Here is a 72089-nt window from a genome sequence, read left to right as displayed (position 1 = left end):
AATAAAATTAATAAATTCATATTATCAGTTTTTTTTTTTTATTCGTTGTTGAATTTAAAAGGGAAAATAACCAAATTAAATAGCAGTGTTCTATCTATTAAAATTCATATTTCTTTGTTCTAAATCATAATGACTGTAAAATTACTTATCATTTAAAAAAAAATTTTTAGAGAGATGGTAAAATATGTACACTGCAAATATATCATCATAAACTTATTAAAGGCTAAAAGTCATCACCAGTACTAATTTTAACAATCAAATCAGAAAATCTGCAAAGTTAACCACCCATTAATAACGTGAAAAACACTGGAGAATGAATATAAGCAAGCGGATAAAGTTTGATACTCCTTCGTCCGACCATATTATCTAAAAGAGATATCCAAAAATTAGAAATTAGAGTCAAAATTGGAGCAAAAACTGAAAATTTAAACATCAAATTAATATTCAAATGTAAACTTGACACTCATACTCCATATCACATGATTGACCAAGATACTTGATCTAGATCCTATAAATTAATTCTATGCATAATAACATTTCTGTACAATCACCTCATTATATATATTGGTAAAAAGAATTTTCTTAGTCAGTTAAAAAAGTCTCATCAAGATAAATTAAATTAATAGTTATCATATAGGTGAGTATTTAATTCCTCCCCCATATTCAAACCAATCGGAGTCTTAGTCTCTAATTCTAAGATATATACTGACTCTTTTTTCCTCAGCACTAATTCTCTGTTCCCTCCCCTATGATGTGCAGGAACATGTTCAATACCAAAATAGGATAATTTGGTACAGTCAGAGTTGTGTTTTTCTTTGAAATGTCTTGCTACCGGATAATGTTCGTCATTAGATGTATTTGCACGCATGTGTTCTAAAATCCGTTTCTTGACACCATGTTTGGTGCTGCCAATATACCATTGTAAGCAAGGACATTCCAATACATAGATTACAAAGGGGGTACTGCACGTTATAAATTGATTAATCTGTCTGACTTTTCCAGGTTTACATATGGTATATTGGTCTCAGACACCTTCTGCGAATCTCAAGGGGGGTTGCAAAGACCCACCTCATTAATATTAATGAGGTGGGTCGCAATTTGTGACACCCTTGAGATTCCCTGCACTCACAGGGATGGTGGCCTGCTGGAGACAGCAGACCTCCATGTCTGTGACTGCTTTTTCAATAAAGCTGTTTTTTTTTTGTTGTATTGCAGCCCGTTTTCCTTAAAGGAAAACAAGTTGCAATACAAAAAAAATAATGAAACCATTTGGTTTCATTTTTTCAGAGTAGGCAGTGGTCCATTGGACCACTGCCTGCTCTGAAAAAACATTTTTTGCGACATTCACAAAGGGGAAGGGGTGGGTTAATGCGAATAAGTTAGCACCCATTCCAAGTGGGTGCTAACTGCAAATTGCTTTACGACCGCTTTCACGGTCACAAAGCAATTCTGCATTGCGGTACAAGTCGCAAATAGGAAGGGAACACCCCTTCCTATTTGCAAGTCGCATTCCCATTTTGCGAGTCGGTACCAACTCGCAAAATGGGAATGTGCATCGTGATGGCCGTTTTTGCGCCATGCAAAATGGTTCGTACATCTGGCCCTTACTCTTGCTATTGAGCCGCTGGTGGCGTGGGGCTGCAAGGATCAGGGCAAAGGGGTATTTCCCTCTGTGCAGATGATGTGTTGCTGTATGGTACTAACCCGCAGTGGTCCATATATAGGATCTTACATATTTTCCGTGTCTTTGGCGATCACTCTGGTTATCGTAGTAACTGGGAGAAATCCTTTCTTTTCCCACTGGATGGGGTCCACCGGTGATACCACTGGAATGCACTACGCCAATTGCCCATGATGGATTTACATGCTTGGGCATTTATATTGCCAGGGATCTGGAGTGATTCTTGGAGGCCAACCTCCTTCCACAATTGAATAGGTTACACAGGGATTTGGGCCTCTGGCACGCCTTGCACTGTCACTAACGGGAAGGGCAGCACTCTATAAAATGATGCCACTCCTGCGATTTCTTTATGTGCTACAAAACACCCCACAGGGTTCCCAAGGAGGTGTTCCGAAAGAAAGAACAGTAGGTCAGACTGCTGCTATGGGATGGGGAGACTCTCGCATTGTGTTGAGGAAGTTGCAGTGAGGGGTTTGCAAAGGGGGCCTAGCTGTTCCAGATATTACTAGGTGTTATTGAGCAACGCAATTGATGAAGGTCAATGACTGGGTATTTGCTGATCAGGAGGACCTGGCATTCTGCTTGGACAGGGTTGCTTTTGGGAGCAAGGGTTTTGAGATAATGCTCTCCCAATGCCCTAGGGGACGCAAATTATCCCCCAAACCGAGACTTTCACACAAATTTGGAGAGAGGCATCCAGGTATTTGAGACCGGCTGACACCCTCTCTGCTATGACACCCATGTGGCATAGTGGCTTGTTGAAATAAGTTGGAGGACTAAAGGATTTTTGAAAGTGGGCTTTTGGGCCTCGACCACCTTAGTGATGTTTGGAAGGAAAGGGCATATGTGTCATTTGAGGATCTCAGACTAGAGTACAATATGGTTTAATCTGAGCACTTTCGACATCTCCAATTAGGGCTTGCTCTTCGCTGTCATTTACAGGAAGATGAACAGTTGGCAGACACAACCCTGTTAGAGGATCACCTCCTCACAGAACCACTGAAGATTAAAGCAATTTTGTTACTTTACAAGAAGATGATGAATCATTTCCCAGATCCCGCAGCGAGCAAGGGACCCATGTCTGGACATACCGTAGCCACTTAGGGTGCACATAGCAATACTACAAAATAAAATGCTGGGTCCTTTGCTCACTGTGCCACTGGATTCAAGCTAATCTGGATTATGAGGGCTGCTACTCAGAAATCGGTCTCAGGATGCTTGTTTCTGGTCCAGGGAGGATCTGGCTTGGCAGTTTGTGCTGGACTGTTCCCATGGGAAGCAGGGTCAAGACTGATTTGCATATGGCTGGGTCCAAACTGGGGTGGCATGGTGAGCAGAAAAACAATGGATTTAACCCAGATCTCTGACCGGGGTGAGTTTTTGAAAAGTTTCAGCACTCCGTCCATCATCCTTTGTGTTGCTCAGAGACATAGACAAGTTGTTTTTCATTTACAAGAAGCTGTTGAAAAAGAACTTGAATCATTACTTAAGCACATTACTGAATGTTTCACTGGTCCAACACCATGGGTTTCTAGTAGTAGAGCCTAAAAAGGACCATAAAGGGGCTATGTGCATATGCATTGACATGCTCCAGGCAAACAAAGCAAATGAACGAGAATGACATCCTGGACCGCACATTGCTGACAAGATAGCACAATTGAATGGTGCTAAGGTCTTTTCTCAACTTGATTTGAATAAAAGTTATCATCAGTTAGAACTTGATGAAAGCTGCAGATATATCACAACCCTTTCTACACATGTTGGGTTGTTTAGATACATAGATGTAGGGTCTCATTTAGAACTCAGCCGATGGGTTACTCTGTCACAACGATGGTAGATATCCCATCTGCCGAAATCTAAATCCCATAGGATAGAAAGAGATTTAGTTTTCGGCAGGAGGATATCTGTCACCATTGTGATGGGATACTCCATCCACCGAGTTGTAAAGCAGGCCCTTAGTTTGGTGTGTCATCGGCTGCAGAGCTTTTCCAAGATGTGTCCAATGCATCATACAAACTGTTATGAATACATTTAATTATAGTGATGAAATATTTGTTTTTGGAGCAACACAGAAGGAGCACAATAGAGTCAATTACACAATGATGCAGGAATGACCTTAAATGCAGACAGGTGTGAGTTCTACAAGACAAAACTGAAATTCTTTTGTCATATCTTTTCTGATGGGGATATGATGCCTGATCCTGAAAAAGTAAAAGCTTTGACAAATGCCTAACCCCCACAAGATGTTCCAATGGTATGTTCTTTTCTTGGAATAGCCAGTTACTGTTCAAAATACATAAAGGACTTTTCCACTGTCAGTGCTCCATTGCGAGAGATTGTCACTGTTACTAGTCATGATAGTGACCGTCTGGAGTTAAAAGAGAAAATCGCACAACAGTCATGTAATAATCACATTCAACCTCTCAGTAATGATGGTGAATATCAAAAATATAAAAATGTTAAAGATGAATTGTCCATAACTTAGGAAGAAGCCATATTGCAGGGACCAAGAATCCTGATTCTGAAGAGTCTACAACAAAAGGTGATCGAAGTGGCACATGAAGGACACTGTGGTGTGTTTGCTACAAAGTGAGCTCTCCGTGACTGAGTTTGGTTTCTATACTTAGATGAAAGAGCTGAAAAGAAACCCAAGACCTGTCAGATCTTCAATTCCCTGTCACTCAAAGTTACTCAACATACTCTGAACATGTCAGAACTCCCTAAACATGCCTGGGAGAGAATAGCCAGCTATGTATTTGGTCTACTTGATAATGGACATCATTTAATGTGATTGTAGATGAATATTCATGGTTTCCTCTAGCCGAACATCTTTCATCCACAACAAATGAGAGAATATTTGAAAAACTGGATGGCTTCTTTGCAACATAGGGCATACCATAATCAGTCTGGCAATAGTGCACCCTTCAACAGTTAAGAATTTAAATAATTTCTGGAACATCTGAAACATAAATCATTAGACGATCACACCATTGTGGCCACAGGCCAATGAACTTGTTGAACAGTTTATGAGTATGCTAAAGAAAGCAGTGAACCATGCAATTTGTGAGAAACTCAATTTAAAGAAAGTATTAAACTCTACTCTACAAGCTTATTGTTCAACATCTGACTCGACCACAAGTGAAAATCCTGCAACTTTGATGATCGGGAGAGTAATGGCAACCAGGTTACCTCAATGGACCACAAAAAGAGCTAGAAGTGAAAACATGATTTGAACAAGAGACTTGGTTCACAAACAGAAAGTAAAATTTATGCAGACAAAAGACAACATGCAAAAGACCTCTCCATCAGAAAAGGAGATTTGGTGATCCCTCAACAACTATGCAAAAGAATATCTGATGCTCCTTACGAGGCAGAACCTTTCCAAGTAGTGCCTACCAAAGGACAAATGGTGAATGACCACAGCCCTGTAAAGTCTACTACCAAAGACTCTTCTTACTTCAGGCCTGTATTTCGTCAGTCTTCAACTCAAGATGGGACAGAAAGACTGATCTGACAACTTAATGGCTGTTGCTGATTTCGTACCATCTTTAGTGATTTCCAACATTGAAGATGACAGTTTACAGCCTCCAGTATGCAGACCGAGTTGACTGAAAAAAGTGACAAGAAGATTTATTAAATAGATATAGTTGTACAATGTTTCTATAGGTGGATATTTGTGTATGTCCAATGATTTAAAAAAAAAAAAAACATTTAATGTGGGTGTGATGTATTGTCCTGCATGATTTAGAACATAACCTTTCTGTCTCCCCGAGGAAGCCATACCAGTGTGACGTAATCACTAGTATAGAATGTAAGGAAAGCTTGGTTTAGAATGTTAGAGTTTACAGGTAGACACAGAGGAATAAAGACATGTGATTTGCAGCTCCATCTGTGGCCTAGAGATTCAGTGGACACATGAGCTGCACGGTGACTGAGAGCAAGCCGACATCAAACACTCTCTGCCAGCAGCTGCTAGCAGCTGTCCCAACATTTTCTTAACTGCCTTCTAAAGCACTTACATCATAAAGTTTCACATACAGAACTCCCAGTACAGAGAGTTTCATAAATAAGAACTTTCATATATAAGTAGCAGGTATTAGTTATTACACATCTTCCTTTCTTCTCTAAAAAATATATTATAACATTGATTTGAGAATAACTAACTCAGAACACATACATATACAGAATTTACCTAAAGTCACCTGTACCACTTCCAAGTAAAATTAAACATTTGAACGGAAGAAAATAAAACTAGCAAATGATTAAGTGCAAATTCTGCTTGGCTTAATTATGGTCCTGGAACTTCATCGTATATTGTACATTTGATGCTGGTAATCCTTTTCATTAGATACTTTCTAATCATCCTATTTTTTAACACATTTCTTTTATTAAAATATGCACACTGATCAAATGTATCTTTAACTTGCCATATTTTACCAATGTCCACTACTGCCTTTTATAGCATTACCACAAATTTTCTCTATTCTTGCCAAATTGCTGAACCTACTCTTCCCTTTTCTCATGTGTAGCAGATTTTATACAAACCATGTCACCAATATTGATTTCTACATTTCTTACACCTTTCTTTTTGTCACATCAAATTTTCTGTTTTTCTTGAGTAATTATCACATTCTTCTTCACCAGATGCAACAATTACTATACATTAGACTCACTCCTAATCCATTTAGGCCACTCAGGGCGGAAACTGATATTACCTTTTTTTCCTATTAAAAGTTCAAAAGATGAAACGTTGGTTGTGGAATGTGGTGTGATGTGATAAAACCACAACACCTGACCACTGCTTTAACCACTCTTGGCCCACTTAATACATTCACACACCACCCTGTTCATTCTCTCTACAAGGCCATTTGTTGGTAGGTGGTACAAGGAACTTTTCAAATATTTCACACCACATGACAAAAGAAAAGTCTTGAATTCTTTACTAACAAATTGGGTGCCATTTTCAGAAACCAGAGTTTAAGGAAATCCCTCCCTTAGAATAAATGCTCTAAGATACTCTATTATAGTAATAGCATTCGGCTCTCTAACCACTTTCAGCTCAGGCCATTTTGAAAAATAGTCCATCACAACAATTATAAAGTTAGAACCTCCCGGTAGGGAATCATAAGGCCCGATGATGTCAATTCCCAGTTTGAACCAAGAACTAGATGAACACCTCACAGGCACAAGAGGTAGTGTGGATACCTTGACTGTTTTTTCAACCAACCTACAAACCACACATCTCTCCAAAATAAGTCTCATATACGCCTCTTAGTGATTGAAGATCCAAGGTGTCCTCCATGCGCATTTCTTATAATGCTACTCCTTATGGCATACGGAGGAATAACTTTGTCTGATCTCAACGCTATATTGCTTCCACTGAACTTTTATGACTAATTTTGCAATAAGGTTGTATTAATGGTGAAAGAACTTTCTTTGTAGACCAACCTTTTTTTATCAATTCTAAAATTTGCTGTAACACTTGGGCCCTCATTATGACCCTGGCAGTCTGCTGACTGCCAGGCCCACAGTGGCGGTCTCACCATCGACTGGCAGGCAGTGAAGACTGCCACATTAAGAGTGTGGCCGCCATACCCCTGATTATATCTCCAGGGCGGTTGGGGCTGCCGGGCCGGAGATTTGCATCTCTGACCCAGAGGTCCAATGTAGACTGCCGGCGGTATTAGGAGTTGGCTTTCCACCAGGGTTTCTGTGTTGATAGAACTGCCACGAAAACCCTAGCCGAAAGGCTACCAGTGACAGGAGATTTATTTCCTGTACCAGCAGACAACTCCCCCACGTCTCCTAGCAAGTCCAATACCCCTACACCTCTCCATACCAGAACCCTACCAGAATAGCACCCCTTCCCCATACCCCCTTCCAGTACAGCACGCCTCACCCCTACCAGAAGAGAGCCCCACCCAACACCCCCACCCTCTCCCAGCATACACGCACACAGACACCCACATGCACCACACATACACTCATTCACCAACTCTGACATGCACGCATTCACTCACATGCATCCATACACGCATTCACTCAGAGGCATCCATACACGCACTCACTCACATGCATCTATACACACACTCATTTCAACATTCATACACGCATTCGCGTCAACATTCATACACACATTTACTTCAACATTCATACACGCATTCACTTTAACATTCAGACATGCATTCAACCATGCATACACACACACATATACACACCCATACACATATGCATACACGCATGCATACAAAAATGCATATACATACCCATACACACTTACATTCACACACGCAGACAACACCCACTCACACATGTAGACACAACACCCCCCATCCTCCCACCCACTTTCCTGTTGAACGCCCGTCTTACCTTGTCCGGGAAGGAGGTCTTCTGCCAGGGAACAGGACTCCCACCACCGGCAGCGCCCCACCATCAGGGCACTGCCTGGCTGTGTTACAGGTCATAATACCTCTGATGGAGTCCTTTTGGTGGGGAGGGTCGATGGTGGAACTGCCCATGTGCCTCCAACCGGCAGCACGACTACTGCAGGATTTCTGCTCAAAATGTGGCAGAAATCCTGAAATACTTGTAATATGGTTGTCAGAAGACCACCAGCACTGGCGCACTTCTGGTGCACGCGGCTTTGGCGGTCTTGTGAAAAGACTGCCAAAGTCACAATTAGGGCCTTGGTCTTTTGACATATCTTTACATTCTTCTTCTGAATAAACTTTTAGATCTGGAATGTCTAAAGAAGCAACAAAGCAATTGTCAACATCCTCCTCCAAAAGATCTGTCACTTTTCCATTAGTGTCACAACAAGCATCAGTTTCACATTGATAACAAGGAAAATCAGCCCTGCAGTTCTTCACACCAGGAATATGATCAATGACAAAGGTAAATTTCGTCAATTTTGTGGATAATCTCAAAATACGAGGAGAGCGAGATGTGCTACCACTTCCGCTCAAAATATGAACTAAAGGTTTATGAGTTGTTTGCAATTTAAAATGCTTTCCCCACATATATGTGCATAATTTTCCCATGGCCCAACAACAATCCAACAGCTCTTTTTCAATTACAGAATATTGTAATTTTTCCCTTTGAAGTACTCTGGATGCAAAACTTATGGTGTTTTCGTTTCTACCATCTTTTTGTGTCAGTGTGCCACCCATCCCTACTTGGCTTGCATCAACAGTGATGCAACACAGCAAATTTGGATCAAATGGTTTAAGTGCCTCACTATAACCCAATCCATTTTTGATTTTCTGAAATATCAATTCACACTCATCAGGCCAACCAAATCTTGAACTCTTTTTTAAGAAATCACTGATGGATCTAATTTTACTGGCAAAGTCCGGAATAGATCACAAGTAGAAATTGCACAGACCAAGGAAAGACTTAAGGCCTCCTTTATCAGCAGGAGATGGTGCTCCAAGAATGGATTCTACAACGCCAGGCTTGGGTTCAATTAATTTCTCTGAAATGAAATAACCTAGATTTTCAACTTCACTGTATAAAAACTTGCACTTTTCTTTCTCCAAAATGACTCCATGATCCATGCAGAGCTTGGAGCACCCCATTGTGAGACACAACACCCACGGCAAGCACTAGCACATACACCAGGACCCCTTCAACATCCTTTAACATATTATCCATAATTCTCTGAAACACATACGCTGCTGAAGCAAGACCAAACGGCATCCTGCGATACTGAAAAGTACCTATGCAAGAAATAAATGCAGTAAAATGCCTTGACTCTGGATAAAGCTCTACCTGATGATAGGCACTAGCAAGATCAAGTTTAGAAAAGACCGCCGCCCGCCATGCGGTTACCGCCATATGGCCGCTCCGCGGTCAAAAGACCGCGGCGGCCATTCTGGCTTTCCTGCTGGGCCGGCGGGCGACCGCCAAAAGAGTGCCCGCCGGCCCAGTGGGAAAGGCCCTGCAACAAGGAAGCCGGCTCCGAATTGAGCCGGCGGAGTTGCAGGGGTGCGACGGGTGCAGTTGCACCCGTCGCGATTTTCACTGTCTGCTAAGCAGACAGTGAAAATCTTTATGGGGCCCTGTTAGGGGGCCCCACGACACCCGTTCCCGCCATCCTGTTCCTGGCGGTAAAAACCGCCAGAAACAGGATGGCGGGAAGGGGGTCGGAATCTCCATGGCGGCGCTGCTTGCAGCGCCGCCATGGAGATTCAGCCCATGCAGGGGAAATCTGGCCGGAAACCGCCGGATCCCCTTTTCTGACCGCGGCTTTACCGCCGCGGTCAGAATGGGCACTGAAGCACCGCCAGCCTGTTGGCGGTGCTTCCGTTGCCCGCGGCCCTGGCGGTTTAGGACCGCCAGGGTCAGAATGAGGGCCAGTGTCTCCTGCTCTGCTGGCAGAAGGATCAGAAATTTTAGGCAAAAGATGACCATCTATCCAAATCTCTTTATTCAATGATCTGAAATCCACACAGACATGCAACTGACCACATGTTTTGTGCACAATAACTAAAAGTGATAGGCATAGTGAGGACTCAGTGGGCTCAATTATACCCTTCTGACAAAGAGATTTGAGAACATTGTTTAGATATTTTTTGACCCTGAAAGGGAGCCCTCTGAGCTTATGTTTAAAGGGAAGGCCCACCTTTTTTTGCTACAATCTTATGTTTGAATTCACTTATACTCTCCAACTCATTACTAAACAGAGTAGGGATTTTTTTGCACCAGTCAACCACAGCCTCAACACAATCCACAATGAAAACTTATTCCTTGGTTCCAGGCTTGTGACCCATTACAAATAGTCCTTGATGACACCAGCCTAATATATTCAAGCCTTTTACATCCACATAAACTTTTCCCTTTATTTTTCTTCCTTTGAATTGCAAAACATCTTCAAAATACCCAGTAATTCTATTCTTCGCCCTTCGTAGGTGACAAATCTGTCTGGAGGTAGTAAAGATTTATCACCCGATGTGTCACTGAATAGCCATTGTAAAATTATGCTGATCTGAGCCCCAGATTCTACCAACAATTTCAATGTTTTGTCCCCTACGTGCATGTCCACTACAGGGTCTACACACAAACGTGGGTCACCATCATGTGGCTCTTCACCTACTGTGGAATGTTCAACTATAGCAGAGACATCCTCATCTCGAACTATAACTACCACATAACTCATAGCACTCAATCTGTGTCAGAATCCGATTCTAATTCAACTACACAGGCAATTGCTTTTCTTACATTCCTTTTTTTAGACACACTTTTGCAAAATAACCCATTTTTTTGCAGTAATTGCATATGACATTGGCAGCGGGACATTTGCTCCCTTTATGTCAACACCAGAGCAGTGCGACAAAAATGCAAAAACCCAGCACTCTCAAAACAAAGTAATTTATGTATTGTGCTGATATGTTGTGGTTTAACCTTTTGCATCGCAGAGTTTAATCCTGAAAACTTATTTTTAATATGCTTACAAATACTGTTCCTTTGCAATGTATTGCTGCAGGTTTTCAGAGTGTGTTAGGGTGTTGCCCCTTTCCAGGGCCTTCCAGAGACTTTCCCTGCAACATGCCTGGGCGTGGTTCTGGGCTGGACCAAGACTCTATAAAAGAGAGCTAGCCCAACTCCCAGTGCTCACTATTCAGAGGTCCCGGTGCAGAGCAGCAGCTTCTTCCTGAGCTCCTGTCCCGGCAGACTATTTGGATCTTCCAGTCTTCTGCCCTTCATCCTTCATTGGTGATCATTGTTCCAGGCGGTAAGACGCTGGTTGGACTGTCCCGACACCGTTATTGAGAATTTTCATATTCTTGATTTAATTCTTAAATGAGTAACAGATTACTTGCGCGCTACCATTTCTTGACATTTATATGGTAGGTTAGAACTAGGCAAGACGCGCGATTTGTTTCATAAATGTTTGACTTTGTTATTCATTGCGTGCTACCATTTCTTGACATTGGCATGGTGGCTTAAGAATCAGCAAGACGCGCAATTCGTTTTATGGTGTTTAAACATTGCTGTCCATTGCGCGCTACTATTTCTTGACATTTACATGATTTTTTACGAATTGGTAAGATGCGCAACTCGTTTCATGAGGATTTAACTTTGTTGTTCATTGCGCGCTACCATTTCTTGACATTTCCATGGTGGCTTAAGAATCTGCAAAAGTAGCGTGATTCGTTTCATTGTACTTTGATCTTGTTATTTATTGTGAGCTATTATTTTTTAACATTTACATTGTGTTTTACGAATCGGCAAGACGCGTGATTCGATTAATGATGATTTGACTTTGATATTCATTGCGTGCTACCATTTCTTGGTATTTTACATGGTAAGACTCGAATCGGCAAGACACACGATTCTCTCCTCGAGTTTATTTCATGTTGTTTATTGTATGCCACTATTCTAAGATATTTATTATGTAATCATCAAGTTGACAAGTTATGTGATTTGTCTCCTGAATCCATATTGTGTTATTCATGGTGCACAATACTTTTATGGTGTTTATATATATATATATATATATATGGCTACAAAAAATACTCGAAATATGATCTCAATCAGCCCAAAGGGGTGGTGCGAGAACCGGCATGAGCAAGCCGGTAATTAATTAAACAAAAGGAAAATGAATATAATACTCGCACACTCGGATTTCAGGAACAAAAAAGATCAGTTTAATCTACACACAACGCGTTTCGACTGACACAGCAGCCTTGGTCACGTGATAAACATCACCACTAAAATACCATTTAAATACCCTGTTAACATAGACATAGAAATAGGACATTTAAAATGTGCAACCAATAAAAACACACACTACTTAGCAGATATTATCATAATAATACTCTTAGTACTTAGATCAGTTCATGCCCCTATATAATACCAAATATAATTCAGATATAATTATTAAATTACAAATCATTTCCCCCAATATTATTAATAAAATTAATAAATTCATATTATCAGTTTTTTTTTTTAATTCATTGTTGAATTTAAAAGGGAAAATAACCAAATTAAATAGCAGTGTTCTATCTATTAAAATTCATATTTCTTTGTTCTAAATCATAATGACTGTAAAATTACTTATCATTTAAAAAATTTTTTTTAGAGAGATGGTAAAATATGTACACTGCAAATATATCATCATAAACTTATTAAAGGCTAAAAGTCATCACCAGTACTAATTTTAACAATCAAATCAGAAAATCTGCAAAGTTAACCCCCCATTAATAACGTGAAAAACACTGGAGAATGAATATAAGCAAGCGGATAAAGTTTGATACTCCTTCGTCCGACCATATTATCTAAAAGAGATATCCAAAAATTAGAAATTAGAGTCAAAATTGGAGCAAAAACTGAAAATTTAAACATCAAATTAATATTCAAATGTAAACTTGACACTCATACTCCATATCACATGATTGACCAAGATACTTGATCTAGATCCTATAAATTAATTCTATGCATAATAACATTTCTGTACAATCACCTCATTATATATATTGGTAAAAAGAATTTTCTTAGTCAGTAAAAAAAGTCTCATCAAGATAAATTAAATTAATAGTTATCATATAGGTGAGTATTTAATTCCTCCCCCATATTCAAACCAATCGGAGTCTTAGTCTCTAATTCTAAGATATATACTGACTCTTTTTTCCTCAGCACTAATTCTCTGTTCCCTCCCCTATGATGTGCAGGAACATGTTCAATACCAAAATAGGATAATTTGGTACAGTCAGAGTTGTGTTTTTCTTTGAAATGTCTTGCTACCGGATAATGTTCGTCATTAGATGTATTTGCACGCATGTGTTCTAAAATCCGTTTCTTAACACCATGTTTGGTGCTGCCAATATACCATTGTAAGCAAAGACATTCCAATACATAGATTACAAAGGGGGTACTGCACGTTATAAATTGATTAATCTGTCTGACTTTTCCAGGTTTACATATGGTATATTGCTTCCGCATAGTGCTATAGCGACATGCTTTACAATGGCCACATGGGAAAAAGCCTTGCAAATTGTGTTGTCTCAATTGTGGAATAGACGTAATATCATTGGACCTCAAAATGTCATGTAAACTACGTCCTCTTCTATAGGTAATCTGAGGTCTCTTTTGTATATTACTCCCAATAACAGGATCACTTTTCAAAATGTTCCAATTCTTTGAAATGATATTCTTGATCTGTCTTGTATCCTCATTATATGTCATAATGAGTCTAGTTCCATCTTTATCATCTGCCTGTTGTTTAGTTATATTGTCAAGAAGGGTCTCCGATCTTTTTATCCCCTTAGTCTTATCAATTGCTCTCTTTATTACCCATTCAGGATATCCTCCCTGTTTAAATCTCAAAGTCATCTCCCTTTGTTCGACCTCAAAAGCTTCATCAGTGCTACTTATTCTTTTAGCTCTTAGTAGTTCGCCAAAGGGGATACTCCATTTTAAACTATCTGGATGACCACTAGAAGCATGTAATAAGCTGTTACCCGCCGTGTGTTTCCCGAACAATTCAGTGGTAATATTCTGTTCCCTAATCTTTACCATAGTGTCTAAAAACTCAATGGAGGATCTACTCACATTACAGGTCAGACCAATATTGAGATCATTTCTGTTCAACTTATCTACAAACTGTATAGCCTCTTTTTTGGTTCCTTTCCAAATAATGAAAAGGTCATCGATATATCTTAGCCAAAGAATTGCCTGATTCACTTCTGGATATAGTTCTTCATCTTTGAAAACAGTCTCTTCCCACCAACCAAGAAAAAGACAGGCAAAACTTGGAGCAAAACAAGTGCCCATAGCAGTCCCGAGGGTCTGTTGGTAAAGTACCCCATTGAACAAAAAGAAGTTATTGGTTAAACAATACCTTATCATATCAATTACCATCTCAGTATGGGCCAAATACTTCAATGACCTTGTGTGTAAAAAATGTTTACATGCATTAATGCCCTTATCGTGATCTATAATGGTATAGAGGGAGTTAACGTCCATAGTCAACAACAAGAAATCATCTTCCCATATAATACCCTCCAATTTACCAAGAAAATCCTCTGTATCACGGACATATGAGGGTAAATTCACAACAAATTCTCTCAGAAAATGATCCACATATTTGGAAACATTTTCAAGTACACTGCCACAAGAAGATACAATAGGGCGTCCCGGGGGATTAGTTTCATCTTTATGGATTTTGGGAAGGATATACAAAACAGGCAATTTGGGAAAATCTCTCTTCAGAAAGCAATACTCCTCCCATACCAATAGACCTTTGTCTTTCCATTCCATTAATAACTGCCAAATTCCGGTAACACTGTTGACATATGCGTCTCTGGTAGTGACCTTATAGAACTGTGTATTGTTGAGTTGACGCATAGCCTCCTCAATATACTTATGTTTATCCATGAGTACTATATTGCCACCTTTATCAGCGGGACAAACAACTGTGTCCTTATCATCAACCAATTTTGTAATAAACAATCTCTGTGTTGATGTGAGATTCTGATTAGGTCTAGGTTTAAACCACGTTTTATGACGAAATTTAATTAGATCCTTCACCACCATATCATAGAATGTATCAATGTTATCGTGGTTCATGGTCGGACAAAATGTAGACTTAGGTTTAAAGCCGGTTGGAACCGATAAATCATAAGTAATATTCAATTCGTCAAGAATTTGATAAACATTGTTGATTACATCAGGATCTACATCATTTCTTTCTAATTCATACAATGTTATTAGAGAGTCTACATCACTGATACTCAACACATCCTGATGTTCAGAAGTCTGGGAATTAATATCCCCTCCCTCAGGAGTGTGTTGAGTATCAGTGATGTAGACTCTCTAATAACATTGTATGAATTAGAAAGAAATGATGTAGATCCTGATGTAATCAACAATGTTTATCAAATTCTTGATGAATTGAATATTACTTATGATTTATCGGTTCCAACCGGCTTTAAACCTAAGTCTACATTTTGTCCGACCATGAACCACGATAACATTGATACATTCTATGATATGGTGGTGAAGGATCTAATTAAATTTCGTCATAAAACGTGGTTTAAACCTAGACCTAATCAGAATCTCACATCAACACAGAGATTGTTTATTACAAAATTGGTTGATGATAAGGACACAGTTGTTTGTCCCGCTGATAAAGGTGGCAATATAGTACTCATGGATAAACATAAGTATATTGAGGAGGCTATGCGTCAACTCAACAATACACAGTTCTATAAGGTTACTACCAGAGACGCATATGTCAACAGTGTTACCGGAATTTGGCAGTTATTAATGGAATGGAAAGACAAAGGTCTATTGGTATGGGAGGAGTATTGCTTTCTGAAGAGAGATTTTCCCAAATTGCCTGTTTTGTATATCCTTCCCAAAATCCATAAAGATGAAACTAATCCCCCGGGACGCCCTATTGTATCTTCTTGTGGCAGTGTACTTGAAAATGTTTCCAAATATGTGGATCATTTTCTGAGAGAATTTGTTGTGAATTTACCCTCATATGTCCGTGATACAAAGGATTTTCTTGGTAAATTGGAGGGTATTATATGGGAAGATGATTTCTTGTTGTTGACTATGGACGTTAACTCCCTCTATACCATTATAGATCACGATAAGGGCATTAATGCATGTAAACATTTTTTACACACAAGGTCATTGAAGTATTTGGCCCATACTGAGATGGTAATTGATATGATAAGGTGTTGTTTAACCAATAACTTCTTTTTGTTCAATGGGGTACTTTACCAACAGACCCTCGGGACTGCTATGGGCACTTGTTTTGCTCCAAGTTTTGCCTGTCTTTTTCTTGGTTGGTGGGAAGAGACTGTTTTCAAAGATGAAGAACTATATCCAGAAGTGAATCAGGCAATTCTTTGGCTAAGATATATCGATGACCTTTTCATTATTTGGAAAGGAACCAAAAAAGAGGCTATACAGTTTGTAGATAAGTTGAACAGCAATGATCTCAATATTGGTCTGACCTGTAATGTGAGTAGCTCCTCCATTGAGTTTTTAGACACTATGGTAAAGGTTAGGGAACAGAATATTACCACTGAATTGTTCGGGAAACACACGGCGGGTAACAGCTTATTACATGCTTCTAGTGGTCATCCAGATAGTTTAAAATGGAGTATCCCCTTTGGCGAACTACTAAGAGCTAAAAGAATAAGTAGCACTGATGAAGCTTTTGAGGTCGAACAAAGGGAGATGACTTTGAGATTTAAACAGCGAGGATATCCTGAATGGGTAATAAAGAGAGCAATTGATAAGACTAAGGGGATAAAAAGATCGGAGACCCTTTTTGACAATATAACTAAACAACAGGCAGATGATAAAGATGGAACTAGACTCATTATGACATATAATGAGGATACAAGACAGATCAAGAATATCATTTCAAAGAATTGGAACATTTTGAAAAGTGATCCTGTTATTGGGAGTAATATACAAAAGAGACCTCAGATTACCTATAGAAGAGGACGTAGTTTACATGACATTTTGAGGTCCAATGATATTACGTCTATTCCACAATTGAGACAACACAATTTGCAAGGCTTTTTCCCATGTGGCCATTGTAAAGCATGTCGCTATAGCACTATGCGGAAGCAATATACCATATGTAAACCTGGAAAAGTCAGACAGATTAATCAATTTATAACGTGCAGTACCCCCTTTGTAATCTATGTATTGGAATGTCCTTGCTTACAATGGTATATTGGCAGCACCAAACATGGTGTTAAGAAACGGACTTTAGAACACATGCGTGCAAATACATCTAATGACGAACATTATCCGGTAGCAAGACATTTCAAAGAAAAACACAACTCTGACTGTACCAAATTATCCTATTTTGGTATTGAACATGTTCCTGCACATCATAGGGGAGGGAACAGAGAATTAGTGCTGAGGAAAAAAGAGTCAGTATATATCTTAGAATTAGAGACTAAGACTCCGATTGGTTTGAATATGGGGGAGGAATTAAATACTCACCTATATGATAACTATTAATTTAATTTATCTTGATGAGACTTTTTTTACTGACTAAGAAAATTCTTTTTACCAATATATATAATGAGGTGATTGTACAGAAATGTTATTATGCATAGAATTAATTTATAGGATCTAGATCAAGTATCTTGGTCAATCATGTGATATGGAGTATGAGTGTCAAGTTTACATTTGAATATTAATTTGATGTTTAAATTTTCAGTTATTGCTCCAATTTTGACTCTAATTTCTAATTTTTGGATATCTCTTTTAGATAATATGGTTGGACGAAGGAGTATCAAACTTTATCCGCTTGCTTATATTCATTCTCCAGTGTTTTTCACGTTATTAATGGGTGGTTAACTTTGCAGATTTTCTGATTTGATTGTTAAAATTAGTACTGGTGATGACTTTTAGCCTTTAATAAGTTTATGATGATATATTTGCAGTGTACATATTTTACCATCTCTCAAAAATTTTTTTTTTAAATGATAAGTAATTCTACAGTCATTATGATTTAGAACAAAGAAATATGAATTTTAATAGATAGAACACTGCTATTTAATTTGGTTATTTTCCCTTTTAAATTCAACAATGAATTTTTAAAAAAAACTGATAATATGAATTTATTAATTTTATTAATAATATTGGGGGAAATGATTTGTAATTTAATAATTATATCTGAATTATATTTGGTATTATATAGGGGCATGAACTGATCTAAGTACTAAGAGTATTATTATGATAACATCTGCTAAGTAGTGTGTGTTTTTATTGGTTGCACATTTTAAATGTCCTATTTCTATGTCTATGTTAACAGGGTATTTAAATGGTATTTTAGTGGTGATGTTTATCACGTGACCAAGGCTGCTGTGTCAGTCGAAACGCGTTGTGTGTAGATTAAACTGATATTTTTTGTTCCTGAAATCCGAGTGTGCGAGTATTATATTCATTTTCCTTTTGTTTATATATATATATATATATTTGCAATATGAGCAATTTGTGTTGAAACATTTTAAGAGTACACAGAAGGCCAGAGTTTCTAGATGCAATATTGTATGGTCCTAGTATACATTCTCAAAACAAGATTTATATGACTGGTTTAAAATGTAGTCAGAATGTTTTTCCGATTCTCATGTAAAGGAAAGTACTTGAATAAGAAAGTTTTCATTTAATTCATCTTGATTCCCCTACAGGTATCCGGCCATCTTAAAACTTAGTAATTTTAAACTTAACTCTTAGATTGTTCATGTTTTTAAGGTGACTAGGCTTAGAATCATAGTCTAGTATTGATTTCAGGAGATATAATTTTCATATTGTGTGTTCTAACCTTTTTCTTACTACAGGTCTCCTTCCCAGCTGTTCCCTTCCTAATCCCCTCTTTCCCTCTTGAACTCTCTCAGTCTCTGTGATTGATCTATCAGAGTCTTGGAGCTGTTCAGTGGTGGACGTGTTGGGAACGTGCACAGTCCCCGAGGATCTGGTGACTCTGACACTTTAACAGGAGGAGCATTTCCATATCTGAAACATTACTTATCCTTTGTGGTGGACCCAACCACTTTGGATGCTTCCAATTTCTTTATATATGTAATAGGTTGATAAACTCTTCCAATAATTTACAATACTAACGGCATCAATGGGCTTATCATCAACCTCCTTTACCGATATTTGTGAAATGTTGATATTTTTTGCAATTTTGATTGTAGCATCAAGTGAAGGATTACCTAAGGCTGTCAAATTCTGCCTAAATTGTTTGTTTTCACAAAGACATGCAAACTGATCTCTTATACTTTGATCCATGAAATTGTTGAATTGACACTCAACAATTAACCATCCAGAGGTGATATGTATGCATCAACATCTTCCTCTGCACTTTGTTTCCTCTTAAAACAATTATGCCTTAAAACCATTAGACTGGGCTGTTTATCAAAACGTAACTTACGTTTTCTTACTGCTTTTGCGTATTCATTCATGTCTTCACCCTTATTTTGTGTTATTTCTGGCAAATGCTTAAAAATAGACCTTCCTTCAAAACCTAATGAATGAAATAAACTTTTGTTTCTGTTCAACCCTGAATCTTGCTGCCCCAATGGGTCTTAAGTATGTTTCTAAGACATCAAGCCCCATCAAACTGGTGCTTCACCTGGTGATTCCAAGAATGAGGGAGGTGTTACAGATTGCATCATTGCATATACAAATCATTGCTACCTTGAATGAGTTACTTCACTGAAATATATGTTTTTGTGAAAGCCCAATCTTACTGGTGGTTCACCTGGTGATTCCAAGAATGAGGGTAGAGGTTTTACAGATTGCATCATTGCATCTAGAAAAACCCTGCTACCTTGAATGAGTTACTTTACTGAATATATGTGTGTATGTGAAAAACAAATTGTATGCAACCTTTTTTCTGTGATCAATATTGACACACCAACACACACACACACAACAACAAAAAGATTAATGTCAATCTTATATGAAATTATTAATGCAAAAAATATAAACAATGTTTTGATAAAGAATGCTGAACTGTGCATATTAGTAAAAAACACTGGCTACACCAGTTAATTTAAAAATAGTTTAAAATTAATTGTAAGCTGTGTGAATGAAGGTGCACCTATTAAGTCTGCTTAATCTGTTACCAAATTGATATACTGAGAGAATATTAAGTTGTACGGACCAATTTAAATACTGACCGCAACATAATTGTACCTTGCTGTGCAGATCAGCGCATGCCCGGTGTCTGCAAAACTGCCAGTACAATAGATTTTTAGCAAACAAAACCATACATCTATGCAGATGAGAGCGAAATACTGACCACAGAGCACTGAGATTATAAATATATTAGATGACTGACTAAATGTGCACTTGTTTCCTCTACCAAAATGGCTGCAGGCACATCTGAGGCTTACTGTGCTGATTTGCAAAATCTTTTTCTGCAACTACACTCGTAAAGACTTTGAAAATCTTAAAGCTGTGCGGATCAATGTAAAAGTAGCTTCCACATTGAATTAAGCATTGAAATGAGACCACATTTAGCTGTGCGGATCAGAGTGAGACTAGACCGCACAATAATAATGTGCCAAGTATCTTGTCGTGAGTTGATGTGGTTTGCCACCTTCTTGGAACACACAGATTGTTTTCCCTTCAAAATGACTGCCAATAGATCTGCGTCGCGCTTCATGTGTGATCTTCAAGAGATGCACATAATTTTATGTCAAGACAAGAAACTCCTATTATGCTTTTTAGTCTTTCTTTATCAATATAGCAGCAGCCAAGAACTACAAATTCAAATATGCTCAGCAACAGGCTGGCCAATAAGATAAAAGAACGCAACAATAGTAAGCATCAATAAGGTAATCGCACTGACTATATAGTACACATTTGACTGCAAGAAGTCCTCATTTTTGCTGCTTTCTGTCAATATAAGTACTCTTATTTCCTCCATTATTTGTGCTGGTTGCTCCTCGTCTTCGCTTTGACAGAAGGGGCGGAGCCTTTGACTGCGCCTCATTTGACTTCACCGGCACTTCAATTTAGCAGTACATGCCTCAAGGGAGTGTTTCTTTTTATTTTGTCCCCACCTCTCTGCTTTCTGGCTTCCAAATGTTTCATTTTAAATGCTTAAAAATGGAAATTGATAGCGCTCCTTTAATGCCTGAAATAAATGATGAGGGGGAAGCTTATAAACAAGAATTAGATGACTTTATTCAGAAATCTGTGGACAAGCCCTTCAGGATTCAATGGAAAAAATGTCTAAGAACATTGAAAATACTGTAATAAATATGATGTCTAAGACATTGTTGGCCCATTCTGTGGGGAAAATCAGGAAACTTAAATTAATATCTTTACCTACAAAAAAGAAAATTATGTCTAATGACGGCGCATAATGAAATAGTGAGGTTTCCTCACCCCAGATTGAGGACTTTGTCCCTCATTACAACTCTGGCGGTCTTAAGACCGCCAGGGCTGCGATGGCGGTTGGACCACCACATTACAACCGTGATGGTTGCGCCACAGTCAGACCGACAGCACCGCCACTTCTCCTCCACTGGAGGGGCTGGTGGTGCCGGCAGTTCTAATCCATCCTGGGGATTACAAGTCCCTTCTCCGCCAGCTTTTTCATGGCAGTTGTACTGCCATGTAAAGGATGGAGGAGATGGGGTGAGGTGGGCTCCAGGGGACCCCCTGCACTGTACATGCACTTGCCATGGGCAGTGCAGGGGCCCCCATTGCCAGCTCCGTTGCGCTTTTCACTGTCTTCTTTGCAGACAGTGAAAAGCGCAACTGCTGGGGCACCCTACGCACCGCAACATTGCGTCCGGCTCTATTATGAGCCGGCGTCAATGTTGTGGACTGTTTCCCGCTGGGCCAGCCAGAGGAATTTCTGTTTTGGCCCGCTGACTCAGTGGAAACTCTTAATAGGGGCCGTGCGAAGGGGACCACACTGACGATTACCTGACCATGGTACTTCGCCGGGCGGCCTTTTCCGTCGGCCAAAGTCGTAATTAGGGGCTTCATTCTTCCCAGGCCTCCGTCTAAGGAGGGGAATACTTCCAATAACCCTAAAAGGTCTGGCATTTCTTATTATAAATGCAAATCAAAAACCAAACATATTAATGAATTGTCAAAAAGGATAATTATTTAAAAAATCTTGGACACAGATGATAAATATGGATGATTTGGACAAATTTGATATGACTGGTGACAATGACACTGTCTCTTCCTCTCCTCTTTCTAATAAAAGCAAATTAATCACCAACCCTGACCCTTTTCTTTCCAACACCATTATGGATTCTGAGGGATCCCAATGTTTGACCATTCTCTCATCCACCACCCTAAATCTACTGACTTGTTTCCAGTCACCCATGTTGGGGAATATATTTCTTCTCACCGTCGCCCCCCATTAGACAAACAAACATGAGAAAAACTAAACTCTGAGTGCCCTAGACCTTCTTTGTCTTCCAACACACTGTTACTCTTTCTATTGACCAATCCCTAATTACTTTTTTTCACCAAATTTGGGAAAGTTCCACGAAAAGGGGTCGACAAAGCCTGGTCAACCTGTCAGGGTAAATTATTGGATGTGGTAGGCCACCCACAAGTACTTTTGATTTGGCTGAATCAGCCAGATTCGACAATGTAGACATCAATCCTACAGTCCTCTCTCTATGGGTTCAATGGACCTTTTGTTTATTTGGTAATGCCAACTTGGCCATTATTCATGAAAGAAGGAAAGGTTTATTATTGACACTGGACCAGAAACGCACCAATCTAGCCACACTCAACCCTGGTATAAAGGCAGAAGGTGCACTCTTTGGAGATTCATCCATCAAAGACCTTAGTCGTTATGTCACAATATTTTCGTCCATTGACAAAGCACAACAATATTTAAAAAAGGTCTTCAACCAACAGGTTTTTGCACAGGCCAGTAGAGGCAGGAGTTGCTTTACCGGCAGTGCCTACCACAACCAGAGAGCGGGAGGCGCCTTCAACACAACATACAGCACCCAGGAGTACAAACCCCAGTTCTGTCCCCAGAGGACCAGGGTATATTGTAGCCGTAGACAATGAAATTTCAAGTCCAATACTCCCCAAGGTAAGCCTATCTTCTGGTCTTCTCATAGGGGGTCATCTTCAATTTTTCATATCAAAATGGAGAATGATTACAACAGATCCTTGGGTTCTGAATACGATACAGGGATACCTCATACAATTCTATTCCCCTCCATTTCAAAATGTCTTTCCTCACCCTCTAAAGTTTTCATCAGCAGTGACCAATCTCATATCTCTAGAAGTTCAGTCTCTTTTACAAAAGAATGCAATTCAACCGTCTCTTTTAGATCCTACAGGTTTTTTTAAGTTCCCTCTTTCTCGTACAAAAGAAAAACAAAACGATGAGACCAGTAATCAATCCCAGACTGTTCAACCATTTTGTGGTATATCACCATTTCAAAATGGAAACTCTAATACATCTCAGGGATAATTTGCTACAATACAGTTGGGTGGTGAGACTAGACTTAAAAGATCCTCATGCCACAATACCGATTCATCCATCTCTATTAGTTTTAGTCCCTAACTTTCAGACTTTCTTCGTCTCCCTGGTGTTTCACGAAAATAATGAAGCTGGTAGTTACCCATCTCAGATCTCTAGGCATAAGACTCATAATATATTTGGACACTATTCTCCTACTAAGTCAAAGTGTTCATATGCTTTACTCCCATCTTCATCTAATACGCTCACTTCTCTCAGAGCTTGGTTTTGTGGTAAACTCAGAAAAATGAATAATGATTCTCTCTTAACAAAGAGAGTACTTAGGTTTTTTAGTAGATTCCTCTACCACTACCCTTCATCTTCCCATTTCAAAGGTAAACTTAATCAAAAAGAACTCCTTCACACCCTCCACAAAGATCAAATCTCCCTCAGATCCCTGGCAAGAATTGTAGGTCTACTTTCTTCCTCCATCGAAGCTGTCTTTCAGGGCCCCCTATATTATCAGGCTCTGCAAGGTTTAAAAATTCTCCATTTACACAAAGGTTTAGCCTATTCTGACCTCGTAGAATTAGACACAGAGTCCCATCTTGAGCTTCAGAGGTGGATAGACCATTTAGACGCCTGGAACGACAGAACCATCTTTGCCTCAGCACCCGATCTTGTATTAGAATCAGTAAGTCAGACGGGCTGGAATGGAGGGACTTGTTCCATAGAGTAGTCCAAATAGCATACCAATTATTTAGAGATGCTTGCAGGATCCTTTGCAATAAAAAGCTTTGCAAAAGAAAAAGCACAATGTTCTATTCTTCTCTGGATGGACAAAGTCTTTGCTGTCCGTTACATCAATCATCTCAGGGGTACGAAATCAAAACCTTTGGCAGAGTTAGCAAAGAGCCTATGGGAGTTCTGTATCTCCAACAAAATCTCGCTCCAAGCAGAGTATCTTCCAGGTACTGGAAACTCTATCACAGATTGGCACTCCCTGCACATCAATGTCTCCAGTGATTGGAATCTCCATCCCCCGATGATTCAAATTCTGTTGAACAAATGGGGCCCATCCAACACAGATCTCTTTGCTTCCCACCCAAATTCTCAAGTACCACACTTCTTCAGTTGGTGGCCAGATCTCTTAGCTCTAGCAACAGATGCTTTTCTACAAGATTGGTCTCTGGCAACCAATTATGGTTTTCCTCCTTTTATCACGATCAACAGAGTATTAGCCCAAGTCAGACATCAAAAAGCTACCTTGTCCATAGTGGTCCCCTTCTGGCAATCAAAGGGCTGGTTTCCCCCTCTCCTCGAACTAACAATGGACTTCCCAGTCCTCCTTCCTTAATTTCCTCATCTTCTTCTAGACCCATCAGGATCTTCCCACAACCTCGTAGTCACAATTCCCTAACACTCTCGGCTTGGAAAGGATCAGGTCTTCCCAACATGGCATTTTCATTTCATCAGAAGCTTCAGAATTCATTAACAACACTTGGGCGTCAGGAACTACCAAGGCTTATAAATCAGCATGGGCTTTACGGTCAAGTTGGTGTGTGGGAAAATGTATCAATCCCTTTTCAATAGATATAATCTATATTAATAATTTCCTAGCAGCATAAGCTAGCTCAGGTGAGTCCTACAGAACCATCAATTTATACAGATTAACAATTTCCATGAATCATCATATGAACAGCAAACCTGTGGGAGATCACCCATTAATTTGCAATCTATTGAAGGGAGTAAAACTTTCCAAAAATCCTTCTCCAAAGCATAAAAAACGAAGTGATGTGACTGTGATATTTAATTTATTTCTTGGCCTGATAATGTAGAACTTTCCATGTAAATGCTTTCAGCAAAATTGACGTTGTTGGTATGTCTTATTTCTATTAAACGATTATCTGATGTCAAATCATTACATGAGTCTTCAAGTCAATATACTCCTACAGGAATACTATTTCATGTTAGCAAACACACTAAAACTAATTTAAATACTGTCATTTATCCTTACTTCCAAACAAACCTAAACTTTGTGATGGATTGTATTTAAAAGAATATGAGATACAATCAACCTCAGAATGTCCTCTCTCCATGGACTTCTGATTTATTTTTGTAAACCTCACAAACCAGTTTCCTCCCCTACTCTGGCTCTTTGGGTCAGATGGGTTATTTCCTTAGCGGGTATTTACATTTATGTGTTTGGGGCTAACTCTCTAGGGGTGCTCTTTAAAGCTTTTTGGGCTGGTTGCAGACTAGAGGACATCCTGAGGTCAGCCGACTGGCCAACAACAACGTTTTTAGAACATTTTGCTGTAAACTGCAACTCAGTTATGGTTGATGTGTTTTAAACTAGCATAATAGGAGCTTCCGGTCTTGACATAAAATGTAGATTTTCCTATTAATTTATGAAGGAAAGTCTTAGTTTTATTAAAGACACGGAGGCGAATATCATCCCACCGCAACTTCTGTTAACATATAGGGCCTGATTCTGACCCTGGCGGTAAAAACCGCCAGGGCCGTGGTCCGCGGGAGCACCGCCAACAGGCTGGCGGTGCTCCTTTGGGCATTCTGACTACGGCGGTACAGCCGCGGCCAGAAACGGAAAGTCGGCGGTGTACCGCCGACTTTCCGCTGCCCAGGGGAATCCTCCATGGCGGCGCAGCTTGCTGCGCCGCCATGGGGATTCCAACCCCCATACCGCCATCCTGTTCCTGGCGGTTTCGGCCGCCAGGAACAGGATGGCAGTATGGGGTGTCGTGGGCCCCTGGGGGCCCCTGCAGTGCCCATGCCAATGGGCACTGGTAAGAGAGCCCCACTTTGAATTTCAGTGTCTGCTTAGCAGACACTGAAATTCGCGACGGGTACTACTGCACCCGTAGCACCCCTTCCACTCCATTCCATTCGGAGCCGGCTTCCTCGTGGAAGGGTGTTTCCCGCTGGGCTGGCGGGCGGCCTTTTGGCGGTCGCCCGCCAGCCCAGCGGGAAACCCAGAATAACCGCGGCGGTCTTTTGACCGCGCAGCGGTATTCTGGCGGTCCCAGCCAGGCCGGCGGCGTCCGCCGCCGGCCGGGGTCAGAATGACCCCCATATTGTTTTATTTCCTCACTAACAGCAAATCCAGCCTTGCCACCTGCATCATCATAAAGAAGCCAGCTTTCCTGCAGAATGTCCCTTCTTCTCGTTTCTTCAGGGTTTCCATGATCTTCTATCTCCAAGATCCTCAGGATTTCTCTATGAATGTCTTAGTTATGAACTTTTGCCAAGAGCTTTTATTGTTTATTTTTGCAATTGCTATTATTTTTTCAGTTTTTCCTTTGTTTTATGGTTCATCTTAACCTTCTTGCGCAAGAAAAGAGGACTGCTTGCAGTCAAGTCTGTACTCTAGTTAGGTTGGTTATTTTATTGGTGCTTACTATTGTTACATTCTTTTATCCCATTGGCTGGACTGTTGCTGAGCCTATTGGGATTTGTAGTTTTTGACTGCTGCTATATTATTAAAGCAAGATTAGAAAGCAAAATACTTGCCTCCATGTCTTTAACAAAATTAAGACTTTCCTTCAGAAATTACTAGGAAAATCTATGTTTTGAAGCTCATGGCAGCCAAGAGGGACTATAACACTAAGTAAATATTAACCTAATTATGAAGAGTAGGCCTGCATTAGTGAGCACTGTTGCAAGTCCATAAATAAATAAATGGCTCACATAGTTGAAAGCCAGAAGCAGCACAAAGCCTGACATCCATGGATAACGTCTCTGTATTTACTGAAAACCTTAAATATAACAGAATATTCCTCCAGAATATTCCTCCAGGTGACATAGAAAATCCTCACAGCTTCCAGAGATGATCTCAGTGAAAAAACCTAACTGGATAAACGGTGATCATCAGGTAGGTCATTCCAACCCTGGCGGTCGGCGTGAAAGCAGCGGCTAAACCGCAAACAGGCTGGCGGCAAAAATAATGGCATTCCGACCGTGGCGCTAACCGCCAACAGAGGCTACCACTTTAACATACCGACCGCCACGGCGGAACCAACAAACAGCGCGCCGGTCACCGCCAACAGACAGGCGGGAGTCAATGTACCGCCCACAGTATCACAACCCACCAATCCGCCACCTTTTCCGGGGCGGTAGCACCGTAGATAAAAACACTGCGGAAACCGCTATACCGAAGGGAAAACGCTCACCTCAATACACCCCACGAGGAGCCAGGACAGCATGGAACCGGAATTTCACATACTCCCAGCGATAGTATTCCTGCTCCTGTACCAGGAGTACGAAAGCCGGCGCAGAAGACAACGGTGAGTACTGCACCTACGACACAGGCAAAAAATTACGGGGACACACATACGTGACACACCCACCCCCACCCTCACCCACTACAACACACACATCAATGCATAGCAAAACATCACAGTTACACCCCCCAAACCCCTCGGAAGAATGCAAAGACAAAAGGAATTAGTTTGAAACATTTGCATATATCAAAAAACTACCTATTTAAATATTTACACCAAAACACAATAATAAATACAGTAATGTACAAGTCCGAGCATTGTTGCAGGCATTGTCCGTGGACCACTCGGGCCAAATCACATGGGCAAAGCCCACACAGGATACCTGAATCCAACGGAGAGAACACTGCAGGGGCATCAGATGGCAAAACTACAGGCACCTCAGGGGGAAGGGAAGGGGGAGCACCTCAGCCGGATGAGTGCACGACGCCAGATCCACGAGGGACCTCCATGGCCACTGTTCAATCCTGGGGAGTGCAAAGCCACAGTCTCACAAGTCTATACAGTGGGTGGGCTGCCCACTGCTCAATCCTGGGGAGTGCAAAGCCACAGTCTCACAAGTCTATACAGTGGGTGGGCTGCCCACTGCTCAATCCTGGGGAGTGCAAAGCCACAGTCTCACAAGTCTATACAGTGGGTGGTCTGCCCACTGTTCAATCCTGGGGAGTGCAAAGCCACAGTCTCTCAAGTCGATGACAGTCTCCACTGGTTCTGGAGGGGGCCTGGTGCCCAGAGTGCCTCATCCTGTGCAGGACAGAGGTAGTGGATGCCTTCTTCCACTGGTTCTGGAGGGGGCCTGCTGCCCAGAATGCTTCATCCTGTGCAGGACAGAGGTAGTGGATGCATGTCTCCACTGCTTCTGGAGGGGGCCTGGTGCCCAGAGTGCTTCGTGCAGGCCTGCCCGACACAGATGCGGCCCAGCCCCTGCCGCTCATGGGCCAGCGGTGCTTGATACGGCGGTGTCCGGGTCAGCGGTGCATGAGACGGCGGTGCCCGGTTCAGCGGTGCTTGAGATGAAGGGCCCAGTTCAGCGGTGCATGAGACGGCGGTGCCCGGTTCAGCGGTGCTTGAGATGGAGAGCCCAGTTCAGCGGTGCTTGAGACGGTGGTGCCCGGTTCATCAGTGCTTGAGATGAAGGGCCCAGTTCAGCGGTGCTTGAGATGAAGGGCCCAGTTCAGTGGTGTTTGAGATGAAGGGTCCAGTTCAGCGGTGCTTGAGTTGGAGGGCCCAGTTCAGCGGTGCTTGAGACGGCGGTGCCCGGTTCAGCGGTGCTTGAGATGGAGAGCCCAGTTCAGCGGTGCTTGAGACGGCGGTGCCCGGTTCAGCGGTGCTTGAGATGAAGGGCCCAGTTCAGCGGTGCTTGAGATGAAGGGCCCAGTTCAGCGGTGTTTGAGATGAAGGGCCCAGTTCAGCGGTGCTTGAGTTGGAGGGCCCAGTTCAGCGGTGCTTGAGACGGCGGTGCCCGGTTCAGCGGTGCTTGAGATGAAGAGCCCAGTTCAGCGGTGTTTGAGATGAAGGGCCCAGTTCAGCGGTGCTTGAGATGAAGGGCCCAGTTCAGCGGTGTTTGAGATGAAGGGCCCAGTTCAGCGGTGCTTGAGTTGGAGGGCCCAGTTCAGCGGTGCTTGAGACGGCGGTGCCCGGTTCAGCGGTGCTTGAGATGGAGAGCCCAGTTCAGCGGTGCTTGAGATGAAGGGCCCAGTTCAGCGGTGCTTGAGATGAAGGGCCCAGTTCAGCGGTGCTTGAGATGAAGGGCCCAGTTCAGCGGTGTTTGCGATGAAGGGCCCAGTTCAGCGGTGCTTGAGTTGGAGGGCCCAGTTCAGCGGTGCATGAGACGGCGGTGCCCGGTTCAGCGGTGCTTGAGATGGAGAGCCCAGTTCAGCAGTGCTTGAGACGGCGGTGCCCGGTTTAGCGGTGCTTGAGATTAAGGGCCCGGTTCAGCGGTGCTTGAGATGAAGGGCCTGGTTCAGCGGTGCTTGACATGAAGGGCCCAGTTCAGCGGTACTTGAGATGGAAGTGGGCAGGTCAGCGGCCCCGGCCATGGCGGGGTGCTCATTTCCCACCTGACTTGTGGCTGGCGGTGTCCTCCTGGGCAGCTGGGCCGGGCCTGTTGGTGGGGTCCTGCCCACATGGGATGGGGCTGGTGGGCCACTCCTGGGCAGCTGGGCTGATGGCGGTGGTGTCGGCCGTGCTGCTCTTCCCAGCCTTCCCAGTTCGCCTGTGGCCCTTCCCCACCTTGCCCGGTGTGGCAGCTGTCTCCACACTCCCTGGCGGAGGCCTGGTCGGGGTTTTGGTGCCTGATATCATCTGCCTCTCCCGCCGGCCAGTGCCTATCTTCGGGGGTTGGCTGGCCGTGCCTTGGCTCCGGACCAAACTGGCTGCCCTGGTGGGTGGGACACTCCACTGTCCCTGGCAGACCTTGATGGCAGGGCCCGGTTTTGTGGGGGCTGAGGTGCTCAATCGAGTCATATGACATGGACGGGGTGGGGGAGGTGGTGGGAAGAGGTTGAGTTTCGACAGGAAGAACTTTTTGGGAGCAGTGGGATGAGTAGGTGTAGTGGTTATGGGAGTGGAGGAAAAGGTAGTGGTTGTAGGAGGTGTAAGTTTTGTGGTTTTGGGTGCTGGTGCTTGGGCTGGAGGCTGTCGTGAGGTGGATGGCTGTTGGGTGGGTGGCTGCCTGCGTTAGTGTATGTTGGGAGGGGGCATCACAGACACACTGGGAGAGGACACACGGGACGTGTAAATGGCAGTGGGGGTGGTGACTGCACGTGTGCGGGGTGTTCTGGTGTCTGTGCTGCTGAGGGACGTAGTGGCTGAAGATGGTGTGCATGCAGGTGTGAATGTAGAGGTGACAGGGAGGGAGGAGGGAGACGTGGAGGAGGGGGACACAGTGGAGGCAGTGGCTGTTGCTATGTCTGCATGGGTATGATGCTTGTGTGACTGCCTGTGGGATGTGTGGTGCTTATGTCTGGCTGAGCCCCCCTTGGGTGTTGAGGTGTGTGCAGGCTGGTCTGATGGTGTCCCTGGGATAGGCAGAGGTACAGGTGATAGGGAATGGGTGAGGAAGTTGGAGGGGAGAGGCTAGACACAGGGACAATGGCTGCCAACAGTGCTGAGACCAGAGTCTGGAACGATCGCTGAAGGGCCGCCTGACCAGAATGAATGCCCTCCAGGTATGCATTGCTGTGGTGCACTTACCTTTCTACACCCTGGATGGCATTCAAAATGGTAGACTGCCCAACAGTGAGTGTCCTCAGGAGGTCAATGACCTCCTCACTGAGGGCAGCAGGGGTGACTGGGGCAGGGCCTGAGGTGCTTGGGGCGAAGGAGATGCCCACCTTCCTGGGTGTGTGGGCATGGAACAAATGCTGAGGGGCTGCTGGGAGGGCGGTGCTGGTGCGGGGGGTGGCGGCTGTACCTGTTGTTGGGGTGGCCACAGATGTTGCCGCCACCACAAGGGAGCTCCCTTCAGAGGACGAGTCGGTGTCACTGTTGTCGGCCCGAGTCCCCGCTGTGGAGCTCCCCTCGCCCTCCGTCCCACTGGTGAACTCAGACTCCGTGGTGTGGCCCTCCATGGCCATGTGGGATGCAGCTCCCTCGTGCTCCGGTGCCACTTCTCCTCCGCCTGATGATGCTAATGCACACATGAACAGGAAGACCACAAAAAAGGGGGGGGGAAACAAAATAAAGACATGTTGAGTGCATGCATTGGCGACACCGTTGGCGGACAGGACAGACACAGAAGCCCCCTGCACTACGCCGCGCACTTGGGGTCGACTACTCAATCCCTGGGACAGGGCCTACAAGCCTATGGACGACATCCGCACACATAGATGACACAGGGCCATGATCTCCTGTACTTGGCACCCTACAGAGGTGGGGGGCGGGGGCACAGGGCCATGCCTTACGGAGGGGCCTAGCCTACAGAATTCGCCCTGGCCTAGGGAGACCAACAGCCCTCCTCCCCCACCCAGACACCTCCACTGCGCGCAAAGTCAGCAGAATGAGAGTGTACTCACCCCCTTGTGTCTGCTGTGATGCCCTCATGCGCCCATCCAATTCGGGGTAGGCCACCGCCAGGATCCGGGACATCAGGGGGGTCAAAGTCCGACTGGCACCCCTCCCACGTTGGGAGGCCATCCCCAGCTGAGCCTCTGCCGTCTTCCTGCTCCAGCGGCGGATGTCCTCCCATCTCTTCCGGCAGTGGGTGCCCCGTCTGCGGTGGACCCCCAGGTTCCGGACGTCCTTGGCGATGGCACGCCAAATATCTACCTTCTGGTGGGCGCTGACCTATATGAAAAGTACGGAGGGAGAAGAGAAGTCATTACCTTCTGCACCGTCAATGTGAGTGGCCCCCATCCCTACCCTTGCCATGTGGCAAATGCAATCACCGTCGTTTCTTGCACGCCTCAATCTCCCCCCACCCTCCCCCCCAAACTTTCATCCACCCCACTCCACACAGGCATAGCCCATTGTCATGACCACACAAACTTGCCAAGTCAAATCAAAGAAGTGCATGAGAAAAGCAAAGAGATATCCTCAGTGGAGACAGCAAAGCCCAAACTGGAAGAAGGTTTGCAGAGTAATCTTGCGCTTATTTCAAAAGAAGAATCAAGAAGAGAAGATCCAAGATGGCCACTGTGAGTCCTGAAGGTTAGTTACAGTCCTAGTCTTGCAATCGGTTGGTTGCTAGGTTACGAGCTCTCCAGCTGGAAGCCTTGCACTTCAACTGAGGTCTGACAGGAATCAGCTGTGTGGAGAGAGAGCGCGCTTCAGAACAGAAACTCCTGGGAGGTAAAATTACATTTGAAGATTATATTACAGAAAACTGATAAATATTGTCAAGGTTTATTCGAAGAGTTTGATAGTAGACCGTTCCCGTGGAAGTCGGCAAGGCTACAGAGTTAATGTATGAATTAACCTTATGTTTACAAGGTTCTTGTTTAAGATATTAAAGTCAAAGAAAAAACGAACTTTAAAAGAGCAAGTATCTACAAATGTCAAGGTTATAAACAAAGGCCAAGTTTAAAGGAGAAACGAACTGTTAACAAATAAGCATTTACAAATTCAATGGTAATAAACGAAAATAGAGTTTAAAAGAGAAACAAACTTAAATAAACAAGCATTTACAACTACAAGTTATCGACAGATGTCGAAGTAAGGAAGGAGAAGCTAACTGTAATAAACAAACATTTACAAATACAAGTTATCAACAAAAGTCGAAGTAAGAAAGGAGAAACGAACTTTAATAAACAAACATTTACAAATACAAGTATTGACAGAAGTAACAATAAGACAGGAGAAATTAAATAACATCAGCTGATTTGAAGAACGCATTATCACCAACTATATATATATATATATATATATAGCAACATAAAACCAATCTCTAACAAAGGTTGAGAAGTTCTTCCAGAATCAGTAATAAGCTTTTTTTTAAGAAGAGCTATCATTTATAGAGAGAAGCAAGGCTACAGAGAACTCAGGGTGAGTGAAGAAATAATAGAATTAAAGAGAATTAAGTGTTGAGAGTAGAAAGTGAAAAACTGATGTTGTATGTCCCTAGTAATTGTGACTGTGACTCTTGCAGGTGCTGTATCCAATCTTAGATGTGAAGAGGCAGACTGAGTACTGGCGTTCATCATCTCTGTGGCAGTCTCTCTACCATCCCATTCCCCTTTCCCCCTCCGGGGTACTCAGCACGAAGGATTAATATTCGTTGTGAGTAGCTCGGGTCGGGACTGAGGAGTTATCTTCTGCTTCTGAGGAAATCGAATTGAAGTATCCTGACACCCATACAGCATGCTCCCAGTGTATTTACCTGTTTGTCTGGAGGACCGTAGAGTTGCGCGTACTGGGGGAGGACCCCATCCACTAGTTTCTCCAATTCCTCAGTGGTGAACGCGGGGGCCCTTTCCCCAGTCGCTTGGGCCATTGTCTCTTCCAGACCGAGGTCACAGCAGCACTTGCAGTGTAGGTCCTCTCCTGTCGAAGATCAGGTATCGAGTGATTAAGCAGATAGAAAATGGCGGTCACGTCCGCGGCGGTGCGTACCGCGACCGCCGACGCACATCGTCATTGACTCCTGGGACCCATAGGGTTCAATGTTAACCAATGCAGCATTGCGCCGCGGTCTTCGACCGCCTACCGCCACGGTGTACAACGCCAGCGCAGTTACCTCACATCCCATTGTCACACTTCACAGGTCAGGCAGCCGCCATTTCAGGGGCCCACATGCCCTAATATTTTAACTGCATCACACATACCTAGGCCTTGCCTCAACACTCATACAAGCCATTCTATGGATTAAGAATCGTGTTCTGTGCAAGCTGTGGTTACATACCTTTGGGATGTTTGACTCTGTGCTCGCTGTTGTCCTTCATAGGCCCCGTCCGCTGGGACATGTGAGGAGATGGCGGCACCCTCCGGTGTACAGACCTCTGGTGGACCTGTCGACAATGGAAGAGAGACATGTCATACTGACCTACAGGCTTGACCGTGCCACAATCCTGGAACTGTGTGCCCAGCTGGAGCCAGACCTGATGTCACCTATCCGCCAACCCACAGGAATCCCCCCTCAAGTGCAGGTGCTGTCAGTGCTCCATTTCCTAGCAAGTGGGTCCTTTCAAACAACAGTGGCCATATCATCAGGGATGTCCCAGGCTATGTTTTCCAAGGTGTTGTCCAGAGTGTTGTCTGCCCTGCTGAAACACATGCGGAGCTACATCGTTTTCCCTGAGGTGGGGGATTTGCCTACAGTGAAGGGTGATTTCTATGCCCTTGGACATATCCCCAACATCATAGGTGCCATTGATGGGACCCATGTGGCTTTGGTCCCCCCCCACAGGAGTGAACAGGTGTATAGAAACCGGAGGAGTTATCATTCGATGAATGTTCAGATGGTGTGTTTGGCAGACCTGTACATCTCCCATGTTAATGCCAAGTTCCCTGGCTCAGTGCATAACGCGTACATCATGCGGAATAGCAGCATCCCCTACTTGATGGAGCAACTCCAGAGGCACCGTGTGTGGCTAATTGGTGACTCTGGATACCCCAACCTGTCCTGGCTACTGACCCCAGTGAGGAATCCCAGGACAAGGGCAGAGGAACGCTACAATGAGGCCCATGGGCGAACTAGGAGGGTGATCGAGCGGACCTTCGGCCTCCTGAAGGCCAGGTTCCGCTGCCTCCATATGACAGGTGGATCCCTATTCTACTCACCAAAGAAGGTGTGCCAGATCATCATGGCCTGCTCAATGCTTCACAACCTGGCTTTGCGTCGCCAGGTGCCTTTTCTGCAGGAGGATGGTCCAGATGGTGGTGTTGTAGCAGCTGTGGAGCCTGTGGAGAGTGAAGAGGAGGAAGCAGAAGAGGACGACATAGACAACAGGAACACAGTTATACAGCAGTATTTCCAATGACAGACAGGTAAGAATACATAGCTGCCTACTACATGTACTTAACCACTACTACCTCTCTCCTGTCTGTTGTTTTCACCCAGTGTATGGTAACTGAGTTGTCACTTTCCTTTGCGATTTCAGAAATGTGGCCCCCAGTGTGTGACATCTGCTTTGTTTACCCATGGACTACAGCTGTGTGACATTGGTATGTTGGCATCACAATGTAAATAAGCATTTTCGCACGGTAATGTCTGATACATTTGTTCAAAATCACAGCCAGACTCCTGAGTTTTTTGTGCAATAACTGTGTTTATTTGAGTGCTCTATATTGTGGGGTGGTTGCAAATTGGTGAGGGGGGATGGTGGAGGAATGTCCATGGCAGAGTCCAGACTATTGGGATCACAGGTGCATTGTCCAGATGCCTGTGGAAAGTGGAGCTGGGGCAGTTTAAGGATGGACAGGGTGACAATGTGGGACAGTGGGATGACAATCAGGGTGGTATCCTTTGCTGGCGGGGGTCTTGGCGACAAGGCTTAACTTAGGAAACTAGTCTGTAAAGCATTTAAAAATCACAAAACAGTAGGTAAGTAAAACACAAAACAAAATAAAAATCCAACACCACTTTATATAAAATGATTACATTTTTATCTTTAAAATGACACCAAAATGATTAAAATCGGATAAGGGAAAGAGGAGATTTGAATTTTTAAAGAATTAATGTTTTTTAGCGCTTAGAAATGAATTGTGCCAATCTGGTCATCTGGTCGCACCTCGACCGGTACAAAGTCAAAGTTTAAGGCTAACAGCAATGGAGCCCTGCTCGGCTGCAGCAAGCAGGAGGCCTCAGTCAAAAGTTTACCTTCGGACTTAGTTCAGGGGACGAAGTCACCAGTCCAATCCGACCTCCTGGAGCCCTTCCTCGGATGTGTGTTGCGGGAGCCCTCAGTGGAGATTTTAGCTTTTGGACTTAGATTATTTTTTTAGATGAAAATCCTTCGACCGGCGCAAACCTGAATCTTGATCTGACATCCCTGGAGCCCTCTTCGGATACCCTGTGTGGGATTTCCCTGTCAACTTTCTACGTTCTGACATAGTCACTTTTTCAGAGATTTTCTTCATCAGGACGAACCTGCAAGTCAGGCTGGGTCACGGATGAGGCAAGCTGGCTAGAGTTACTGCGGCAGGTTGGTCCCTTTATGGAGCTTTTTTCAAAAAGTTTTTCAAACTTCTCCAAACTTCTAAGGTTCTTTTGGTGTCAACAGCTCACCCCAAGGTTCCAGAAGCTCTGAGTTGCACCCTGAGGGTGCGGACCACAACTCCCAGAATGCACCTGGCACAAACTCCAAATTGGCCACTGGACCTGGGTCAGCTGGTCAGTTTCTTCAAAAGTTGGTGCAGGGGACTCTGGTTAGTAAGGTTTCACCTGTAGCAAACAGGGAGTCCCTCCTTGATTCAGCTGAAGCCAGGCAAAGTCCTTCTTGTGGTGAAGCCCAAGTGTGCAGCTGGTGCAGTCTTTCTCAGTGCAGTGTCCAGGTGCAGGTCAGGGGTCCAGCAGGGCAGTCCTTCTTCTTCTGATGTTCTTCCTTGTAGGGCTCTGATAGGGAACTGAGGTGTGGGTGCAGCTCCACCATATTTATCCTCGCTCCTGCGTGAAAAACAGGGGGTCCTGGTTCTCCAATCAGATGCAGGGCCCTTCCCCCTGTGATGACCACTTCCTGGGAAGTGTGGCAAAAACCAATCCCAGGGAGCAACATTCTTCGAAACTTGATCATGGCTGAAACTGATTTTTGGAGGTTACATCTGGCTGAGCCCACCGACTTGTGTAGCTAAAAATCTTAAACACACACATCTCCTGCCCTCTTCAAATCTAATCAAGAGGGCACCTATTTGTCTAGGTTTGCAGGATGTGAGGGCGGTGCTGACTACTCTGTATGTCTTTCCCTGCCTTTTAAGACCAGTTTGGCAGCCCCTCCCCCCTTCTTTCTTCCCCATCTGCTGAGGTAGCTCTCCTCTCCCAGGCACATTCCTTTGTGTTCCACACAGGGCACCTCACACCTCATCAATGCAGCCTGGCCAGGCTGCCAGACACTGGACAATCAGAGAAGGGCACTACAGAGCTGAAGTTGGAAACTTTTCAGGTAGAGTTCAAAACGCTTTACCTGAACTAGTTATATTAAATCCAACAATTGTAAGTTGTGGGATTTATTATAAAAATTAATTTGATACCAGACTTGAGGTATCTGACACTTAATGGGCCTTTGTTAATTAAAATAAAGTCTCCCCATTTTAGTCTATGGAGGCCATTCACTGCAGTGAGGGGAAAAACAAATGTGTCTGCTTTACTTCACAGGGCTTATACAACTATTTTATAGGGTCCCTGCTCATAGTTACATGACACCCAACCCTAGGGGCACATAAGGCACACCTTAGGGGTGACTTATATGTAAAAATAAGGTAGTTTAAGACTTTGGAGTTCAAATTTGCATATAACTTTACTTTAAAAGCAGCCAGGAAGGCAGGCCTGCATTTAAAATGACACTGGGCACCTCAGCAGTGCACCTATGGGTGCACCACCTATGCTGGGGATCCCTAAACCTACATATCCTACCATATACTAGGGACTTATAGGTAGGTTGACATAGCCTATTATAATTAGCCTAATTTGTCTACTCATTTTACAAAGAGCACAGGCCTTGGGACTGGTTAGCAGTACCCAGAGCACCATCAGAGTCAGGAAAACACCAGCAAAAAGTGAAAAATGGGGGCAAAAGGTTAGGGGGCCTCTGTAATCAGCCCTGTTTTCTAACATTATTTTTTTGGGTTAATGATGAAACCTAGCAAATTCGCAGAGGGGACCCTTGCAGGGATATATCTGCGAATTAAAGTTGTTCAAGTTGTTTTTGAAGTAAGAAGCAGATTCTTTAAAAAAAGAGATGGAGGTGTTAATTTTGCTGGATTTAGTTTCAGTGAAAACATCTCCTTCAGATTATTGTTTGTCCACTCTAGTTATCAGGTTTCTGATATCTGATCAGTTGGAGACTCTTAGTTAAATTTGATTGGTGTCAGCATTTTGATAGTTGTTGACTCCCTTTACCTGGACTGGTGGACTAAGTGGTTCGATGTAAATATTGAATAGAATGGGAGATGGATTGAGCTTTCATGAATACCATGTTTTATGGGAGCACAGGAGATCTGATGAGAAGACGGGTCAGAAACAGATCAGCGCTCAAACCTCAGTTCTAATTCTGGTTAGACAGGATGAGGGAAAATGTTTTATGGTTTCGAATGCTGATAAGTCAAGTATTAATGAGAAACATACAACGCTACAATTCACAGGATGAAAAATGTCAGCTAATACCTGGAGAGTCTCTGTTTCTGTTGGAATCCAGACCAGAAAGAGTTAGTGTGCTCTTTATTGGATACATTTGGAAGGAGTTGTTTCAGCACTGCTTTTTCTATATTTTGGAAACAGAAGAATGGTCTTCGTTTTTAGAAATAGATAGAATGTAGGCTGAGGTTACTTCATCAAGGATATGATCTGATTGTAATAGAGATGATGGGAATGTTGCTTTTCTTACTGATGAAGAATGCTGGCTGTCACAACTCCATATTGTGCCCTACGTGCAGCGGGTTTTATTTGCCGGGCTCATGTCACCCTTCCCTTGTGGCACCTCCCTGCCCTGAGTACTTTAATCATCCTTCCCTAGTGATGCCTTTGTATCTCGAGCACTCATAAAGCCACTCCCAGGAAGCCTGAACCATTGACGCCCTTGTACTGTTGTTATGCAAGATTAGTCTGTTTTGCACCTACAGATTATCACATGTCTGTTTAGGATAGTTGCACTTCCACTGTGAACCTCTGAATTGTACTATTATGCACTTGGGGTTCAGTTGTACGTGTTTATTCTTATCAATTACAATTTTCACCTGCCACAGGCAATTCATCATATCCACCTTTCTGATGATCCCGTGATCCTGGCGTCTGTGACCAGTGTCTTCCTTGATGAGCTAAGATTCCGCCTCCTCTAGCTTTTTGCATCAAGACTTCTGTCATCTTCGGATTGCAGTTCAAGTACCAGACATGGCTATGTACTTTCCCCTCCCCTCAGGTTAGTGCATACTAATCCATAGGCTAGCAAATAATTCAAAGACTGAGGGGGTCATTCTGACCCTGGCGGTCATTGACCGCCAGGGCCAACGACCACGGAAGCACCGCCAACAGGCTGGCGGTGCTTCCTGGCCAATTCTGACCGCGGCGGTAAAGCCGCAGTCAGAAAAGGGAAACCGGCGGTTTCCCGCCGGTTTTCCCCTGGCCAAAGGAATCCTCCATGGCGGCGCTGCAAGCAGCGCCGCCATGGGGATTCCGACCCCCTTCCCGCCAGCCTGTTCCTGGCGGTTTACAACGCCAGGAAGAGGCTGGCGGGAACGGGTGTCGTGGGGCCCCTGATTAAGCAGATAGAAAATGGCGGTCACGTCCGCGGCGGTGCGTACCGCGACCGCCGACGCACATCGTCATTGACTCCTGGGACCCATAGGGTTCAATGTTAACCAATGCAGCATTGCGCCGCGGTCTTCGACCGCCTACCGCCACGGTGTACAACGCCAGCGCAGTTACCTCACATCCCATTGTCACACTTCACAGGTCAGGCAGCCGCCATTTCAGGGGCCCACATGCCCTAATATTTTAACTGCATCACACATACCTAGGCCTTGCCTCAACACTCATACAAGCCATTCTATGGATTAAGAATCGTGTTCTGTGCAAGCTGTGGTTACATACCTTTGGGATGTTTGACTCTGTGCTCGCTGTTGTCCTTCATAGGCCCCGTCCGCTGGGACATGTGAGGAGATGGCGGCATCCTCCGGTGTACAGACCTCTGGTGGACCTGTCGACAATGGAAGAGAGACATGTCATACTGACCTACAGGCTTGACCGTGCCACAATCCTGGAACTGTGTGCCCAGCTGGAGCCAGACCTGATGTCACCTATCCGCCAACCCACAGGAATCCCCCCTCAAGTGCAGGTGCTGTCAGTGCTCCATTTCCTAGCAAGTGGGTCCTTTCAAACAACAGTGGCCATATCATCAGGGATGTCCCAGGCTATGTTTTCCAAGGTGTTGTCCAGAGTGTTGTCTGCCCTGCTGAAACACATGCGGAGCTACATCGTTTTCCCTGAGGTGGGGGATTTGCCTACAGTGAAGGGTGATTTCTATGCCCTTGGACATATCCCCAACATCATAGGTGCCATTGATGGGACCCATGTGGCTTTGGTCCCCCCCCACAGGAGTGAACAGGTGTATAGAAACCGGAGGAGTTATCATTCGATGAATGTTCAGATGGTGTGTTTGGCAGACCTGTACATCTCCCATGTTAATGCCAAGTTCCCTGGCTCAGTGCATAACGCGTACATCATGCGGAATAGCAGCATCCCCTACTTGATGGAGCAACTCCAGAGGCACCGTGTGTGGCTAATTGGTGACTCTGGATACCCCAACCTGTCCTGGCTACTGACCCCAGTGAGGAATCCCAGGACAAGGGCAGAGGAACGCTACAATGAGGCCCATGGGCGAACTAGGAGGGTGATCGAGCGGACCTTCGGCCTCCTGAAGGCCAGGTTCCGCTGCCTCCATATGACAGGTGGATCCCTATTCTACTCACCAAAGAAGGTGTGCCAGATCATCATGGCCTGCTCAATGCTTCACAACCTGGCTTTGCGTCGCCAGGTGCCTTTTCTGCAGGAGGATGGTCCAGATGGTGGTGTTGTAGCAGCTGTGGAGCCTGTGGAGAGTGAAGAGGAGGAAGCAGAAGAGGACGACATAGACAACAGGAACACAGTTATACAGCAGTATTTCCAATGACAGACAGGTAAGAATACATAGCTGCCTACTACATGTACTTAACCACTACTACCTCTCTCCTGTCTGTTGTTTTCACCCAGTGTATGGTAACTGAGTTGTCACTTTCCTTTGCGATTTCAGAAATGTGGCCCCCAGTGTGTGACATCTGCTTTGTTTACCCATGGACTACAGCTGTGTGACATTGGTATGTTGGCATCACAATGTAAATAAGCATTTTCGCACGGTAATGTCTGATACATTTGTTCAAAATCACAGCCAGACTCCTGAGTTTTTTGTGCAATAACTGTGTTTATTTGAGTGCTCTATATTGTGGGGTGGTTGCAAATTGGTGAGGGGGGATGGTGGAGGAATGTCCATGGCAGAGTCCAGACTATTGGGATCACAGGTGCATTGTCCAGATGCCTGTGGAAAGTGGAGCTGGGGCAGTTTAAGGATGGACAGGGTGACAATGTGGGACAGTGGGATGACAATCAGGGTGGTATCCTTTGCTGGCGGGGGTCTTGGCGACAAGGCTTAACTTAGGAAACTAGTCTGTAAAGCATTTAAAAATCACAAAACAGTAGGTAAGTAAAACACAAAACAAAATAAAAATCCAACACCACTTTATATAAAATGATTACATTTTTATCTTTAAAATGACACCAAAATGATTAAAATCGGATAAGGGAAAGAGGAGATTTGAATTTTTAAAGAATTAATGTTTTTTAGCGCTTAGAAATGAATTGTGCCAATCTGGTCATCTGGTCGCACCTCGACCGGTACAAAGTCAAAGTTTAAGGCTAACAGCAATGGAGCCCTGCTCGGCTGCAGCAAGCAGGAGGCCTCAGTCAAAAGTTTACCTTCGGACTTAGTTCAGGGGACGAAGTCACCAGTCCAATCCGACCTCCTGGAGCCCTTCCTCGGATGTGTGTTGCGGGAGCCCTCAGTGGAGATTTTAGCTTTTGGACTTAGATTATTTTTTTAGATGAAAATCCTTCGACCGGCGCAAACCTGAATCTTGATCTGACATCCCTGGAGCCCTCTTCGGATACCCTGTGTGGGATTTCCCTGTCAACTTTCTACGTTCTGACATAGTCACTTTTTCAGAGATTTTCTTCATCAGGACGAACCTGCAAGTCAGGCTGGGTCACGGATGAGGCAAGCTGGCTAGAGTTACTGCGGCAGGTTGGTCCCTTTATGGAGCTTTTTTCAAAAAGTTTTTCAAACTTCTCCAAACTTCTAAGGTTCTTTTGGTGTCAACAGCTCACCCCAAGGTTCCAGAAGCTCTGAGTTGCACCCTGAGGGTGCGGACCACAACTCCCAGAATGCACCTGGCACAAACTCCAAATTGGCCACTGGACCTGGGTCAGCTGGTCAGTTTCTTCAAAAGTTGGTGCAGGGGACTCTGGTTAGTAAGGTTTCACCTGTAGCAAACAGGGAGTCCCTCCTTGATTCAGCTGAAGCCAGGCAAAGTCCTTCTTGTGGTGAAGCCCAAGTGTGCAGCTGGTGCAGTCTTTCTCAGTGCAGTGTCCAGGTGCAGGTCAGGGGTCCAGCAGGGCAGTCCTTCTTCTTCTGATGTTCTTCCTTGTAGGGCTCTGATAGGGAACTGAGGTGTGGGTGCAGCTCCACCATATTTATCCTCGCTCCTGCGTGAAAAACAGGGGGTCCTGGTTCTCCAATCAGATGCAGGGCCCTTCCCCCTGTGATGACCACTTCCTGGGAAGTGTGGCAAAAACCAATCCCAGGGAGCAACATTCTTCGAAACTTGATCATGGCTGAAACTGATTTTTGGAGGTTACATCTGGCTGAGCCCACCGACTTGTGTAGCTAAAAATCTTAAACACACACATCTCCTGCCCTCTTCAAATCTAATCAAGAGGGCACCTATTTGTCTAGGTTTGCAGGATGTGAGGGCGGTGCTGACTACTCTGTATGTCTTTCCCTGCCTTTTAAGACCAGTTTGGCAGCCCCTCCCCCCTTCTTTCTTCCCCATCTGCTGAGGTAGCTCTCCTCTCCCAGGCACATTCCTTTGTGTTCCACACAGGGCACCTCACACCTCATCAATGCAGCCTGGCCAGGCTGCCAGACACTGGACAATCAGAGAGGGGCACTACAGAGCTGAAGTTGGAAACTTTTCAGGTAGAGTTCAAAACGCTTTACCTGAACTAGTTATATTAAATCCAACAATTGTAAGTTGTGGGATTTATTATAAAAATTAATTTGATACCAGACTTGAGGTATCTGACACTTAATGGGCCTTTGTTAATTAAAATAAAGTCTCCCCATTTTAGTCTATGGAGGCCATTCACTGCAGTGAGGGGAAAAACAAATGTGTCTGCTTTACTTCACAGGGCTTATACAACTATTTTATAGGGTCCCTGCTCATAGTTACATGACACCCAACCCTAGGGGCACATAAGGCACACCTTAGGGGTGACTTATATGTAAAAATAAGGTAGTTTAAGACTTTGGAGTTCAAATTTGCATATAACTTTACTTTAAAAGCAGCCAGGAAGGCAGGCCTGCATTTAAAATGACACTGGGCACCTCAGCAGTGCACCTATGGGTGCACCACCTATGCTGGGGATCCCTAAACCTACATATCCTACCATATACTAGGGACTTATAGGTAGGTTGACATAGCCTATTATAATTAGCCTAATTTGTCTACTCATTTTACAAAGAGCACAGGCCTTGGGACTGGTTAGCAGTACCCAGAGCACCATCAGAGTCAGGAAAACACCAGCAAAAAGTGAAAAATGGGGGCAAAAGGTTAGGGGGCCTCTGTAATCAGCCCTGTTTTCTAACATTATTTTTTTGGGTTAATGATGAAACCTAGCAAATTCGCAGAGGGGACCCTTGCAGGGATATATCTGCGAATTAAAGTTGTTCAAGTTGTTTTTGAAGTAAGAAGCAGATTCTTTAAAAAAAGAGATGGAGGTGTTAATTTTGCTGGATTTAGTTTCAGTGAAAACATCTCCTTCAGATTATTGTTTGTCCACTCTAGTTATCAGGTTTCTGATATCTGATCAGTTGGAGACTCTTAGTTAAATTTGATTGGTGTCAGCATTTTGATAGTTGTTGACTCCCTTTACCTGGACTGGTGGACTAAGTGGTTCGATGTAAATATTGAATAGAATGGGAGATGGATTGAGCTTTCATGAATACCATGTTTTATGGGAGCACAGGAGATCTGATGAGAAGACGGGTCAGAAACAGATCAGCGCTCAAACCTCAGTTCTAATTCTGGTTAGACAGGATGAGGGAAAATGTTTTATGGTTTCGAATGCTGATAAGTCAAGTATTAATGAGAAACATACAACGCTACAATTCACAGGATGAAAAATGTCAGCTAATACCTGGAGAGTCTCTGTTTCTGTTGGAATCCAGACCAGAAAGAGTTAGTGTGCTCTTTATTGGATACATTTGGAAGGAGTTGTTTCAGCACTGCTTTTTCTATATTTTGGAAACAGAAGAATGGTCTTCGTTTTTAGAAATAGATAGAATGTAGGCTGAGGTTACTTCATCAAGGATATGATCTGATTGTAATAGAGATGATGGGAATGTTGCTTTTCTTACTGATGAAGAATGCTGGCTGTCACAACTCCATATTGTGCCCTACGTGCAGCGGGTTTTATTTGCCGGGCTCATGTCACCCTTCCCTTGTGGCACCTCCCTGCCCTGAGTACTTTAATCATCCTTCCCTAGTGATGCCTTTGTATCTTGAGCACTCATAAAGCCACTCCCAGGAAGCCTGAACCATTGACGCCCTTGTACTGTTGTTATGCAAGATTAGTCTGTTTTGCACCTACAGATTATCACATGTCTGTTTAGGATAGTTGCACTTCCACTGTGAACCTCTGAATTGTACTATTATGCACTTGGGGTTCAGTTGTACGTGTTTATTCTTATCAATTACAATTTTCACCTGCCACAGGCAATTCATCATATCCACCTTTCTGATGATCCCGTGATCCTGGCGTCTGTGACCAGTGTCTTCCTTGATGAGCTAAGATTCCGCCTCCTCTAGCTTTTTGCATCAAGACTTCTGTCATCTTCGGATTGCAGTTCAAGTACCAGACATGGCTATGTACTTTCCCCTCCCCTCAGGTTAGTGCATACTAATCCATAGGCTAGCAAATAATTCAAAGACTGAGGGGGTCATTCTGACCCTGGCGGTCATTGACCGCCAGGGCCAACGACCACGGAAGCACCGCCAACAGGCTGGCGGTGCTTCCTGGCCAATTCTGACCGCGGCGGTAAAGCCGCAGTCAGAAAAGGGAAACCGGCGGTTTCCCGCCGGTTTTCCCCTGGCCAAAGGAATCCTCCATGGCGGCGCTGCAAGCAGCGCCGCCATGGGGATTCCGACCCCCTTCCCGCCAGCCTGTTCCTGGCGGTTTACAACGCCAGGAAGAGGCTGGCGGGAACGGGTGTCGTGGGGCCCCTGGGGGCCCCTGCACTGCCCATGCCACTGGCATGGGCAGTGCAGGGGCCCCCTAACAGGGCCCCAGCAAGATTTTCAGTGTCTGCTTGGCAGACACTGAAAATCGCGACGGTTGCCACTGCACCCGTCGCACCTCAGCAAATCCGCCGGCTCCATTCGGAGCCGGCTTCATCTTTGCTGGGGCTTTCCCGCTGGGCCCACCGGCCCAGCGGGAAAGTCGGAATGCCCCCGCGGTCATCTGACCGCGGGGCAGTGTTTGGGCGGTTTCCGCCCGGCGGGCGGTGCCCGCCGCCCCCCGGGGGTCGGAATGACCCCCTGAATTCCTATGAAGGTGTAAGCACGTATTTGGACCTTGGACATTGTTTGAGTACTAACCCGTACAAGTCCCAGCACTCTGTACTCTTGCATCGCAATGCTCTGAACTTTATTTTATCCAAACTTAAAGTTTGCCATTGTGTTCATGACAAGTTGTATCTAGTATTTCGGGAGAAACTTCTAGAGCTTGAAATTGTATTTGTATGTTCCGGAATGATGGAAAATCTCAAGTTTATTCTTGAAATGGTTTCTGCTCTCTCTCATGTAATATTTGTGATGAAGTCTGTAAGTTTACATATAGTGTAAACAATTGATAGATCATTCTAAGATGAGAACATATGGCTAAGCTTGCCTCTTGCTGTTTTTAGTGTTCTATGCATGCATAAGGATAGCAAAGTCCAGAGAGTTCCTATTCTATTATGCAGTGCGCAATACAGCAGAGCAATTCCGTTCAAGTGACCCAAGGTCATATTTTCCTGTTTATCCCTTTCCCCCTTCCCCTTGGAGGCAGTGGGTAAATAATTGTTGATTTTGCCTTTGTCCAGTCCCTGTCATGGGTGGGGTTGGGGGGACCAGAGTTGTCTCTACGGTTGGTGCCAGGTGACTGCGTGACACTGGTCTTTGTTGTTTATTTCCAGTCGTTTCAGTGAGAATATAGGTGGTCATTTTGACCCTGGCGGTACTAGACCGCCAGGGCTAAAATGACAGAAGCACCGCCAACAGGCTGGCAGTGCTTCCTGGCCTATTTCGACCGAGGCGGAAGCGCCGCGGTCGCACCACCGGGGCCGGCGGTATTCCGCCAGATTTGCCCCGGCGGTGATAATCCGCCTGGGCAGCCCTGCTAGCAGCGCTGCCCAGGGGATTACGAGTCCCCAACCGCCAGCCTTTTTCTGGCGGTCTGAACCGCCAGGAAAAGGCTGGCGTTACGGGGAGTCGTGGGGCCCCCTGACAGGGCCCCATGCGGCTTTTCACTGTCTGCTATGCAGACAGTGAAAAGCGCAATGGGTGCAACTGCACCCGTCGCACGGCCGCAACACCGCCGGCTCCCATGTTGCGGCCCACATCCCCGCTGGGCCGGCGGGGATGTCCAAATGGGCACCGCGGGAGTGCGGACGCATTGGCGGCTGCCCGGCGGTTACAGCTTGGCAGGCGGCGGTAGCCGTCCGCCAAAGTTGTAATGACCCCCATAGTGTTTTAACATTTTCGGAATTTTCTCATGTATTTCCTAAATTTGTAGTTCTCCTTTTGGTGGTGTTACAATCTCTGAAGTATCATGGGGTGGTGGAGTTGACATTATGGGCTTTTGTGCAAGGAGAGCCAATTTTGTATTCATGTTTAGGCTGGTGGTTAGAATACAATAAATAACATGATGCTCAGCAAATTTAGGTATTTCACTTTCTGATGTGATTAATTTGAGATCTTCATGGAGGTTGTGAATGTGAATGTCTTTGTGATCTTTTGCTTGTTTGCTTTGGTTTGCTTGTTTTTTTGTGGACCTTCAGGAAAATAGTGTAGAAGTGTATGTGCATGTTAGCCTTTCCAGATGAGCTCAATGTATTTTTCAGTACTGATGAGGGTTGGGAGAAGAACATTTGATCAAAGGTACTTTTTGTGGTATTTTGGGAAAAATGTGTTTGGAGAGGTCATGAAGTGAACAGATCTCTATTCATTTTCACAATATTCCATAGAATGTTTAAGTCAGCAATGAGGATAATGGTAGAATGTTGTGAAATATTTTCCAGAAGATGGTAGATAGTATATAAATAGATGGTTTTATTCCATATTGGTTTATTCGATATAGATATCAGTTTGAAAAAGTGTGAGGAGCCACTTCATATATAATTTCATTTAATCTTGTGTATAATTGCTAAGCCTACTCCTTTTTTCTGCCTTAATGGAGTATGGTATAGATATTTGCTATGACAATGTTAAACAAAAGTGGTGAGATATTGATAAAGTCTGTTTCACGGATGAAAAATAAATATATGTTGTGGAGCCGTATGGGGTCTGTAGTCTAACATTTGTGGGCTTGGGTGAATCTGATGTTGATTAGCATGACACTTAGACTTGTGCTTTAAAAAGGCATAATGTTTGGTATAGGACATATTTTGATTTTAATTCAATTTTCCTCACAACAGCATTGCCAGGTTTTGATTACGGGCTGGTAGTGTCTTTTTGGAGATTGGTAGTAAGGAATTGGGTTCTCTGTATATTTTGAAATGCACATCTTGCTGGTGCAGGAGGGTTGAAAGTGACGGTTGGGCATGGAAATATACTGAAGAGGAGCCTATTTATGTGTAACGACAGTGTGTTGTTCCAGCACAGGAGAAGGGGTTTGTAAAATGTGTGTGATAGAGCAACTAGCATCACTGGTGATGGTGATAAAGGCACAAAGGTTGTGTACTCACATGGATTGGAGTGTAACATGATAAACAGAAGTGTAATAATAGGGTTCTGAGGTCAACTGTGATGAGAGAAGTAGTTGTATGTTTATGCCTCATAAAGTCCACTACCAAGGTGGATGGCGCAGTAGCTGGGACTGTACGAGGCATTGTACAGTGTTAGAAACTGAAGAACGGAAGGCACGTTTACAGCTTATGTTTCTCTTTATTTCTCTGTTCAAAGATAGTTAGGTGAAAAGGTTTAGGGTGCAAAGGCTGGCCTTACTTGAGGTTTCATTGTATGTAATAGAATCAAGACGTGAGTTAGCACATTATATTGTTTCATTGGTCTTTCATTTTATTTGGTGTCCAAATTACTTTGGGTTAGTGCATTTGAGTCTGGTCCAATTTTTTTCTCCAAAATTGGCCATTCAATTCTATGGCGTTTTGATCTACTGCTCTTTGTGTTCTAGCTGGAAGTGATGTAGCCTGGCACTCACTCCCATTACCTTACGCTAACTCTTTTGAGGCCCTATTAATGGCCACAAATGCAATGAGCACAGCATGCTTAAGTTCATTCTGATGACTGAAGACTTTTCCTAGCATCTTGGTGTCATGTCGGTCACTCAAGACAAAGGAAGCTGTAGCTTGAGAATTAGTGACCAGGGCCTGGGATTGGTTATTTCTCTTGCTATCTTCCAAGAAGTCCTTGTGGAGTGTGGAGTGACTCATTTTCCTACAAAGGCCCAGTCGTAGGATGGTAAGTGAGCAAACAGCTAACCTGTAGAGGCTCAATGTTGAGCAATGATGTTAGTTACAATCAATAATCAGACTGTGGGCTTCCTCTTACATATCTGGGTTCTCATGGGCAGCCGTATGGACAATGTTAAAGCACTGAATGGAGATTGGTAGTGTGATCCACAATAGATTTTGTGCTGTGATTGAGCAAACAGCTGCCTTAAAGGCAATTTCCATCAAAACAACACTGCGTGTTTCTGGGAATGTGTGGTCCTATTGGTACAGGGTTTCAGCTGTGTTCAATCTTTATGGAGCTGGATTCCATGAGATGTGAAAGAATTATGTCAACTACAATGTATACCTTGATTTCTGGAGTAGATTGTAGTCTGGAGGTGCAGCGATGCTCTAGGGCAATGTAGTTGACTGCAATGTAACCCATAATGTACAAGGCTAGCCTCAGTACTCTACAAAATATGTTTTTCTTTTTTTTTCACTTGTGATGGTGTTCATATTGCTGTTTATGCATTAACCTTTCTCTTTCATACAGTTTTAGCTCAAGAAATGTTTATTTGGTTAGGTACCTTCTTAGCTGTTTTCTCTTTAGTGGAAGACTTTTTAATAAGGATATGCTTGCATGATGTGTGTGTGGCCAGGTTGTTAGATATTTAAAAAAGACTTACATTTTCTATGAGGTACTTATCTGCCTATACAAATATTTACTTCTGACTCAGATAGCCAAGATCTTCTCACCTGAATGATTATACATAAATGTTAGGATCCTCTTTGATCGGTCTGTAGGCTATGACATATCAGACACAAAGGTAACCTCTGGATCATCTGGAAACACACTTGGCTTTTAGTAACTCTGCTCCTCCTTATCAGATTGAAGCCAATAAATGACATTTCAAAATGCCAATTCATCCATGAAATGCATCACTGCAGCATCACAAAGGGGATCTCACTATCACCTCCACTGTTCAACGTGTTTATGTGATCTATGGTAGTGATGATCTTACAACATCAAATGCAGTTCCTAATTCTTGAAGATAACACAGCCATCACCATTCAAGAGAGGGTTCTTCCAAAAATAGTAAGAAAATCACAAACTGCACAGAGGATATAATTTGGACAAGGTAAAACTACCTGACTGAAATTGTGCCTTAACCAAGACAATGGAAACTAGCAGATCGTCTGACAACGTGATTCAAAATCTGGTGAAACAAAGATGTGATTTGCTTGAACCTGTGTCTCTCGCCTTCTTACACCACATCAGCCATGAAGAATACCAATTTCAGATTTTAAGGTTGAGGAGAGTCTTCCCTTTCTTCCATGCAAAAATCCTGCATTATTAGGGCCCTGAATTTAGCCTTGGATTATTGTAACGTAATCTATCTATTCAAAGGCTCAGAAGAAAGTGATTTTAAAGCAACAAGAGAAGCTGGACCACATTTCCCCAGTCGTCCCAACTCTTTACTGCCTCTTTGTGCAGGAAAGTATAAAGTTCAGTAATCCATGCTGTCTTTTCACATTGTCTTATAACAGAATACTGAAATGCCTGTGAGCATAACCTAGGATTATGTGAACTGGACTTTTGGGGAAGGTTGTGAATTGTGTATTTATTTGTTCTACTCCTATGGGGAACTGTAACTTTCCCTTGCAAGGTTCAGGGAAACATGATCCCCTGCCCTGTTATAGTCTACTGAAAAAGTGACAGAGCCTCTCACAGCTTTTTAGGCTTATGCCTTAGAAACTTGATCATGCATGTATGCTGAAGGCCTCCAATGTAAATGTATTGAGACCTATAACCTGGCTCTGAGGTCTTGGTGGTGCCAAAAGTGCACCCTCATGGAAACAGTAACAACTATCCTGTTACCAGACTGGTGTGGACTAGCAGTATTTGTTACAATGGTTTATAGTGTAAGTCATAGACAATATTTAGTGCCGGCTTCCAGGGGGAAATGATTACTGGCCTTTCCAAATAAAGGTTCTTCTAGTCCCACTAAACCAGGCCCTTCACCTCATTAGTATGAGAAATTACTATATGAACACTTTACATATATATGGCAGGGGTGTGGAACCTAAACGTGTGTTTTGTAAAGAGATGGCACAGGAATCTATCTTGGAATTCTTTTGTGCGGATACCACCCAAAAATGAAGGCTAAGTCATTGTTGCCCAGCTACTTTGTGGACCTGAGACTATGCCCTGGAACTCTCTTGCCTCTCCTCCCGGAAGCTGCCCCATAGTCAGGTTTCAGTATCTGGAGTGCAAGGTTATCACATGCCTTACTTTACAATTTAGCCTCCTGTGCTCTGTATGGCACCCCCAACTCTGAACCATCTTTCTGCTAAATCTGTTTAATGAACACTGTAGTTGGATCAGGCTGAGTTTCATAAGCAAAGGAGCAGGAACTGCCTGCAACCAGATTTGGAGAGCTCTTGTTAGAGGCACATTTAGCATGGCCATTTCAAGCACTACTTATGCAAGTGCCATGCAGTATGTGGTTGAAGGAGTCACTGAAAATGTAAAATGTGCAATGAGTGATTGGCAAGCCTAACCACAAATAATAGGCAGATGCATGCTCAGTATGCCATAGTTTCTCATGACAATGAATAGGAGATTCATGCCAGTGTAACTGGTGTCTGTGTGACAGAGCAAGTATATTTGATTGCTGACTTCCCTCCCTGTTGAGGTTAAATCTGGATGAAGATCCCTGCAAGGGGTGCTGTAGAATACCTGGGAAAAGAATAATATTGCTGAAAAAAGGGAATTGCTCAACTTCATCCCTAAATAGCCTGCCCTGTGCAGCCGTCAGCCAAGTGTCATGGTGACTCATAATCTGCCCAATTATCTTTAATCTGGAAACCTGCTTGAAGTGGTGCCTGGAGCTGCCTTGAAGGAAGATGCCAACTTGCTGTGGACAGGTGTTTGAACTGTTCCACTGCAGAAGGAAGCTGTCTAGAAGAGGATACTTCAGGTGTGCAAGAAGAATAATTCACTATTAACCTTACATCAACTCTGCACATGGACCAGAGGGAAGGCGGTCTCTTTTGTAAAACCCCTCTGTCTAGAACTCTCAGTACACCCCTAGAGTTCCCTCTCCTAGCCTGAAGGTGATCAATGGGGGTTGCTAGGTGAGACTATGTTGAGAAAGTCCCCAGAAACTGCTTTCAAATCTGCCCAGTAGTTTCAGAGAAACTCACTTTAAAGCCCTGCTTCATGAGAAAATGTGTGTGTCCCACAAAGCCGCCTTCGTATCTGTGGAAAAAATTAACCATGTTCAAAGGTTCTGTGGAAGCAGGTTACCAAATATTTCAGCCAAGCTCTGAAGTGTATAATGCACTGGCTTTCAATGTATAGTGTTATTGACAATATCAGTGGTTTCAGAAATATTTCCTTTCCTCAAGTTATGCCCCTTCTTTCACTGTACCAGCCTGTAAAATACATTGAACATGCTCTGGAAGCATCTTTATTTACACTTCGGACATCCACTCACTCCTTCTATGATCCACCAATTTCCCTGAGGATCATCAATACAGTGGGCTCGTCACAGAGTATTTGCCTATCACAGTATGGAGTTTGGCTGTGTAGGAGAAGCGTGGTCTGTTGCTCATCAACACCAAGAGCCTCCTTGGGCTCGACTGCCACCCATGTACTTCACCCACTTGCAGACTCTGACTGTTGTTGGTGGATGCAGCCACACAGACCAATGTGAGGAGACTGCAGAGAAACTGGGGAGCTTGAGTAGCATGAACAGCATCAAAAATCACTTAAACTCTAAACCCCACTTGTACAGAGGTCATGTTACCTCTTGCCAGCACTTATACTAAGCCCATCAGTTAGAGAATGAATAGAACAAACACCACCATGCCAAAGTCCATTGGCAGGGGTTAAGTTGCTGTGAAGGTGGCAGTATATTCCCAGTGACCAGTTGCTCTCTGTTACTATTTCCAAGATTTCTGAAGGTGTGGCCTCATAGGGTTTTAGATATTGTAATTTTCCTCTGACATCTCTGTAAGTGTGGTTTAAGTTGGGTATGCACTGAGCATGTGTGATTGCAATAGCCACTACAGGACTGCATATTAGGAAGATTTGTTAAGTATATGTGGTTGCACTTGATGTAAGAGGCTATACTAGAGCATATGTGAAGATGACTGTGCTCCTGAGAATGTGGGTGTACCTGTGCATATGGAAGCTGTGTCGGGACATTTGGGTCTTTGCCTGTATTTTTGAGATAGTGGATGGTGTCTTGAGACTTATGAATGGAGTTGCAATGTAAGGGGTGTGGGAGAAGGGTGACAGGAATGAAGAGCAGGCTGAGGGATGAGGGAGAGGGATGCAGGATGAAGAGAGGGGTGATAGGAAAGGATCAGGAGGAGGAGAGGAACAAGAAGATGGACAGAAAGAGGATGAGGAGACCGTCTCTAATGCCCTAATCCCAGCTCAGATAAAACAGCTGAACTCCTAGCTGCATCATCTCTTTGGCTGAAGAATACCTAGAAAGATTTCACAACTAGCAATATTTAATATGCAGTGAGACCACTGCCATAGATTTGGGGAAGTCAACTGGCTCAGCTGATTTCATAGGTTGTCTCATCGCCATGGAACTAGTCAGCAAGTTTACATAGATGCATTTGATTTTGATTGGCTCTCCATATTTGTTTTTATGCACCTGTGGGATTATTAGTCCTTTATTTCCCATTCACTCAGATATCAGCTGTTGCCTAAAACCAGCAAAGCTCCCTTTAGACTACAATGAAGTTGCGTATTCTTGCAAAGACGAAGAAATTGACAAAGGACTAAATACTCAAGAAACTAATTCTTTATTTAAGAGGCCCTTGCACCACCGAAGCATCACTTTTATCAACGCTCCAGTGGCACTGTGTCCTACTCCATATTTACAAGGAGGCGTTAAGCCACATTTAATGGCTTAGTGCTGCCTTGTAAATGTGGGCCACACCAGGCAGTTTTCTGCTGCAAAGGGGCATGCAATGGGTGTTGCTGTGGGCACACCCACACAACACCCATTGCTTTTTGATGCTGCCCCAGATTTATGAGAAATCGTAAACCTGAGGCAGCGCCAAAAATGAACACCTCCCCAGGGATGGCGATAGAGTGGTGCAATGAGGAGAAATACTTTTATTTCTCCTCGTTTTTTGCTCTTTCTATGTGTGCTGCATTCTGCAGCACACGTAGAAAGAGCAAATTGTCATTAATGATTGTTTATGTGCAGGAAGGTGTCCCTTCCTGCACATAAACAATCATCCCTACAAGGCAGGCATCCTTGCACAATGGTGGAAGGGTGCCTGTGTGGGCGCTAAGCAGCTGATTTGTAGATACCGCACATTCCTGTGTTTTGGAAATTACGCAGTTTGGCACAGCAATATTTCTTGCAGCACCCTGCTGCGTCATTTCCTAACAAATGAGGCCTTAAAAGCCTTTCCTCAGAGCCTCCAAACCATAAACGGAAGTTTGTTGTATTGGCCAAGATCAGGAAAATATGTTAGTCTGCCATGCCAAAATGATCCTCTTCAGATGCTCTTTACTTGGCCCTTCTGTGACCCAATAAAAGCATAATATATATGTGACACTATAAAACTTTATGAATAAATATAGGTGTGCTCCACCAGGCATCTTCTTTCAAATGCTGCAATCATCTTTCGTACACATGAGATCTGGGTAACGCCCTGTACTGTATATAAAGGGTTCCAATTAATGTGTGAAATAGAAGGTAAATGCAAAGTGGTAATGCTCCTCTACAAGGCCACTATGCACCAGGCGAATGGATCCCTGACGGACCTCAAAGGTAAATGGGACAGGAACGTCGGAAGAGTTCCAGATTACACAGTATGTGAACGAACACTCAGGCAATGGTAGGTTTAAGCTTATACATCTTTGCTACCTACATAGAATTTATACCCCGCAGAGGGTGTCAACAGGTATTACTCCAATACACAAGCTGCGTGCCCCAGGTGCCAGACAGTAGATGCAAGTTTCTATAATATGATTTCGGAGTGTCCTTCACTTAAAGAATATTGGTAGTAATTTGCCTTCTTGACCATGGGGCTACGGGGAGGAACATTGATTGTTCTGTTGAAACGTGCACCTTAGATGTTTTCACCACCCCAAAGGCAAGAAGGCAACAAAAAAATGTATTGACCTACTGACCTGCCATTCATCAAAGAGAAAAGACAAATGGCACTGATTTGGAGGGGGCACGTAAGAGAGGATTTACAATCAAGTCAGGAGGGAACCACTATTGGGGTCATGACTTCCGGTGACCAACAGCAAAGTATGGCTGCTTAGTTAGAACCTCTAGCCATTGGCATTTAGACATTGGGGCTGTTCTCGATAGGTGCAATTGCCCCCCCCCCCCCTTCCCACCCCTTTTTTTTCTAGCATGGGAAATGCTTGCTTCAGGTATTATATTGTGGTTGGCTGAGAGAAAGAAACACTAAAACAGGTGCCCGAACACATTTTTTAATTAAGGTAACTGCAAGTAGTTGAATCCTTCAGCCTTTTATTGTCATTGCTTCCCTTCTGTAACTGTACTGTTAGAGTCACTGCTGCCTATCTCCTAATGGCACAACATTGAATAGGTATAATTTTGCTCCATTGTTGTCCTCCCCCAAACGAAAAATTACACTCGTAGAAATTTCGGACAAAAAAAGCGCTGTATATAAGCTATTGTACAATATACAGATGGATAATCTATTAAGTAGGTAAAACAATATATTCGCAGTTGTGATTTTTGTTCAGTCATGCTCGCTTCCGATAGATTCAAGATTTTGACCACCTTCAGTCCACGTATGACCAGTCATTTCACCTTTTTATCGGCATCCAATTTCGCTTTTTTTTATGCTTCCAATCTTCTGATACACCTCCGCCAAAATGTGGCTATATCAGCTATGACACAACTTATTGGCATTGTCAATGATGCAACTGCACTACCTGCTGGTTGTCCATTTGGAAAGTTTTTTCAGGGTTTTAATCAAATTGTGATCTATCTATGCGCATATAGGCCACCTCCGTTTTTTTAAGTGGATGGACGTCTAGCTATAGTTCATACATGGATAACCACGTAAAAACCCGGCTTCGGCTTGCTTTTGGCCACTGATTTCATCATTTTCCGGCTACATTTCTTTAACATTCCATTGCCACTTGGGCTTGTTGCCAACTTGACACTCTAAAAGTTAACTATTCACACTGGGAATGCACTTCCCTAACGCTTTCCAGTAACCATAAAGAATTGCCAAATGATTGACATTCTAGTTAGCCGGCCTCCTCCCTTCGCAATACTGTAAATATAACTCTCATGGACCCGCTAGCTACAGTGTTCCTACCCTATGAAAGGGAACATGGCGTACATTCCAGTGTTGCCGGTAGAGTGCTGAAAAATCGACCCATTGAAATCAATTTTAGTGATAAAGGCAAAGAACATCCCTGGCTCATTAAGTAAAAATATCTCATTTAATGAGCAGGGGACACTAGAGCATGCTACACACTGACACAAAGCAAATGGTTCCGGCGATAAAACATATTTTATGGGGAGTGTAAAAAGTTAATAATACTCCAGGGCCAGGCAGTAAAAACAGAGGTGTAACTAACTCCATTGACTTATTCAACATGCAAACACGCCTCGTGCGCTTAGTTAGTTTAAATGGTAATAAAACAGGAGGGCAGTAATTCTTGAAGCTCTGGGGTCACCTGAAAGTACCCACGCGCGCCTTCATTGCCCATTTCATTGTTTTATTCCATTCTCCTCAAAGTGTGCTTTCTGTGAACCGGCAATACTGCTCTTAAAGGAAAACTGGAAAGCTTCAATGTCTAAATATTTGTCTCCATTGTCTGCACTTAAGTGCCCCTCTCATCAAGGGTCGGTTGTAGAGGCAGCAGCTGTGCACAACGCCCCGCAGTGCCCTACCTGTGACCCCTCATCACTGCATTCTCTTTCATAGTAATTCCAGTTGACCAGTTGCAAATGGTTCCTGCTGGACCTTATTTTAACACGTGGATTTCCGGGCTTCCACTGGGGTGCTTTCGAGAAAATTCCAGTAGGCACATGTGTCTCCTGTAGTGGTGTTTGGTATCTAGTTATGTTTTTTTACAGGTGATTTTATTCAAAGAGCTTAATTTTCACTTTTGTTAATTGATATATGTAGTTCAATGACCAAACAAGGCGTCTCGAAACTAGGAGATGTGCCTAGCAGCTAGAGCTAACAGCTTTGGAACTTGGGGACCAGGTTCGAATCTTGTTTTAACATTTTGTCAGGCTGGGTGAATCACTTCATCTCCCCCGTCCCTAAAAAAAATGTGTAACGTATTCTGGTCAGTGTTTTAAACCATTAAGGCCCATATTTATGAAATGTTTGTGCCGCCTTAGCGTCATTTTTTTTCACACTAAAGTGGCGCTAGCTTAACTCCATATTTATACTTTGACGCTAGACCTGTCTAGAATCAAAATATTGGAGTTAGCACAATTTTTAGGATGCGCCAACCTACCTTGTGTCAATGAGATGCAAGACACGCGGTTCATTCCTATAATAAAGCTACCATATTTAACTCCAGACTCAAAAAACATTCGCAACTGGGAGGCGGGCCTAAGTAATGGCACTAAGTCCGTTTAGCGTCATTATTTAATGCCTGGTCAGACCATGCATTAAAGTGCAGGTAGGACCATTTCCATGGGTAAACACCATGGAATGGCACAAAGATGCCCACCCCAACCCCCAGCAACACCACCACCCAGGCGGGAGCCCCTCACAGGAAAGTAGCAGGTAATTATCTGTGTATGTGTGTGGTGTGCCATTGAGGGCCCCTTACATGGGGCCCCTTGTGAGGCACTGGGCATGTAGGGCTTGCCCAGGGGACACTGGTCCCCTATGGTGGACATTGGGGTAGGGGTAATGAATCCTGTCTAAACTTAGACAGGAGTCATTTTTTGGGTGCTTGTGTGTAAAAAAATGACACTGGGCAGACTAGCGGCAGATATTTTGCCGCTAATCAGCCTAACGTCATTTTCTGACCCACTAGCGCCATTTACCCTAATGCCATCCCTCACCTGCTAGCGTCTTTTTTTCAGATGCTAGCCATCCTTAGCTCCATCATGTTTCACTATATAAATATGCGCATGGATGGCGTTAGGGAATGGAGTTAGGGAATGGCGTTAAAAAAATGATGCACAGTTGTGCACCATTTTTCATAAATATTGGCCGAAATGTATTGCTGCAGCATTGAGAAGTGTAGGTACTTTCCCCTTCAAACCACAGAAGAGCAGGTGCTCATTACCGGACAGTACCTGCCCATTTAAAGCACTGATTCTGGTGCTCATTTAATGCATTTGAGGCAGGTTTACCTATCCCAACTGAACTATTATATTGACTTCCTCTGTTTTTTTTAAACACACTAAGTATAAAAGTTCAACTCGAATTTCCAAGCAGAATGATTGCAAACCTGCGTTTCATGTTGATGTCAGTATCCTAACCAATGTTTCTGTAAGGATGTGTTACTGCAAATCAAAAATTACATTTAAAACGATTAGTGTATTTGCATTTTTTGCCAACACATATTAGTATCTGAGCCATATTATCGAACCAAAGCATAAAATGCTTCTCGTGCCAGGTCTTAAAAGCACCAGATGTCACTTTACCTCACTTCGTTTGCATCAGCCTTCAAATACCACTGGAACTGCTCAGGTGCTAGTGGCTCACAGCCCCCCTCCCCCCCAAACAATGCATCTCAAATAACCAGAAAATGACGCATTGGTTTTCTCATGATATGGGAATCGTTATGGGAAATGTGGACCGTGGTTTCATCGTTTACAAATAGTGACAACGTTTGTCAGAAAATAGTGTTTCTTCAATAATTGTTCTATAAAAATGCACTATTTTTCTTAGCTTCAATGTGATCTTTCCAAAAGAGCATCATAAATGTATTTTTATCATAAGTAAGGTATGACAACTCTTTTTGTTAGATGATAGGGGTTTGCCTACACTTGGTTGATAAATAATATGACGATGTAGAAATTAACAAGACTCTAAAAATAAGATAAAATGACAATTTCGTGAAAGAGCCAATTTTCAGTTGAATACAAATGATTTCTACACAAATCTCTAATAGAATAAAGTAAATATAACAAGTGTGTTACTGAAGTGTATGTTAACCTTCTCATTGTTGACTTGTGAAGTTGCAGTTGCAAGCCTTTGAAGGGCAGGGTGCTGGCCCCTGGTACCCTCTGAACCTCTGACTCCTGAGACCACACACAAACATCACCTCTATGAAGTTGCAAACAAGATGGCTACTGAGTAAAGGCTCGTTGTTGACATTCACAGACCAGAGGTCTGGAGATTTAAACCCAGTTAGTCAGACTTAGCCCGCAATTATACCCAGGTCTGTACATTGAACACTGTTAAACTGAGTAATAGTAACATCTGTTATTTGCAGTGCTTGATAAACGGTAAAATTGTGCAATGTGAAAACACACTTTTATTTTGTGATTGGACTTAAACAGCCCTGCTCATCTGTTGGTATTGCTGTGGACTATCAAGCCACCAACGTCGCCCAACTGTGCTTACAAAAGAACAATATCTTATTCATTACTCTGAATCGGCCCAGCTCAACACTTCTTTATCAACCACCAAAATCCCTTCCAGGGGCAAAAAACAATACAGTATATAGGAACATTAGGAATGAAAGAAGCATTCATATTCTGAGGACATTTTTAACCCAATTAATTTTTCTTTTTAAGTGGGCCTGTTCCTACTTTAACTTCCCTTTTTACTCGTATTTCCTTCCATCAAATCAGCCATTCTTTTTAACATATTTAACCTTCATTGCTTATATATATTTTCTACAAACCAACTTTACTAAAAGATGTATTTTTAAATTGTGAGTTCAGAGGTCCCAAACTCCACATGTCTATCTACCCCCAAAAGGAATCTACGCTATAATCATGTTTAAAGACAGCTAACAGGTTAACCTATGAGAGAGATAGGCCTTGCAACAGTGAAAACCAAACTTGGCAGTATTTCACTGTCAGGACATATAAAACACAATAGTATATGTCCTACCTTAACCATACACTACACTCTGCCCATGGGGCTACCTAGGGCATACCTTAGGGGTGTCTTATATGGAGGAAAAGGAAGGGTTAAGCCTGGCAAGTGGGTACACTTGCCAAGTCGAATTTACAGTTTAAAAACTGCACACACAGCCACTGCAGTGGCAGGTCTGAGACATGATTACATGGCTTCTGATGTGGGTGGCACAACCAGTGCTGCAAGCCCACTAGTGATAATTGATTTACAGGCTCTGGGCACCTTTAGTGCACTTTACTAGGGACTTACTAGTAAATCAAATATGGCTATCATGGAAGTCCAATGAACAATACAATTTACACAGAGAGCATATGCACTTTAGTACTGGTTAGCAGTGGTAAAGCGCTCAGAGTTCTAAAGCCAACAAAAACAGGTCAGAAAAATAGGAGGCAAGAGGCAATAAGATTGGGGATGACCCTGCATAAGGAAAAAAGTCCAACATCTGCCTGATAGGTCTGGCTAATGCATTAAAGCAAGTGAGCAATTGGTTGATATTTCCTGCCTGGGCACTGAAAAACACTGCTTTGCTTTAGATTCTTGTCTCCTAGTTTATTGTGAGTCTAGGGCTGGCTTCATACAAGATTTTAGGAGTAGATGCAGGTGGACACAATATTTCCCTATGACACTGTCACACACACCCAGCACTCAGAACTCAAGTTTATTATGTGACACATGGCATTTTGGGGTTAAATGGAGTATGTCAAAAGCAGCTACTCAAAAGTGGGTATAGATGTCCTGGGAATGTTTAGGAAGTGCCAGGAATCACTCCATCACTCTCTCCCTTGTGCCAGGCATGGATGTGGCACCCCAACCTACCATCACAAAAATACTTTGCAGAAAAATAAGTGTACTGAATCTGCTGTCTGTGACTTTGAAAGATCGCTCAAGGATTGGAATTGCTCCCTCTTGTACCAATGATAAAGAAGGGGACCCCATGTAAAAGTTGGTTGATCTCCTATTTGGCTTTAGGGACACAACAAGCTTCAAGATTACTGTTTCCTTGAACAACCCAACTAACCTGCTGCAACTAGACCTGGACTTTAATTTACTGTTGGGCTCTGCCTGACAACCTGAGAATCAATAAGTGCCTCCTCTGAGATGTTGGGGGTCATAGAATTTTACTCCTGTGGTTGTTTGGGCACCAGAAGAAAGTAAGGAAATTAGAAGAAAATTCTCCAGAGCTTCCGCATCAGACTGAATTTATTATTCAGCTTGGTCAAGGAGTCTAGCACCACTGAAAAAATGACAACACCTCATCTGCATTGGGACTTAGACATTTTTTTCAAAGTCTTTTGACTTTCAGATTTTCACCAGGATCAGTCCCCATTTTGTTGATGACATTTTATTATGTTTTCCATCTGCTGGTATTGTTTGGTGTTTTAACTTTATTCCTTATTTGTTGCTGCATAACTACCTACACATTGACCTTCTTTAATCCTGTCTTCTCTATTCCATAGAGATAGAAATTGGGGTGTCTAGGCTCCAGACTTATGCATTCTGAGCTAGCAAGAACCTCACTCCTAGTCAGGGTAAGTTACAAACACACCCTAAAGTAACTTGTGCTCACTACCTGGTAGCTTGGCACAGAGCAGTAAAGTTTTACTTAAAAGGCAATGGCTAAAGTATTTGTGTAACACTTCAAACAGTAAAACAGTGGAAACATCACACAAAAGGGTACCATTCCTGGTTAGAAAAATAGAACCTAATTTAATAAATATAACAAGACCAAAACAACTAAATTCTAATAATTAGAACTTGTGTTATGAATTTTTGCATAATACTCAGTAGAAAAGTACTTTGAAGAAAAAAGTGGCAAACAGGGCTATCTGGTTGTGTCGGCTCGGGAGAAAGTCAAAACTTTAGGCTGACCAAGAAGGAGCGCTGCAAGTCTGCAGGGACCCAGTTGGGCCCACTGAACCAAAGCACCTTAATCCTGGTTGCGTCAACATCATAGATGCAGGGAGCAAGCTGAAGCTATGCATCAGAGTTGGTCCCCTCAGGTGCCACGATGCATCGATCCTTCTCACATAGTAGCGAAGATATGCTGATTTTCCCCATGCAACAGCTGCAGTGCATTTTGTCCAAGATGCAGCAGTTCTAGAGGTGATGCACTGAGATCAATCCACAATGGAGAGGCGATACATCAACTCCAGTCCACGCAACGGGGGCAATGCGCCGAATCCGATCCATGCAGCAGGGGAGATGCACCAGGTCCGATCCCAACAGCGGTGGTAACGCGTCGTTTCAGCTGCAGCAAACACCTTAGGCCCACTTCGAGGGGTCCAGGACTGGGGTAGCAACACTTGGCAAGACAGACTCACAAATGGCAGAGTCCAAGTATAGATGTGGGTTGGCTGAAAGTCTTTTGTGTCCCTGAGACTTTAATCAGGAGACCAGGCACTGTCCCTTGGAGTCACTCTGGGTTCAGGGCTGGAGATGCAAGTCCAGCCATTCTCACTCACAGACAAGATGGCAGATGAGCACAGCAAAGCAGGGGTCCAGCAGAGTAACAGACCACCAGAGTGGCAGTACTTGAAGCAGCACAGCAGTCCGTCTTCCTGGCAGAGTATTCATAGGTCCAGGAGTGTACTAAAGTGGTGGTGTCTGAGGTCTAGTATTTATACTTTGATGTCTTGGTTCTGGAAGGTGGAGAAGATTCCAAGTAGTGGCTTGGAAGTGCAAGGAGTTACCTTCCTCCCCTGCCCTGGTTCCAAGCTGGCTGGATTGACAATATAGGGTTGTTAACATGTCAGTTTAAGCAGCACACACAAATACTGCAATGGCAGACCTGGGACATGTTTAATGGGCTGCTTAAGTGGGTGGCACAATTAGTGCTGCAGGCCCACTAGAAGCATTTAATTTATAGGCCCTAGACACATGTAGCCAATTGTGGATAAGCAAACATTACCATATTTTAAAGAGTGAGCGCATGCATGGAAGCCCTGGTTAGCAGTGGTAAAACGCTCAGACTCCTAAGGCTAAGAAAATTAGGTCCAGCAAAAATGGAGAGGAGGCACATAGTCTGGGGGAAGGCCATCCTAGGGCTGACAGATCTAAAATGCAGCTACCAGGGAGTTAAGCTTTGGTTGATTTAGTGACTTTGATTGTTCACTTTGACAAGAGATTCCTTGAGGTGACCATTCACCCACATACAAAAATAATCTAATTCCATAGATTGGTGTTAAGCGGTGTTATCCAGGATTTGTGTTTTGCAGCATCACACAATGAATTACGTCCCAATCTGATGAATCTTCAAAAAAACCTTCCAAAAAGCAAATTCAGTTCAGCTCCTTCCTGGAAAGGTTTAGGATGATCCTTCTAGATGGGGCCGGGGAAAAAAGGTGGGTCCAAAAATGCAAAATCCCATGCATTTTTAATAGACTTTATTAGGCAGGGTTACAGGAAAATCGTCTGAATAGAATTATGCAAAATCTGGCAGGTAGCTAGATCATTGTACACAGATTGTGCTTTTTGATTTGATGCAAATCAATCTGTGTAGTAGTGTTTGAGAAATCAAGGTTCAGAAATATTTGTATATCAGGACAGTTGGGTCAGTGAGAGGCTCACAAAGGTCTTGTGGGATCCTCAATTGGCTGAGGGAGCTTCTTTCCCCTTGGGCCAATTAGCTCCAGTGGAAGTCAGACTTCCATAGGAGCGAGGGCTCTGATTGGGTGTCTGAAACATGAGAATTTTTTTCCTGTGAGCCATAATTGGAATTTGGGAATTAGGACCTGACTTAGATCTTGCACAATCAGTCCCACTGTTTATTTACAGTTGGATTTCCAGTCCACCACCTTGGAGGCCTGCCTACTCTATTTAAATGTTGGCGGTCCACTAGATGAAAGACCACTGATGAACCACTGCTACTGCCAGGATTCTTCACCCGTGTCGATGGTGCTATAGGCAAAAGTGTCTGGAGGCAGGACTCCAGCCACCTTTACCGCCGAGCCAATCACAATGTGCCTTCCTCCTGATGCAACTATGGTGGCTAACCCACCCCACCTGAGTTGGCAGATTGGGATGAATAAAAGCATGAAACGTATCTTTTTACGGCTTTTCCCATTTCCTGCTGCCATGAATCCAATTATACAAACCCTACCTTTGATGCTGCTTCTATGCCAAGACGAAAATCAAGCCCATCATCACCAGAACCGAAGCTAAGTCACGTTTTAATCGGTCAGCCTTGGAATTTCCTGTGTACATAAGCACTGGACTTGTGCATGTTTGTAAAATATGTGTAAGCAATAGTACAATGACGTGCACTACATATATGTGTAATGTGGTAGTTACAAAAACCTTAAATAAAACACCTCGACATATCATTAACACTGACCAATCTAGTCCCAACTGCCTGCATGCCAATGGACACCTACATAAAAAGGCACAACAATCTCTAAATGGGAATGTATCCATACAGGTGTGTATCATCATTTAACTCACACTACCATTTCATACAGATATACAGTAGGGATCATTGTAAATGCATAGAGCCAATATAATGTAGTATTTGCACTACACAATAAAACAAGTGGGTTTACACAAATTGCACAACCAATGTAACCTCTAAACTTTAAACATGCCAGAGATGAATTAAGGTCACATGTCCTCTTGGTTTGTGAAGTTTCTGTTACACTTTAGATGTCATTTAACTCTAAAGTGCCATATTCCCTGTGAAATGCATATGCATATATCATCAACAAATCCTTTTGAAATAAACACGTATGCATTCTCAAGTCACAAAAATAGAAACATATATACTTTTGGTGTAACTGTCCAGTGACATGATGAATGTTCATGTCCTTAACAAATGTACAGCACTAATGTATGCACTAAAGGACTATTTAAAACTATAACCTGTGCATGTCACTGTCAGAAATGAGAATAAGTGCATGTCACACACATTTGCTTAGATAACATTATCAGCCAACAGTTACTAATTAATATAATATTAATGTCAGGACAAAGGTATTCAAAATCAAATATATTTCAATATCATACTGATATTTTGCCCCAGTAAATACGTTTTTTAAATAACATTAATAACACAAACTCAATGATCTTAATTGGGAGAGGGGTTGGGTTTGGAAGTGGTGGGCTTAGGTTTGGGAGGGATGGGTTTGGGTGTGGGAGGGTTGGTTTGTGTTTAGGAGGGGCGAGTGTGGGTGTGGGGGTGGGTTTGGGGGTTGTGAAGGAGTGGTTTGAGATGTAGAAGGGGTCAGGACCAGTGCAAATAAAAGGTTTCTTTGGGAATATGGGTAAGATGGTTGGCAGGGAGTTGGAGTTGGGAGGTAGAAGGAGTGGTTGTGGATGGTGTGTATTTAGGGTGCAGCTGCCTGTGGACTTGGTTTATGTTTGAATGTGTGTTTCCTCTGGGTGTCTATTGTTCAGGTGAGTGTGGGTGTTTGAGTCCTGTGGTTGTGGATGTGGTGCTTGCGAATGTGATGGTGCATGTGGGTGTGGTGGTATTTGCGGTATCTACAGGTAGGCTGGTGGTGGTACAAGTGGAGGTGGTGGTGGGTGTAGTGTCTGCAAGTTTGCTGGTGGTGGTGATGCATGTGGGTGTGGTGATGGGTGTGGTGTCTACAGGTGTGCAGGTGGTTGCAATGGTGGTGGTTGTGGTGGTGGGCGTGGTGTCTGTATGCTTGTGTGTCTGTCTGTATTTTTTGCTGTGTTTGTGTTTATGTGTGGATGTGCTGCTTGTGTGTGTTGGAGTGGGTGCATGCAAAGGAATGAGTGTGCTTTGGACAGGGCTGGGAAAAGGAAGTTGGGATCTGGAAGGGATGGGAGTTGGGGCACGAGGGTGGGAAGGTTGTGAGGTTGTGGTCAGTGAGGAGGCCAGACCTTGGAATGACCTCTGTAGGCCAGATGTTGCACTATGAATGTCTTCCATGTAAGTCAACATTTGTTGCATCTGGCATTCAGTAGTGTAGTCTGGCCAACAGAGATAGTCCTCAAGAGGTCAATAGCCTCCTCAAGCAATGTGGCCAGGGGGACCGGCAGGGAGTTTCTTCAGCAAAGGAGATGCAATCCCTTTTAGGGGGAAGGTTTGGCCAACAGGGGAGCAAGAGAGTGGGTGTAGATGGGAATGTGGGTAATGGACAAGGATGCAGATGAGAAAGTCACAGTATGGTCTGCCACCACTAGGGACCGGTCTTCTATGGGAGCCTCTGAAGATGATGTAGATTTACTTGTGACCTCAGTGCCAGTCCCCTCATCCTCCGTGGCACTGTGCCCCATGGTGTCAGCACCAGAACCACAGTGGCCTGATTCCGCTGACATGGCCAATGTTTCTTCCGTCTGTCCCTGATAATGGTGAAAAGACAGATACAATAGTTGGAGTGTATCTGTGTAAACAGAATTGAACATGAACTTTGTTCACAAAACATTTGCAAGTCTACATGCCTAACCAGCATCAAGGCTCTCATACTTTCTTCTTTATCATCAGTAACTCATGCATGTAGAAAACATTTCTTGAAACCATTTGGTCACAGTTTAGAAATTCCCTATGCTAGCTCCTACATCATGCATGCCCTTGTTTCTTATCCATTTTTATTCCTCTGCAGGAACTGTTTCACACTTCTGATTGCTAGGGCTTTGTTGTTTAGAATGCACAAGTTATGTCCCCAAAAATTACATTACCTAAAAAAAAAACCTGTACAGTGCGTTTACAAGGTCAAATAATGTACATCACATATTCACCAAACATTACACAGGTATCAATGTGTGTCCACAAATACTGCAATGTTGTACCAAAATGTCTATTAGCTGAAAGCATGTTTCCTTTCACACTGATAACACTTACTTCAAGTAACTAAAGTATGTTTCACATGTACTATATACCATATGTAGTCTGTACTGAATTATCTTAGCAATGTAATATGGCGTATGTACATACCTATGCTGTAGAAGATTTTTGTAAAAACATTTTTGTGGTGGATTGACAAACGGTTTCGACAACATCAGTAAATACATACGCCTTGACACATTTCTAATCCACTTCAATAAAGAGCAAAAACATTTTCAGAATTTCAAAAGAGTCATGTTTTGGGTCTGATATTGACTTTCAAGATGGGATACTCGAACATATAAGTGATGAAACCTTCCATCTGTAAATGTTCCTTTAAGAATCACATTTCTCACCATTGTTGATTTCTCATCTGGACGTAACTAAGGACACTGAATTGTTCTATGGGATACATATAACTCTGTCAACAATGTGGACACATTCCTGTCTGTTTCAATCAATACAGTTTGCCAAAATAATTCATGTTGGTTGAAACAGACTGGCTTACATGCACATCTGTGAAGGACTACAATCTTCATGCCAGTCTGCTACTTTCAACATGAACTGGCTTGCACCTTGCTGTGAAAACATATTTCTCACATGTTTCAGATAAGGGATGATGCCATTGTACTCATGGTTCCAGTCATTTTGGGCCAGATGCTCATTATCATTTGGTGATTGTAACAACTTACCAATGTAAAGTCTGAAACATAAAATGTATCATAAGTGCTTAGTATGCCACATCACCTGTAATTGGGCCTGCATTACCTACTCACATTTGTGATGAAACATCACACCTGACCCAATACTCAAATAGGGCATGTTTGGTACAACTGCCCCTGAAAACATAGAAAACATGCAGGTACCTCTTTTTTCTTTCTTATGCATCCATGAGTCTGCTCATACCAGCACTTGACTTGTGTTGAGAAATCTAGTGGCAACCTTTAGCAAAATCAATAGATCAAACACATCATCAAACACTGTCAGAAAATCTTACACCTTCAGAAATCCTCGTGTGCATTGGATGTGTGTCAACCATCTAATGATGCCATAAAATATTCCTGTAAATAAAAAAGGTTTAATAACTAGAATAGCTACAAACAATAACTCACCCTATTGATGCTGCTATTGGGCCTTCAACTGCCCAACAAGCTTCGGGTAGGCCACCGCAAGGATGCTGGACATTAGGGGGTCAGGGTGCGGCACACACGCCTACCTCATTGGACGAACTGGATGAGCTGGACTTCACCTGACTTTTTGGGCCAGTGTCATAGGTCGTCCCACCTTTTCCAGCAATGCAGGATACACCGCTTATGGACCCTGAGGGTCCAAACCTTCTTGGCAACGGCCTCACAGATTTCACACTTTTGATGAGCATTGACCTGTATGGATTAGAAAAAATATACTTTTGAGTGATTTTGTTTGTCTCTAATTCTGTGACACAATTCTTTTGCATCTCTCACATGCCTTTCTTAGCAACAGCCTTACAGATTTCACACTTTTGATGAGCATTGACCTGTATGGATGAGAAAAAATATACTTTTGAGTGATTTTGTTTGTCTCTAATGCTGTGACACAATTCTGTTGCATCTCTCACATGCCTTTAAACAGTCAGTACAGATTATTTGCCACCATTTATAAGTTCCTAGAGAGTACTAATTTGCAGTGATCTGTTGAGTACCCTGAACAATTTTGATCTGCTATGTTAACAATCCAATTCACAAACATCATCTAGGCCAGGGCTATGAAACCTTTTCTATAGTGAGACCCATTCCAGATTAGTCCAAATCATTGTGAGCTACTACAGGCTAAACAAACTGTATGTTATTTGCACATACCCCCCAAGCACAGCTACATTAGCCTAATGTCTAATCGTATTAGAGTCAGATACAATGGTTTGAACCACATCCAGTGACTAAGGGCAGTATGGAAGGGCCAGTGACAGCATGGTGTTTGGTGATGTATGAACATGAGTGTGTGGAAATGGGAAATACTTGTGTGGGTGATTGAGAGACTCTTTCATTTAGACTTGCAGCACAGGAAATACCTTTCCCCATATGTGGCACCATGACATGTTGAAAACATTGAGATACTCTTCTTACAAATATGTGCTGTAGTTTAACTTGTAAGAAAAACATCAGACAACTCCATAACTTGAAAGTTTCTTCTTGCACTTTACATTTATCTAATTTCGACATGGGCTGAATGTTGTCACTTATACGAGTGGTACAGTGTCTACTGTTCACTTGCAGTAAGGAGCCTGCAATTTGTCTAATGAAATCTGGAATTTTGAGTAACATCAACAGAAAATTCCGCTTATTCTTTCAGGTGACTTTTCCTTTTAATGTACAGACATTTCTAACATTGTCAAACAACATTTTGTATCCAGCTAAATTATTAAATTCACTACACTCCAATCAAAACACTTCACTCATGAACAAAAAGGGACACATTACCCTGTGCATAATAAAGGAACAAATTACTTATTAAAACATTTCCCTCTCAAACATGTGCCTGTTCCTCTGGGTTCCCATACAGCTGGCTGTACAGGGACAGGACCTCCTTGGGGAGGAGTTCCAACTCCTCATTGGAGAAGGCAGGGGCCCTGTCACTTGCTTTGCCTAGCATCCTGGCTCCCTGAGGTCAGTAACAGCAGCAAAAGTCGAGAAGTTGGTGTTGGCTGTAGTGTTAGGAGGCAAGTGAACATTTTTAGAGATGCCGCATTCAAGTACACGGCATATGCAATACGTGACAGAGAATGACACAGCCTTTGGCTTTCTTGCATAGCTGTCACACATGTTAGCCTATGGCTGTCTTCTTTGTGAAGTAGTACACCTACTATGCGGTCAACTTCTGCAGTCAGCCATCGGATAGCCAATGGCCAGCATTTTAGGATGAGAAGCAGTGTATTTTTACATTATTTGTGTATCACCACAAATCAAAATGGTTGCTAGTTTGGTTACCAATGTCAGATAGGTACAGCACTGTTTTTGCAAATATATGACACATTAAAAAGTGAACCATTAACTTGTTTAACTTCATTTGTGCCATGGTGTATGTTATACTCCTGTTGACGTTAATTTAAAAACATAAAATAAAAAAAAGAATGTGCAAATGATACATGTTAAAAATTGAGGTTTCAAGTTTCAACATTATGCAAAATATATGAGTACATATATGACACAATAAGATTACTAGTTTTACCAAGACACAAGATGTGTGTTTATTATCAATGCATTGTGTGACTAGTTTTAGTGATGGTTTGTTTACCCTTCAAATGCAGAGATATGAAGATGATGTCCCCAAGTCTTCAGACTGTTTCCAGACCTTGCCACCATGGAGGAAAGGGATATCTTAAAGACATTCAGATTAAATAGGCAAACTATGCTGGATTTATGCCACAACTGGAGCCTGATCTTCTGCTTCACAATAATAATACAACAGCAATAACTCTAACACTGAAACTCATGGCAGTACTTCATTTTATGGCCGCAGGATCTTTCCAGTGCACTATGGCAGTATCTGGAGGCATTTCACAACCAGCTTTCAGTGGTGTGCTACAAGAAGTCATTTCTTCAACGATGTAACACATCAACAGCTTCATCCAGTTATCAAGCTATCAGGATTTGGCCAAGGTGAAAGGAGATTTTTATGCTTTGGATGGCCTACCACATGTGATTGGAGTAATTGATGGCACACATATTGCCTCAGTGCCACCCCTCGCCAGGCAACAGGTCTACCACAATTGGAAGAACTTCCATTCCATCAATGTGAAAGTTGTCTGCTTAACTGATTTGTGCCTCTCAAGTGTGTCTCCCGCTTTCCAGGGTCAACACATGATTCCTTTCTACTATGGAACAGCACCATACCCTTGCAAATGTCACAATTTGGAACTGAGCGGGCCTGGCTCGTTAGTAAGTACAATATGACTTGCGAATCGTTTGCTTTAATCCTAGTTTAGGAATGTCACAATTATATAATTGTAATCTATTTATTTATTGTTTCCATGTAGGATACTCAGCTTATCCTAACTGACCATGGTTGTTAGCACCGCTGAGGAATCCAACAACACAAGAGGAAGTCCTCTTCAATGAGGCCCATGGAAGAACACAAAGGCCAGTGGAGCAGTCTTTTGGGCTCCTGAAGGCCAGATGTTTCTGACTGGACAAGGTTGTTGGAGCCCTCCTCTACTCACCCGATAAGGTGAGCAAAATCACTGGTGCCTGCCGTATGTTGCACAACATCGCACTGCAATGGAATATCTCAGTCATCTCAGAGGATGGAGGCCGTGAAGAGCCATTGGGTGAGGATGTTCAAATGCCCAATGAAGATGGCAGTGGTGAAGAAGAAGATGTCATTGACCACTTCTTCACCTGAGTGTAATCATACCCTTACATATTGTAACATCTAATGTCAGAACAACTTGTGACATACCAAACATCTCAGTCTGTGATTGTAATTTAGTAGGAATAGTCAGTTCAGGAAAGTCCAAGGCAAAGACGTTTGTTGAACAACATTTCCATAAATTGACTACTGCAATAATTCACATAGATTATCTTTGCTTGTGCTAAAAATATGTGTCCTCCTAACTTATCATTTGAGTCAAGCTTTCTTATGTGAAATCATTAATTTTGCGTTGTTATTGTGCTTTATGATCCTGAACCATGTAATCTTCATTTGAACATTTAAAAGTTGTAATATTTGCAGTGATATGTTGCTGTTGTAAAGTGCAAAGGGAACATGGGTTGATCCTGGGACAGACCCACACTTTGGATGTACAGATCTTGTACAGAGACAACTTCCACTGTGATTGAATGAAAGGTCTTGCGATTGTATCAGACAGGTTTTCTGTTGGTTGTTGCCAGCAAGGCAATATGTGCAGCTTATCCTGCTCTAACCACACATATTTGTCAAGCCATAGCATACTGATCTCCATTCCCATTGGCTAAATCTTCAATTTGTGTTTTGTGTATGAAGCTGTTGTTGTGTCTCCTCATAGATGAAAGAACATTTTGTAGCACACCACTGAAAGATGGCTGTGACATTCCATAGATGTTTTCACGGTATAATGAATTGGTCATGTGGCCTCAAATGTTGTCACTGTCTTGATGTAGACTTTCAGTGTTATTGAATGTAGGGTTCCTATTGTGAGGCAGGATGTCTGACTCCAGCT

Source organism: Pleurodeles waltl, chromosome 4_2 (assembly GCF_031143425.1).
Source record: "Pleurodeles waltl isolate 20211129_DDA chromosome 4_2, aPleWal1.hap1.20221129, whole genome shotgun sequence".
Lineage (NCBI taxonomy): Eukaryota > Metazoa > Chordata > Amphibia > Caudata > Salamandridae > Pleurodeles > Pleurodeles waltl.
The sequence above is the reverse complement of the archived record's forward strand: the minus strand, read 5'-3'. Positions refer to the sequence as shown.